Here is a 58,306-nt window from a genome sequence, read left to right on the forward strand (position 1 = left end):
TACAACATCCTCCTCCTCTAAACCATCTACAAGCAACCTCCTCCTATAAAAACCACCTACAACCTCCTTCTATAAACCATCTACAACCTCCTCTCCTATAACCATCTACAACAACCTCTTCTTTCTATAAAACCATCTACAACCTCCTCCTTCTATAAACCATCTACAACCTTCTAATCCATGACATAACATCCTCCTCCTTCTATAAACCATCTACAACCTTCCTTCTCTAAACCATCTACAACCTTCTCTCTAATCCATCTACAACATCCTCCTCCTTCTCTAAACCATCTACAACATCCTCCTCCTTCTATAAAACCATCTACAACATCCTCCTTCCTCCTTCTATAAACCATCTACAACCTCCCTTCTATAAACCATCTACAGCATCCTCCTTCTATAAACCATCTACAAATAACCTTCTCCTCCTTCTCTAAACCATCTACAACAACCTCCTCCTTCTATAAACCATCTACAACCTTCTATTCTCTAAACCATCTACAACCTCCTCCTTCTATAAACCATCTAAATAGAACCATCTACAACATCCTCCTCCTTCTATAAACCATCTACAACAACCTCCTCCTCCTTCTCTAAACCATCTACAACAACCTGCTCCTTCTATAAACCATCTACAACAACCTCCTCCTTCTATAAAACCATCTACAACATCTCTCCTCCTTCTTAAACCATTCTACAATATCCTTCTATAAACCATCTACAACCTCTCTTCCTTCTATAAACCATCTACAACAACCTTCTATAAACCATCTAACCTTCCTCCTTCTATAAACCATCTACAACCTCCTCTTTTCCTAATCCATTTACAACATCCTTCTTCCGATAATCCTACAACCTCTTCCTATAAACTATCTACAACTCTTCTTCTATAACCATTTATAATATCTCTTTCTTCTATAACCATCTATAACCTTATTTATTCTCTAAACCATCTACAATCCCATTTTCTATAAACTATCTACAACCTCCTCCTTTTTCTATAAAACCATCTACAACATCCTCCTCCTTCTATAAAACCATCTACAACAACCTCCTCCTTCTCTAAACCATCTACAACTCCTTCTATATAAAACCATCTACAACCTCCTCCTTCTATAAACCATCTACAACATCCTCCCCTTCTATAAACCATCTACAACATCCTCCCTTCTATAAACCATCTACAACATCCTCCTCCTTCTCTAAACCATCTACAACAATCCCTCCTATAAACTACCTACAACCCTTTATAAATAACAACCCTTCCTCCTATAAACCATCTACAAACAACCTCCTTCTTCTATAAACCATCTACAACCTCCTTCTATAAACCATCTACAACATCCTCCTCCTTCTATAAACCATCTACAATAACATCCCCTCCTATAAAACCATCTTAACCTTCCTCCTCTCCTTCTAAACCAACAACCTTCCTTCCTCTAAACCATTCGGTATAACATCCTCCTTCTAAACCATCTACAACATCCTCTTCCTTCTATAAACCATCCATAACATCCTCCTCTCCTTCTATAAACCATCTACAACCTCCTCCTTCTATAAACCATCTACAGCATCCTCCCCTTCTATAAACCATCTACAACAACCTTTCTCCTCCTTCTCTAAACCATCTACAATAACCTCCTTCTATAAACCATCTACAACCTCCCATTCTCTAAACCATCTACAACCTACTCCTCCTTCTATAAAACCATCCATAACCTCCTCCTTCTATAAACCATCTACAACATCCTCCTCCTTCTATAAACCATCTACAACAACCTCTCCTTCTAAACCATCTAAACAACCTGTCCTATAAACCATCCATAATAACCTTCTTCTATAAACCATCTACAACATCCTCCTCCTTTCTTAAACCATTTCATAACATCTCTTCTATAAACCATCTACAACCTCCTCCTCCTTTCTATAAACCATCTACAACAACCTCCTCCTTCTTGATCTACAATCCTTCTATAAACTATCTACAACTCTCCTCCTCTAAACCATCTACAACATCCTCCTCCCTTCTATAAACCATCTACAACATCCTAAAACCTCCTCCTTCTATAAACCATCTACAACATCCTCCTCCTTCTATAAACCATCTACAACCTCATTCTCTAAACCATCTACAACCCTCCTCCTTCTATAAACCATCTACAACCTCCTCCTTCTATAAACCATCTACAACATCCTCCTTCTATAAAACCATCTATAACAACCTTTTCTTCTAAAAACCATCTACAACAACCTTCCTCCTTCTATAAAACCATCTACAACCTCCTCTCCTTCTATAAACCATCTATAACATCCTCCCCTCTATAAACCATCTACAACAACTCCTTCCTTCCTATAAACCATCTACAACATCCTCCTCCTTCTAAACCATCTACAACAACCTCCTCCTCCTATAAACCACCTACAACCTCCTTCTATAAACCATCTACAACCTCCTCCTCCTATAAACCATCTACAACAACCTCCTTCTTCTATAAACCATCTACAACTCCTCCTTCCTATAAACCATCTACAACATAACCTCCTTCTAATCCATCTACAACATCCTCCTCCTTCTATAAACCATCTACAACCTCCTTCTCTAAACCATCTACAACCTCCTCCTTCTCTAATCCATCTACAACATCCTCCTCCTTCTATAAACCATCTACAACATCCTTCCTCCTTCTATAAACCATCTACAACATCCTCCTCCTCCTTCTATAAACCATCTACAACCTCCTTCTATAAACCATCTACAGCATCCTCCTTCTATAAACCATCTACAATAATCCTTCCTTCTCTAAACCATCTACAATAATCCTTCCTTCTATAAACCATCTACAACCTCCATTCTCTAAACCATCTCTATCCTCCTTCTAAAAACCATCTACAACCTCTCCTTCTATAAAATCTACAACATCCTCCTCCTTCTATAAACCATCTACAAATAACCTCCTCCTCCTTCTCTAAACCATCTACAACAACCTCCTCCTTCTATAAACCATCTACAAATAACCTCCTCCTTCTATAAACCATCTACAACATCCTCCTTCTTTAAACCATCTACAACATCCTCTTCTATAAACCATCTACAACCTCCTCCTCCTTCTATAAACCATCTACAACAACCTCCTCCTTCTCTAAACCATCTACAACAACCTCCTTCCTTCTATAAACCATCTACAATAACTCCTCCTTCTATAATCCATCTACAACATCCTCCTCCTATAAACCACCTACAACCCCTATAAACCATCTACAATCCTCCTCCTTCTATAAACCATCTACAACAACCCCTCCTCCTTCTATAAACCATCTACAACCTCCTCATTCCTAAACCATCTACAACCTACTCTCCTTCTATAAACCATCTACAACCTCCTCCTTCTATAAACCATCTACAACATCCTTCCTCCTTCTATAAACCATCTACAACAACCTCCTCCCCTTCTCTAAACCATCTACAATAACCTCTCCTCCTATAAACCATCTACAAATCCTCCTCCTTCTATAAACCATCAACAACATCCTCCCTCTTCTATAAACCATCTAAACCTCCTCCTTCTATAAACCATCTACAATATCCTCCTCCTTCTTTAAACCATCTACAAATCCTCCTTCTATAAACCATCTAAAACCTCCTCCTCCTTCTATAAACCATCTACAACAACCTCCTCCTTCTATAAACCATCTACAACCTCCTCCTCCTTCTATAAACCATACAATACAACCTTCCTCCTTCTATAAACCATCTACAAATCCTCCTTCTATAAACCATCTCCTCCTCCTTCTATAAACCATCTACAAACCTCCTCCTTCTATAAACCATCTACAACATCCTTCCTTCTATAAACCATCTACAACCTCCTCCTCCTTTCTATAAACCATCTACAACATCCCTTCCTTCTATAAACCATCTACAAATCCTCCTCCTTCTATAAACCATCTACAACCTCTTCCTTCTTCTATAAACCATCTACAACATCCTCCTCCTTCTATAAACCATCTACAATAACAATCCTTCTATAAAACCATCTTCTATAAATAATAATCCTCCTTCTATAAACCATCCATAACATCCCTGTATTTCTATAACCATCTACAACATCCTCCTCCTTCTATAAACTATTTATAATAACCATCTACAACATCCTCCTTCTATAAACCATCTACAACCTCCTCCTTCTATAAACCATCTACAACATCCTCCTCCTTCTATAAACCATCTACAACAACCTCCTCCTCCTTCTATAAACCATCTACAACAACCTCCTCCTTCCTATAAACCACCTACAACCTCCTTCTATAAACCATCTACAACCTCCTCCTTCCTATAAACCATCTACAATAACTCCTCCTTCTTCTATAAACCATCTACAACCTTCCTTCTATAAACCATCTACAACCCTCCTCTTCTAATCCATCCATAACATCCTCCTTCTATAAACCATTTCCACAAACCTTCCTAAACCATCTATAACCATCTAATCCATCTACAACATCCTCCTCCTTCTCTAAACCATCTACAACATCCTCCTCCTTCTATAAACCATCTACAACATCCTCCTCCTTCTATAAACCATCTACAACATCCTCCTTCTATAAACCATCTACAACTTCTCCTCCTTCTATAAACCATCTACAACCTCCTCCTTCTATAAACCATCTACAACATCCTCCTTCTATAAACCATCTACAATAACCTCCTTCTCTAAACCATCTACAACAACCTCTTCTATAAACCATCTACAACCTCCTCATTTCTAAACCATCTATAACCTACTCCTCCTTCTATAAACCATCTACAACCTCCTCCTTCTATAAACCATCTACAACATCCTCCTCCTTCTATAAACCATCTACAACAACCCTCCTCCTCCTTCTCTAACCATCTACAATAACCTGTTTTAAACTCCTTCTATAAACCATCTACAACAACCTCCTCCTTCTATAAACCATCTACAACATCCTCCTCTTCTTTAAACCATCTACAACATCCTCCTTCTATAAACCATCACAACCTCCTCCTTCTATAAACCATCTACAACATCCTCCTCCTTCTATAAAAACCATCTACAACCTCCTCCTTCTATAAACCATCTAACAACCTCCTCCTTCTCTAAACCATTCTACAACATCCTCCTCCTTCCTATAAACCATCTACAACCTCCTCCTCCTTCTAAAACCATCTACAACCTCCTCCTTCTATAAACCATCTACAACATCCTTCCTCCTTCTATAAACCATCTACAAATCCTCCTTCTATAAACCATCTGCAATCCTCTCCTCCTCCTTCTATAAACCATCTACAACCTCCTCCTTCTATAAACCATCTACAACATCCTCCTCCTTCTATAAACCATCTACAACAACCTCCTCCTTCTATAAACCATCTACAACATCCTCCTCCTTCTCTAAACCATCTACAACAACCTCCTCCTTCTATAAACCATCTACAACCTCCTCCTTCTATAAACCATCTACAACCTCCTCCTTCTATAAACCATCTACAACATCCTCCTCCTTCTATAAACCATCTACAACAACCCCTCATCCTTCTCTAAACCATTTACAACCTCCTTCTATAAAACCATTTCCATAAATCCCTCTTCTATAAACTATCTACAAAACTTCTTTTCTATAAAACCATCTACATACAACCTCCTTCCTTATAAATCATCTACAACACCTCCTCCTTCTATAAACCATCTACAACATCCTCCTCCTTCTATAAACCATCTACAACATCCTCCTCCTTCTATAAAACCATCTACAATAACCTCCTCCTTTCTAAACCATCTACAACAATCTCCTCCTTCTATAAACCATCTACAACAACCTCTCCTTCTATAACCATCTACAACCTTCCTTCTATAAACCATCTACAACCTCCTCTTCTATAAACCATCTACAATAATCCTCCTCCTTCTATAAACCATCTACAACATCCTCCTCCTCCTTCTTTAAACCATCTACAACATCCTCCTTCTATAAACCATCTCAATAACCTCCTTCTATAAAACCATCTACAACATCCTCCTTCTATAAACCATCTACAACTCCTCCTCCTTCTATAAACCATCTATAACCTCCTCCTTCTAAACCATCTACAACATCCTCCTCCTCCTATAAACCACCTAATAACCTCCTTCTATAAAACCATCTATGCCAACCTCCTCCTATAAACCATCTACAACATCCTCCTCCTTCTATAAACCATCTACAACCTCCTTCTATATCTCTAAACCATCTACAACCAGAACCATCCTCCTTCTATAAACCATCTACAACCTCCTCCTTCTATAAACCATCTACAACCTCCTCCTCCTTCTATAAACCATCTACAATATCCTCCTTCTATAAACCATCTACAACAACCTCCTTCTATAAACCATCTACAACAACCTCCTCCTTCTATAAACCATCTATAACATCCTCCTTCTATAAAACCATCTACAACATCCTCCTCCTTATAAACCATCTATACCTCCTCCTCCTTCTATAAACTATCTACAACATCCTCCCTTCTATAAACCATCTACAACAACCTTCCTCCTTCTTCTAAACCATCTACAATAACCTTCCTTTATAAAAACCATCTACGAGAAACTATCCTCCTCCTTCTTTAAACCATCTACAACCTCCTCCTTCTATAAACCATCTACAACATCCTCCTCCTTCTATAAACCATCTACAACATCCTCCTTCTATAAACCATTTACATAATCCTCCTCCTTCTATAAACCATTTACAACTAACCTCCTTCGTTAAACCATCTAAACTTCTCCTTCTATAAACTATCTACAACCTTCCTTCCTTTTAAACCATCTACAACAATCCTCTATTTTCTATAAACCATCTTCCCTTCCTTCTATAAACCATCTACAACCTCCATTCTCTAAACCATCTACAAATCCTCCTCCTTCTATAAACCATCTACAACAACCTCCTCCTTCTATAAACCATCTACAACAACCCTCCTCCTTCTATAAACCATCTACAACAACCTCCTTTCTATAAACCATCTACAACATCCTTCTATAAAACCATCTACAACATCCTCCTCCTTCTATAAACCATCTATAACAATCCTCCTTCTATAAACCATCTACAACATCCTCCTCCTTCTTAAACATTCTAACAAATAACATCCTTCCTTCTCTAAACCATCTACAACAACCTCCTCCTTCTATAAACCATCTACAATAATCCTCTTCTATAAAACCATTTCAACCTCCTCCTCCTTCTCTATAAACCATCTACAACCTCCTTTCTAAACCATCTACAATAACCCTCCTTCTATAAACCATTCATAACAACCTCCTCCTTCTATAAACCATCTACAACCTCTCCTCCTTCTATAAACCATCTACAACCTCCTCCTTCTATAAACCATCTACAACATCCTCCCTTCTATAAACCATCTACAACAACCTTCTATAAACCATCTACAACCTCCTCCCTTCTATAAACCATCTAACCTCCTTCTATAAACCATCTACAACATCCTCCTCCTTCTATAAACCATCTACAACAACCTCCTCCTTCTATAAACCATCTACTACCTCCTCCTCCTTCTATAAACCATCCATAAATCCTCCTCCTTCTATAAACCATCTACAACAATCCCTCCTTCTATAAACCATCTACAACCTCTCCTCTTCTATAAACTATCTACAATAACCCTCCTCCTTTATAACCATCTACATAACATCCTCCTTCTTTTTCTATAAACCATTTATAATACCACCTTTCTCTATAAACCATCTACAACAACCTTCCTTCTATAAACCATCTACAACAACCTTCCTTCTATAAACCATCTACAACATCCTCCTCTTCTAAACCATCTACAACAACCTTCCTTCCTATAACCTTACAACCTCCTTCTATAAACCATCTACAAATCCTTCCTCCTTCTATAAACCATCTACAACAACCCCTCCTCCTTCTAAACCATCTACAACAACCTCCTCCTTCTATAAACCATCTACAATCCTCCTCCTTCTATAAACCATCTACAACATCCTCCTCCTTCTATAAACCATCTACAAAACCTCCTCCTTCTCTAAACCATCTACAATAACCCTCCTCCTTCTATAAACCATCTACAACAACCTCCTCCTTCTATAAACCATCTACAACAACCTCCTCCTTTCTATAAACCATCTACAACCTCCTTCCTTCTATAAACCATCTACAATAACCTCCTCCTTTATAAACCAATAACAACTCTCTCATTCAAACCATTTACAATCCCTTCCTTCCTTCTATAAACCATCTATAACCTTCCTTCTTCGATAAACCATCCATAACATTCTTCCCCCTTCTATAAAACCATCTTATAAGATTCTCCTTCTTCTAAACGATCTACAACAATCCTTCCCTCCTCCTTCTATAAACCATCTACAACCTCCTTCTATAAACCATCTACAACATCCTCCTTCTATAAACCATCATAACAACCTTCTCCTCCTTCTCTAAAAACCATCTAACTATCCTCCTTTCTATAAACCATCTACAACCTCCTCCTCCTTCTATAAACCATCTACAACCTTCCTTCTATAAACCATCTACAATATCCTCCTCCTTTTCTATAAACCATTTACAACAATCTCCTTCTTCTAAAAACTAACCTTCTCCTTCCTATAAAATCCTTCCTCCTTCTATAAACCATCTACAATATCCTCCCTTCTATAAACCATCTACAACAATCCCTTCCTTCTATAAACCATCTACAACATCCTCCTCCTCTTTAAACCATCTACAATAACATCCTTCCTATAAACCTTCTATAAACTATTAACCATAAACAATCCTATAAAACCATCTATCAACAACCATTTATAAACCTCCTTCCCTCCTTCTATAAACCATCTACAACCTCCTTCCTTCTAAACCATCTACAACATCCTCCCCTTCTATAAACCATCTACAAACAACCTTTCTCCTCCTTTCTAAACCATCTACAATAACCTCCTTCCTTCTATAAACCATCTATACATCCCTTCCTCCTATAAACCATTCTATAACATCCTTCCTTCCTATAAAACTATCTACAATAACCTTCCTTCCTTCTATAAAACTATCTACAACAATCCTTTCCTTCTATAAACCATCTACAACACCTCCTTCCTATAAACTATCTACCTTCCTTCCTTCCTCGTAAAACCATCAGAAAATAAACCTTAAATAACCTCCTCCTTATTCTCTAAACCATCTACAACAACCTTCTTCTATAAACCATCTACAACCTCCTCATTCTCTAAACCATCTAAGAATCCTTCCTCCTTCTATAAACCATTTGCTAACCTCCTTCCTTCTATAAACCATCTGCAACATCTTCCTCTTCTTTTATAAACCATCTACAACAACCTCCTCCTTCTCTAAACCATCTACAACAACCTTCCTCCTTCTATAAAACCATCTATAACAACCTCCTTCCTATAAACTATAAACCCTTCATAACCATCCTCTTCCTTCTCTAAACCATCTACAATAACCTCCTTCTATAAACCATCTACAACCTCCTCCTTCTATAAAACCACCTTCCTAATCCATCTACAACATCCTCCTCCTCCTATAAAACCATAACCTCCCTTCCTATCATCTAACCTTCTCTAAACCATCCAACATCCTCCTCCTTCTATAAACCATCTACAACCTCCTCCTCTATAAACCATCTCAACAACCTCCTCTTCTTCTATAAACCATCTACAACCTCCTCCTTCTATAAACCATCTACAACATCCTCCTCCTTCTATAAACCATCTACAACAACCTCCTCCTCTCTAAACCATCTACAATAACCTCCTCCTTCTATAAACCATCTACAACAACCTCCTCCTTCTATAAAACCATCTGACGTCACCATCCTCCTTCTATAAAATATCTACAATCCTCCTTCTATAAACCATCTGCAACATCCTCCTCCTTCTATAAAACCATCTACAACAACCTCCTCCTTCTATAAACCATCTACAACATCCTCTTCCTTCTATAAACATCTACAATCCTCCTTCTATATAACCATCACATCCTTCTTCGAGAAATCTACAACAATTCTCCTCCTTCTTCTAAACCATCTACAACAACCTCCTCCTTCTATAAACCATCTACAACCTCCCTCCTTCTATAAACCATCTACAACATCCTCCTCCTTCTATAACCATCTACAAATAACCCTCCTCCTTCCTAAACCATCTATAACCATCCTCCTCCTTCTATAAACCATTCTATAACATCCTCCTTCTCTAAAATCTATAACAATTCTATAAACCATCTACAACAACCTCCTTCTTCTATAAACCATCTACAACATCCTCCTCTTCTATAAACCATCTACATACAACCTTCCTCCCTATAAACCACCTCATAACCTTCTATCCTTCCCCTCCTTCCGATAAACCATCTATAATAATCCTCTTCCTTCCTATAAACCATCTATAACCTCCTCCTTCTATAAACCATCTACAACCTCCTTCTATAAACCATCTACAACATCCTCCTCCTTCTATAAACCATCTACAAACAATCCTCCTTCTATAAACTATCTATAACAATCCTCCTTCCTCGATAAACCATTCAATAACCTCCTCCTTCTATAAACCATCTACAACCCTCCTTCCTTCTATAAACCATCTACAACTATAAAATCCATCCTCCTTTCTATAAAACCATCTACTAACATCCATCCTTCTTAAACCATCTACAACCTTCCTTCCTTCTATAAACCATCTACAATCTTCTATAAACCATCTACAACATCCTCCTCTTCTAGAACCATCTACAATTAATCTTCCTTCTATGAAACCATCTACAACAACCTCCTCCTTCTATAAACCATCTACAAACCTCCTCCTCCTTCTATAAACCATCTACAACATCCTCCTTCCTTCTATAAACCATCTACAATAACCTCCTTCCTCTAAACCATCTACAACAACCTCCTCCTTCTATAAACCATCTACAACATCCTCCTCCTTCTATAAACCATCTACAATAACCTCCTCCTCTTCTATAAACCATCTACAACCCTCCTTCTATAAACCATCTACAAATCCTCCTCCTTCTATAAACCATCTACAACAACCTCCTTCCTTCTATAAACCATCTACAACCTTCCTTCCTTCTATAAACCATCTATAACCTCCTCCTTCTATAAACCATCTACAACATCCTCCCTTCTATAAACCATCTACAACATCCTCCTCCTTCTATAAACCATCTACAACATCCTCCTCCTTCTCTAAACCATCTACAACAATCCTCCTTCCTATAAACCATCTACAACCTCCTTCTATAAACCATCTATAACCTCCTCCTCCTATAAACCATTACAATAATCCTTCTTCTATAAACCATCTACAACTCCTCCTTCTATAAACCATACAACCTTCCTTCGAGAATCCATCTACAAATTCCTCTTCTATAAACCATCTACAACCTCCTCCTCCTTCGAGAATTATCTACAACCTCCTCTCTCTAATCCATCTACAACATCCTCCTTCTCTAAACCATCACAACATCCTCCTCCTTCTATAAAACCATCTACAACATCCCCTCCTCCTTCTATAAACCATCTACAACATCCCTATAAACCATCTACAACTCCTCCTCTTCTATAAACCATCTACAACCTCCTCCTCCTTCTATAAACCATCTACAACATCCTCCCCTTCTATAAACCATCTACAACAACCTTCTCCTCCTATAAAACCATCTACAATAACCTCCTTCCTTCTAGAACTATCTATAAATCCTCCTATTTCTAAACCATCTACAATAATTTCCTTCCTGAGAAACCATCTACAACTCTTCCTTCTATAAACCATTTCCATAAATCCCTCTTCTTCTAGAGAACCATCTACAATAATCCTCCTCCTCCTCTCTAAACTATCTACAACAACCTGCTCCTTCTATAAACCATCTACAATAACCTCCTCCTTCTATAAACCATCTACAACATCCTCCTCCTTAAACCATCTAAACATCCTCCTTCTATAAACCATCTACAACCTCCTCCTCCTTCTCTAAACCATCTACAACATCCTCCTTCTATAAACATCTCCATAACCTCTTCCTTCTATAAACCATCCATAATAACTCCTTCTTCTCGAGAACCATTTACATCTTCTTCCTCTATAGAACCACTTCACAATCCTTCCTATAACCATTCCATAACCTCCTTCTTCTAAACCATCTACAACATCCTTCCTCCTTCTATAAACCATCTACAACATCCTCCTTCTATAAACCATCTACAACCTCCTCTCCTTCTATAAACCATCTACAACCTCCTTCTATAAACCATCTACAACATCCTCCTTCCTTCTATAAACCATCTACAATAACATCCTCCTTCTCTAAACCATCTACAACCTAACCTCCTCCTTCTATAAACCATCTACAAATAACCTCTCCTTCTATAAACCATCTACAACCTCCTCCTCCTTCTATAAACCATCTACAACCTCCTTCTATAAACCATCTACAACATCCTCCTCCTTCTATAAACATCCACAACTCTTTAAACCATCTACAATCCTCCTCTTTCTATAAAACCATCTACAACTCCCCTCCTCCTTCTATAAACCATCTACAACACCTTCTATAAACCATCTACAATCCTTCCTTCTCTAAAAACCATCTACAATAACCTCCTCCTTCTATAAACCATCTACAACTCCTTCCTTTCTATAAACCATCTACAACATCCTCCTCTTCTATAAGCTATCTATAATAATTCCTTCCTTTCTAAACTATCTAAACCCCCCTCCTTCTATAAACTATCTACAACATCCTCCTCCTTCTATAAACCATCTACAACAACCTCCTCCTCCTTCTATAAACCATCTACAACACTCCTCCTTCTATAAACCATCTACAACTCCTCTTCTTATAAATCATCTACAACATCCTCCTCCTTCTATAAAACCATTTACAATAACTTATCCTAAACCTAACCTCTCCTTCTATAACCATCTATAATAACCTCTTCTTCTATAAACCATCTGCAATATCCTTCCTTCTAAACCATCTACAATAATCCTTCTTCCTATAAACCACTCTACAACCTCCTCTTCTATAAACCATCTACAACCTTCCTTCTTCTATAAACCATCTACAACAACCTCCTTCTTCTATAAACCATCTACAACCTCCTCCTTCTATAAACCATCTACAACCTCCTCCTTCTCTAATCCATCTACAACATCCTCCTCCTTCTATAAACCATCTACAACCTTCCTCCTTCTAAACTATCTACAACTCCTCTTCTCTAAACCATCTACAACATCCTTCCTCCTTCTAAACCATCTACAACCTCCTTCTTTATAAACCATCTACAACAATCTATCTCCATCCTCTCTTCTTTATAAACCATCTACTAACATCTCTTCCTTCTATAAACCATCTACAACCTCCTTCCTTCTATAAACCATCTACAACTCCTCCTTCTCGATAAACTATCTATAACATCCTTCCTTCTATAAACCATCTACAATAACCTCTTCCCTTCGAGCCTTTCTAAACCTTTACAACAATCCCTCCTTCGAACGATCTACAACAATCCTTCCTTTATAAACCATCTACAATCAACCTCTCTTCTATAAACCATCTCCTAACCTCCTCCTTCTATAAACCATTTACAATCCTCCTCCTTCTATAAACCATCTACAACAACCCCTCCTCCTTCTCTAAACCATCTACAACAACCTCCTTCTCTAAAACCATCTACAACCTCCTTCCTTTTATAAACCATCTCTCCACAACATCCTCCTCCTTCTATAAACCATCTACAACAACCTCCTCCCTCCTCTAAACCATCTACAACATCCCTCCTTCTTTAAACCATCTACAACACCTCCTCCTTCTATAAACCATCTACAGCATCCTCCTTCCTTCTAAAAACCATCTACAACATCCTCCTTCTATAAACCATCTAACAACCTCCTCTCCTTCTATAAACCATCTACAACAACCTCCTTCTATAAACCATCTACAACTCCTCCTCCTTCTATAAACCATCTAAACCTCCTCCTTCTCTAAACCATCTACATCAAACTGATCCTCCTTCCTATAAACCACCTACAACCTCCTCCTCCTATAAACATTTACAACTCCTCCTCTTCTATAAACCATCTACAACATCCTCCTCCTCCTTCTATAAAACCATCTACAACATCCTCCTTCTATAAACCATCTACAACCTCCTCCTTCTATAAACCATCTACAACCTCCCCTTCTATAAACCATCTACAACATCCTTCCTTCTATAAACCATCTACAACAACTCCTCCTTCCTATAAACCATCTACAACAACCTCTCCTTCTATAAAACCATCTACAAATAACTACACCTTCCTTTATAAACCATTTATAATCCCTTCCCTTCTATAAACCATCTACAATCCCTTCTGCTTCTATAAACCATCTATAAATATCCTTCCTTCTATAAACCATCTACAACAATCCTTCCTTCCTTCTCTAAACCATCTACAATCCTTCCCTTCCTTTTCTATAAAACCATTTTACAATCCCTTCTTTCTATAAACCATTCCATAACATCTCTTCCTTCTATAAAACTATCCATAATAATCCTTTCTTTCCTTCTAAACTATCTACAACAACCTCTATCCTTCTATAAACCATTTACAACCTTCCTTCCTTAAACTATCTATAACATCCTTCCTTCTTTCTAGCTACTTATCTAACAACCCCTTCCGAACGGTCGAGACCTTTCTATAAACTATCTATAACATCTTCTTCTATAAACTATCTATAATAACCTTCCCTATAAACCATCTGCTAACACTCTCCTTTTCTATAAAACCATCTACAACCTCCTCCTTCTATAAATCATCTATAACATCCTCCTCCATAAAACCATTTACAACAAACCACCTCCTCATTCTCTAAACCATCTACAACAACCTCCTCCTTCTATAAACCATCTACAACAACCTCCTTCTATAAAACCATCTACAACAATCCTCCTCCTCTAAACCATCTACAACATCCTCCTCCTCCTGATAACCACCTACAACCTCCTCTATAAACCATCTACAACCTCCTCCTCCTTATAAACCATCTACATAACAACCTCTTTCTATAAACCATCTACAATCCTCCTCCTTCTATAAACCATTCTAACTCTTAATCATTTCTAACATTCTTCTTTATAACCATTTATAATATTCTTCTTCTTTATAAACTATCTATAATCCTTCTTTTCGATCCATTTCCATAATATCCTTCCTTCTTCGTAAACCATTTATAACCTCCTTCTCTTCTAGAACCATCTATAACCTTCCTTCCTTTAAATCCATCTATAACATCTCCTTCTAGAACCATCTGCATAACCTCTCCTTCTATAAACCATCTACAACCTCCTCCTTTCTATAAACCATCTACAACATCCTCCTCCTTCTATAAACCATCTACAACAACCTCCTCCTTCTCTAAACCATCTACAACAATCCTCCTCCTTCTATAAACCATTTGCTACAACATCCTCCTCCTTCTATAAACCATCTACAACCCACCTCCTCATTCTATAAACCATCTATAACCTCCTCCTTCTAAACCATCTACAACATCCTCCTCTTTCTATAAAATCTACAACAACCCCTCCTCTTCTCTAAACCATCTACAACAACCTCCTCCTTTCTATAAACCATCTCCAACATTCTCTTTTCTATAAACCATCTACAACATCCTCCTCCTTCTATAATAAACCATCTAAAACAACAATATCTCCTCTCTAAAACCATCTACAACACCCTGTTTCTTCTCGAGAACCTGCAATAACAACCTTCCTTCTATAAACCATCTCCATAACATCATCTTTTAAACCATCTACATCATCCTCCTTCTATAAACCATCTACAACATCATCCTCCTTCTATAAACCATCTACAACAACCTCATCTCCTTCTATAAACCATCTACAACCTCCTCCTTCTATAAACCATCTACAACCTCCTCCTTCTTCAATCAATCACAACATCCTCCTCCTATAAACCATAAACAACCTCTCCTTCTATAAACCATCTACAACCTCCTCCTTCTATAAACCATCTACAACCTCCTCCTTTCTATAACCATCTACAACATCCTCCTTCTATAAACCATTGATAAACCTCCTTCTATAAACCATCTACAACCTCCCCTTCTATAACCATCTACAACATCCTCCTCCTTCTATAAACCATCTACAAATAACCTCCTCCTTCTCTAAACCATCTACAACAACCTCCTCCTTCTATAAACTATCTACAACAACCTCTCCTTCTATAAACCATCTACAACCCCTCCTCCTCCTTCTATAAACCATCTACAACCTCCTCCTTCTATAAACCATCTACAACATCCCTCCTCCTTCTATAAACCATCTACAACAACCTCCTTCTTCTAAACCATCATAACAACCTCTCTTCTATAAACCATCTACAATCCTTCTATGTTCATTTCTATAACATCTCTCTTCTATAAACCATCTACAACATCCTTCTCCTCCTTCTATAAACCATCTACAATAACCTTCCCATCTATAAACCTCACAATAACCTTCCTTCTATAAACCATCTACAACATCCTCCTCCTCTTCTATAAGCCATCTACAACAACCCCTCCTCCTTCTATAAACCATCTACAACCTCCTCCTCCTTCTATAAACCATCTACAACATCCTCCTCCTTCTATAAACCATCTACAACAACCTCCTCCTTCTATAAACCATCTACAACACCTCCTCCTTCTATAAACCATCTACAACCTCCTCCTTCTATAAACCATCTACAACATCCTCCTCCTATAAAACCATTTACAACAACCACTCTCATTCTCTAAACTATCTACAACAACCTCCTCCTTCTATAAACTATCTACAACAACCTCCTCCTTCTATAAACCATCTACAACATCCTCCTTCTCTAAACCATCTACAACAACCTCTCCTATAAACCATCTACAACTATCCTTCTATAGAACTATCTATAATCTCTCCTTCCTATAAACTATCTATAACAACCTTCTTCTATAAACCATCTACAACCTCCTCTCTTCTATAAACCATCTACAACCTCCTCTTCTCTAAACCATCTACAACATCCTCCTCCTTCTATAAACCATTCCATAACCTTCTCTCCTTCTAAACCATCTACAACCTCCTCCTCCTTCTCTAATCCATCTACAACATCCTCCTCCTTTAAACCATCTATAACATCTCTCCTTCTTAAACTATCTACAATAACCTCTTCTATATAACTATCTCATAACCTTCCTATAAAACTATCTACAACATCCTTCCTCTATAAATCCATCTATAATAATCCTCCTTCTTCTGAAACTATCTATAATAACTTCCTTCTTCTATAAACCATTCTATAATCCTTCTTTCTGAAACCATCTACAATAATCCTCCTCCTTCTATAAGCTATCTACAACAACCTTCTCTTCTGAGAAACCATCTACAACCTCCTCCTCCTTCTATAAACCATCTACAACATCCTCCTCCTTCTTATAAACCATCTATAACAACTCTATAAACCATCTATAACACTCTTCCTCTATCAAACGACGACAACTTCCCTTCTATAAATCATCTCAAACATCCTCCTCTCCTATAAAACTATTTACAAAATAACCACTCATTTCTAAACCATCTATAACAATCCCTTCTATAAACCATTTCATAATAACTTCTTCTATAAACGCATTTGCTAACATTCTAAACTATCTATAATAACCTTCCTATAAACTACTTAACCCTCTTTAGAACCATTTGCGAATCTTCCTTCCTTCCGATAAACCATTTCCATAATAACTTTATAAACGACGAGAACTCTTTCTTGAGCCGAGTGAATCCATCTATTTATAATATCTTCTTTCTAAACATTTATACTTCGTTCTCATTTGTAAATGCCTGACCTGCTCATCGGCTTCTATTCTAAATCACCTGACCTCCATCATTCTCTAAACCATCTACAACTTTCTAACCATTTCTACATAACCTTCTGCTTCTTTCTAATCATATTTCAACATCTCTTCCTATAAAACTATCTACAATCCCTTAATAAACTATAACTTTCCTCTTCTATAAACCATCTATCCTCCTCCTATAAACCATCTACAACAACCTCCTCCTCCTTCTCTAAACCATCTACAACATCCTCCTTCTATAAACCATCTACAACCCTCCTCCTCCTTCTATAAACCATCTACAACCTCCTCCTTCTATAAACCATCTACAAATCTCTTCCTTCTATAAACCATCTACAACCTCCTCCTTCTCTAAACCATCTAACAACATCCCTTCCTCCTATAAAACCACCTACAACAATCCTCCTCCTATAAACCATCTACAACCTCCTCCTTCTAGAACGACGAGAATTTTTCGATAACGATTTATAAGATCTTCGAGTAACCATCTACAATAACTCCTTCCTTTAACCATCAATAATCCTTCTTATAACCATCTATAACACTCTTCCTTCTGAGAACGACGAGGACCCTCCTTCCTTCTATAAATCATCTACAACATCCTCCTCCTTCTATAAACCATTTACAACAACCTTCCTCCTCATTCTCTAAACCATCTGGCTAAATAACCTCTCCTTCCCTATAAACCATTTCATACACCTTCCTTCCTATAAAACGACCATAAATAACTTCCTTCCTAAACCATCTAATAATCCTTCCGCTTTAAAACTATTTACACCTTCCGAGAAATCCTAATAATCCTCTTTCGAGAGAACTATTCGATAACTTCCTTTTTATAAACTATTTACAATAAGATCTCTTTCTTAAACTATTTCTATAATGACCTCTTTTATAAATCTATTAATCCTTCCCTTCTTTTCTATAAATCATCTAACATTTCCATAATAATCCTCCTCCTTCTATAAACCATCTACAACATCCTCATCTTCTATAAACCATCTACAATCCTCCTTCTATAAACCATCTCCATAACATTTCCTTCTATAAACCATCTACAACATCCTCCTTCTATAAACCATCTACAACAACCTCCTCCTTCTATAAACCATCTACAACATCCTCCTTCTATAAACCATCTACAATAACCTCCTCTCCTTTCTTAGGTAAAACCATCTATAACCTCATCCTTCATAGATAAACTATACAATCCTCCTTCTATAAACCATCTACAACATCCTCCTCCTTCTATAAAACCATTTAAACAACAACTCCTTCTTCTCTAAACCATCTACAACAACCTCCTCCTTCTATAAACCATTTACAATCCTCCTCCTTCTATAAACCATCTATAATTCCTTCCTCCTTCTCGACTAAACCATCTACAACAACCTCCTCCTCTATAAACCATTACATAACATTCCTCCTATAAACCATCTGCTAACAACCATCATCACTTTAAACTATCTACAACATCCTTCTATTCTATAAACTATCTACAACAATCATCATCTTCTATAAACCATCTCCAAATCCTCATTCCTTCTATAAACCATCTACATAATAATCATCCTTCTATAAACTATTCTACAATATCATCATCCTTCTATAAACCATCTACAACATCATAAATCATCTACAACCTCCTCCTTCCTATAAACCATCTACGTCACCTCATCTTCTATAAAAACCATCTACAATCATCCTCCCTTCTATAAAACCATCTACTAGTCCTCTTCGACGGAAACTATCATAAATCCTTCCTTCTATAAACCATCTATAACATCTCTTCCTCCTTCTATAAACCATCTACAATAATCCTCTCCTTCTATAAACCATCTACAACATCCTCCTTCTATAAACCATCTATGTCCTTCCTCCTTCTCTATAAATCATCTTACAACATCCTCTCCCTTCCTTCTATAAACTATTTGGCAATAACCACCTTCCTCACTTAAACCATCTACAACAACCTCTCCTTCTATAAACCATCTACAACAACCTCCTTTCTATAAAAACTGACCATAAATATCCTCCTCCTTCTCTAAACCATCTACAACAACCTCTCCTCCTAAAACCACCCCATAACCTCCTTTCTATAAACCATCTACAACCTCCTCCTATAAACCATCTACAACAACCTTCCTCCTTCTATAAACCATCTACAACTCCTCCTTCTAAACCATCTACAACCTCCTCCTATAAACCATCTACAACATCCTCTCCTCCTATAAACCATCTACAACCTCCTTTTTCTAAACTATCTACAACCTCCTCCTTCCTAAAACCAATTCATAACATCTCTTCCTTCCTATAATCATTTCGACAATAACTGTCTTCTCTTATAAACCATCACAACCCCTCTTCCTTCTAAACCATTTCATAACATCCTTCCTCTTATAAACCATCTACAACCTCCTCCTCCTTCTATAAACCATCTACAACCTCCTCCTTCTATAAACCATCTACAACATCCTCCTCCTTCTATAAACCATCTACAACAACCTTCCTCCTTCTATAAACCATCTACAACAACCTCCTCCTTCTATAAAACCATCTACAACCCTCCTCCTCCTTCTATAAACCATCTATAACCTCCTTCTATAAACCATCTACAACATCCTCCTCCTTCTATAAACCATCTACAACAACCTCCCTCCTCTATAAACCATCTACAACTCCCTTCCTCCTTCTCTAAACTATCTACAACTCCTCCTCCTTTCTAATCCATCTACAACATCCTCCTCCTTCTAAACTATCTACAACCTCCTTTTTCTCTAAACCATCTACAACAACCTTCCTTCTTCTGAAACATTGACAACAACCCTCTTATAACCATTTGCTAACACCCTCCTCCTTCTATAAACCATTTCCATAACATCCTCCTCCTTCTCTAAACCATCTATAATATCCTCCTCCTCCTATAAACCACCTAGGCACCTCTCCTCCTATAAACCATCTACAAACCTCCTCTTCTATAACCATTTGTAACCTCCCCTCGTATAAACCATCTACAACCTCCTCTTTTCTATAAATCATCGATAACAACCTCCTTTTTTCTATAAACCATCTACAACCTCCTCCTTCTATAAATCATCGACAATCTCTATAAACCATCTACAACCTCCTCCTTCTATAAACCATCTACAACCTTCCTTTCCTTCTCTACAACAACCTGTTTTTCTATAAAACATCTACATCAAACTCCTCCTTAAACCATCTACAACCTCCTCCTTCTATAAACCATTTACAACCTCTCCTTCTATAAACCATCTACAACATCCTCCTCCTTCTATAAACCATCTACAACAACCTTCTCTCTCCTCCTAACCTCTTCCTATAAACCATCTACAACAACCTCCTCCTTCTATAAACCATCTACAACCTCCCTCCTTCTATAAACCATCTACAACTCCTTCTATAAACCATCTACAACATCCTTCTATAAACAATCTACAACAACCTCCTCCTTCTCTAAACCATCTAAACCTCCTCCTTTCTATAAACCATCTCCATAACCTCTCCTTTCTATAAACTATCTACAACATCTCCTTCTATAAACCATCTACAACAACTCTAAACCTCAATAACCTCCTTCTATAAACCATCTACAACCTCCTCTCTATAAACCATCTACAACATCCTCCTCCTTCTATAAACACCCTAACAACCCCCTCCTCCTTCTCTAAACCATCTACAACAACCTCCTTCTATAAACATCTACAACACTCCTCCTTCTATAAAACCACCTCCTCATAAATCTCTCCATAACATCATCCTCCTTCTATAAACCATTTACAACAACCTCCTCATTCTATAAACCATCTAACAACAACCTCCTCCTTCTATAAACCATCTACAACAATCCTAAACCATCTACAACATCCTCCTTCTCTAAACCATCTACAACAACCTCCTCCTCCTATAAACCACCTACAACCTCCTTCTATAAACCATCTACAACCTCCTCTCCTATAAACCATCTACAACAACCTCCTTCTTCTATAAACCATCTGCAACCTCCTCCTTCTATAAACCATCTACAACATCCTCCCTTCTTCTAAACCATCTACAACAACCTCCTCCTCCTATAAACCACCTACAACCTCCTTCTATAAACCATCTACAACCTCCTTCCTATAAACCATCTATAACAACCTCCTCCTTCTCTAATCCATCTACAACATCCTCCTCCTTCTATAAACCATCTACAATAACCTCCTCCTCCTTCTATAAACCATCTACATCCTCCTCCTCCTTCTCTAAACCATCTACAACCTCCTCCTCCTTACTCTAATCCATCTACAACATCCTCCTCCTTCTCTAAACCATCTACAGCCTCCTCCTTCTCTAAACCATCTACAACAACCTCCTTCCTTCTTTCTAAACCATCTACAACAACCCCCTCCTTCTATAAACCATCTACAATAACCTTCCTCCTTCTATAAACCATCTCCATAAGCATCCTCCTCCTTCTCTAAACCATCTACTAACATCCTCCTCCTCCTATAAACCACCTACAACCTCCTCCTCCTATAAACCATCTACAACCTCCTCCTTCTATAAACCATCTACAACCTCCTCCTCGTATAAACCATCTACAACCTCCTTCTATAAATCATCGACAACAACCTCCTTCTTCTATAAACCATCTACAATCCTCTCCTTCTCTAATCCATCTACAACAACCTCCTCCTTCTATAAACCATCTAAAACCTCCTCCTTCTATAAACCATCTACATCAAACTCCTCTTCTATAAACCATCTACAACCTCCTCCTTCTATAAACCATTTACAACCTCCTCCTTCTATAAACCATTTACAACCTCCTCCTTCTATAAAACATCGACAACAGCCTCTTCTTCTATAAACCATCTAAAACCTCCTCCTTCTATAAACCATCTACATCAAACTCCTCCTTCTATAAACCATCTACAACCTCCTCCTTCTATAAACCATTTACAACCTCCTCCTTCTATAAACCATCTACAACATCCTCCTCCTTCTATAAACCATCTACAATAACCTCCTCCTCCTTCTCTAAACCATCTACAACAACCTCCTCCTTCTATAAACCATCTACAACAACCTCCTCCTTCTATAAACCATCTACAACCTCCTCCTCCTTCTATAAACCATCTACAACCTCCTCCTTCTATAAAACCATCTACAACATCCTTCTCCTTCTATAAACCATCTACAACAACCTCCTCCTCCTTCTCTAAACCATCTACAACAACCCCTCCTTCTATAAACCATCTACAACCTCCTCCTTCTATAAACCATCTACAACATCCTCCTCCTTCTATAAACCATCTACAACAACCCCCTCCTCCTTCTAAACCATCTACAACAACCTCCTCCTTCTATAAACCATCTACAACACTCCTCCTTCTATAAACCATCTATAACCTCTCCTTCTATAAATCATCTACAACATCCTCCTCCTTCTATAAACCATTTACAACAACCACCTCCTCATTCTCTAAACCATCTACAACAACCTCCTTCTTCTATAAACCATCTACAACAACCTCCTCCTTCTATAAACCATCTACAACATCCTCCTCCTTCTCTAAACCATCTACAACAACCTCCTCCTCCTATAAACCACCTACAACCTCCTTCTATAAACCATCTACAACCTCCTCCTCTATAAACCATCTACAACAACCTCCTCTTCTATAGACCATCTACAACCTCCTCCTTCTATAAACCATCTACAACCTCCTCCTTCTCTAATCCATCTACAACATCCTCCTCCTTCTATAAACCATCTACAACAACCTCCTCCTCCTTCTATAAAACCATCTACAGCCTCCTCCTCCTTCTCTAAACCATCTACAGCCTCCTCCCTCCTTCTCTAATCCATCTACAACATCCCTCCTTTCTAAACATCCATAGCCTCCTCCTTCTCTAAACCAAATCTGCATAACAATCCTTCTTCTAAACCATCTACAACAACCCTCCTTCTATAAACCATCTACAACAACCTCCTCCTTCTATAAACCATCTACAACATCCTCCTCCTTCTCTAAACCATCTACAACATCCTCCTCCTATAAACCACCTACAACCTCCTCCTCCTATAAACCATCTACATAACCTCCTCCTTCTATAAACCATCTACAACCTCCTCCTCATATAAACCATCTACAACCTCCTTCTATAAATCATCGACAACAACCTCCTTCTTCTATAAACCATCTACAACCTCCTTCCTTTCTAATCCATCTATAATAACCCTCCTTCTATAAACCATCTACAACCTCCTCCTTCTATAAATCATCTACAACATCCTCCTCCTTCTATAAACCATTTACAACAACCACCTCCTCATTCTCTAAACCATCTACAACAACCTCCTCCTTCTATAAACCATCTACAACAACCTCCTCCTTCTATAAACCATCTACAACATCCTCCTCCTTCTCTAAACCATCTACAACAACCTCCTCCTCCTATAAACCACCTACAACCTCCTTCTATAAACCATCTACAACCTCCTCCTCCTATAAACCATCTACAACAACCTCCTTCTTCTATAAACCATCTACAACCTCCTCCTTCTATAAACCATCTACAACCTCCTCCTTCTCTAATTCATCTACAACATCCTCCTCCTTCTATAAACCATCTACAACAACCTCCTCCTCCTTCTCTAAACCATCTACAACCTCCTCATCTTCTCTAAACCATCTACAACCTCCTCTTCCTTCTCTAATCCATCTACAACATCCTCCTCCTTCTCTAAACACCTACAACCCTCTCCTTCTCTAAACCATCTACAATAACCTCCTCCTCCTTCTCTAAACCATCTACAACAACCTCCTTCTATAAACCATCTACAACAACCTCCTCCTTCTATAAACCATCTACAACATCCTCTCCTTCTCTAAACCATCTGCAACATCCTCTCTCCTATAAACCACCTACAACCTCCTCCTTCTATAAACCATCTACAACCTCCTCTTCTATAAACCATCTACAACCTCCTCTCATATAAACCATCTACAACCTCCTTCTATAAATCATCGACAACAACTCCTTCTTCTATAAACCATCTACAACCTCCTCCTTCTCTAATCCATCTACAACAACCTCCTCCTTCTATAAACCATCTAAAATCTCCTCCTTCTATAAACCATCTACATCAAACTCCTCCTTCTATAAACCATCTACAACCTCCTCCTTCTATAAACCATTTACAACCTCCTCCTTCTATAAACCATTTACAACCTCCTCCTTCTATAAAACATCGACAACAGCCTCCTTCTTCTATAAACCATCTACAATCTCCTCCTTCTATAAACCATCTACAACCTCCTCCTCCTTTCTTAACCATCTACAACATCCTCCTCCTTCTATAAACCATCTACAACATCCTCCTCCTTCTATAAACCATCTACAACCTCCTCTTTCTATAAACAATCTACAACAACCTCCTCCTTCTATAAACCATCTACAACCTCCTCATCCTATAAACCATCTACAATCCCTCCTCCTTCTATAAACCATCTACAACATCCTCCCTTCTATAAACCATCTAAAACAACCTTCTCCTCCTTCTCTAAACCATCTACAACAACCTCCTTCTATAAACCATCTACAACCTCCTCATTCTCTAAACCATCTACAACCTCCTCCTTCTATAAACCATCTACAACCTCCTCCTTCTATAAACCATCTACAACATCCTCCTCCTTCTATAAACCATCTACAACAACCTCCTCCTCCTTCTCTAAACCATCTAAAACAACCTGCTCCTTCTATAAACCATCTACAACAACCTCCTCCTTCTATAAACCGTCTACAACATCCTCCTCCTTCTTTAAACCATCTACAACATCCTCCTTCTATAAACCATCTACAACCTCCTCCTCCTTCTATAAACCATCTACAACAACCTCCTCCTTCTATAAACCATCTACAACCTCCTCCTCCTTCTATAAACCATCTACAACCTCCTCCTTCTCTAATCCATCTACAACATCCTCCTCCTCCTATAAACCACCTACAACCTCCTCCTTCTATAAACCATCTACAACAACCTCCTCCTCCTTCTATAAACCATCTACAACCTCCTCCTCCTTCTCTAAACCATCTACAACCTCCTCCTCCTTCTCTAATCCATCTACAACATCCTCCTCCTCTAAACCATCTACAACCTCCTCCTTCTCTTCTAAACCATCTACAACAACCTCCTCCTCCTTCTCTAAAAACCATCTACAACAACCCCCCACCTTCTATAAAACCATCTACAACAACCTCTCCTTCTATAAACCATCTACAAACATCCTCCTCCTTCTCTAAACCATCTACAACATCCTCCTCCTCCTATAAACCACCTACAACCTCCTCCTCCTATAAACCATCTACAACTCCTCCTTCTATAAACCATCTACAACCTCCTCCTCATATAAACCATCTACAACCTCCTTCTATAAATCATCGACAACAACCTTCTTCTATAAACCATCTACAACCTCCTCCTTCTCTAATCCATCTACAACAACCCCTCCTCCTTCTATAAACCATCTAAAATCTCCTCCTTCTATAAACCATCTACATCAAACTCCTCCTTCTATAAACCATCTACAACCTCCTCCTTCTATAAACCATTTACAACCTCCTCCTTCTATAAACCATTTACAACCTCCTCCTTCTATAAAACATCGACAACAGCCTCCTTCTTCTATAAACCATCTACAACCTCCTCCTTCTATAAACCATTTACAACCCTCCCTTCTATAAACCATTTACAACCTCCTCCTTCTATAAACCATCTACAACATCCTCCTCCTTCTATAAACCATCTACAACCTCCTTTCTATAAAATCTACAACAACTCCTCCTTCTATAAACCATCTACAACCTCCTCATCCTATAAACCATCTACAACCTCCTATCTATAAACCATCTACAACATCCTCCCCTTCTATAAACCATCTAAAACAACCTTTTCTCCTCTCTAAACCATCTACAACAACCTCCTCCTTCTATAAACCATCTACAACCTCCTCATTCTCTAAACCATCTACAACCTCCCTCCTTCTATAAACCATCTACAACCTCCTCCTTCTATAAACCATCTACAACATCCCTCCTCCTTCTATAAACCATCTACAATAACCTCCTCCTCCTTCTAAACCATCTAAACAACCTGTTCCTTCTATAAACCATCTACTACAACCTCCTTCCTATAAACTGTCTACAACATCCTCCTCCTTCTTTAAACCATCTACAACATCCTCCTTCTATAAACCATCTACAACCTCCTCCCTTCTATAAACCATCTACAATAACCTCCTCCTTCTATAAACCATCTATAACCTCCTCCTCCTTCTATAAACCATCTGTAACCTCTTCCTTCTCTAATCCATCTACAACATCCTCCTCCTCCTATAAACCACTCCATAACCTCCTCCTCCTATAAACCATCTACAACCTCCTCCTTCTATAAACCATCTACAACAACCTCCTCCTCCTTCTATAAACCATCTACAACCTCCTCCTTCTATAAACCATCTACAACATCCTCCTCCTTCTATAAACCATCTACAACAACCTCCTCCTCCTTCTCTAAACCATCTAAAACAACCTGTTCCTTCTATAAACCATCTACAACAACCTCCTCCTTCTATAAACCGTTTACAACATCCTCCTCCTTCTTTAAACCATCTACAACATCCTCCTTCTATAAACCATCTACAACCTCCTCCTCCTTCTATAAACCATCTACAACAACCTCCTCCTTCTATAAACCATCTACAACCTCCTCCTCTTCTATAAACCATCTACAACCTCCTCCTTCTCTAATCCATCTACAACATCCTCCTTCCTATAAACCATCTACAACCTCCTCCTTCTATAAACCATCTACAACAACCTCCTCCTCCTTCTATAAAACCATCTACAACCTCCTCCTCCTTCTAAACCATCTACAACCTCCTTCCTTCTCTAATCCATCTACAACATCCTCCTCTTCTCTAAACCATCTACAACCTCCTCCTTCTCTAAACCATCTACAACAACCTCCTCCTCCTTCTCTAAACCATCTACAACAACCCCACCTTCTATAAACCATCTACAACAATCCCTCCTCCTTCTATAAACCATCTACAACATCCTCCTCCTTCTCTAAACCATCTACAACATCCTCCTTCTCCTATAAACCACCTACAACCTCCTCCACCTATAAACCATCTACAACCTCCTCCTTCTATAAACCATCTATAACCTCCTCCTCATATAAACCATCTACAACCTCCTTCTATAAATCATCGACAACAACCTCCTTCTTCTATAAACCATCTACAACCTCCTCCTTCTCTAATCCATCTACAACAACCTCCTTCTATAAACCATCTAAAATCTCCTCCTTCTATAAACCATCTACATCAAACTCCTCCTTCTATAAACCATCTACAACCTCCTCCTTCTATAAAACCATTTACAACCTCCTCCTTCTATAAACCATTTACAACCTCCTCCTTCTATAAACATCGACAACAGCCTCCTTCTTCTATAAACCATCTACAACCTCCTCCTTCTATAAACCATTTACAACCTCCTCCTTCTATAAACCATTTACAACCTCCTCCTTCTATAAACCATCTACAACATCCTCCTCCTTCTATAAACCATCTACAACCTCCTCTTTCTATAAACATCTACAACAACCTCCTCTTCTATAAAATCTACAACCTCCTCATCCTATAAACCATCTACAACCTCCTCCTTCTATAAACCATCTACAACATCCCCCCTTCTATAAACCATCTAAAACAACCTTCTCCTCCTTCTCTAAACCATCTACAACAATCCTTCCTTCTATAAACCATCCATAACCTCCTCATTCTCGAAACCATCTACAACCTCCTCCTCCTTCTATAAACCATCTACAACCTCCTCCTTCTATAAACCATCTACAACATCCTCCTCCTTCTATAAACCATCTACAACAACCTCCTCCTCCTTCTCTAAACCATCTAAAACAACCTGCTCCTTCTATAAACCATCTACTACAACATCCTCCTTCTATAAACCATCTACAACCTCCTCCTCCTTCTATAAACCATCTACAACAACCTCCTCCTTCTATAAACCATCTACAACCTCCTCCTCCTTCTATAAACCATCTGTAACCTCCTCCTTCATAATCCATCTACAACATCCTCCTCCTCCTATAAACCACCTACAACCTCCCTATAAACCATCTACAACTCCTCTTCTCTAAACCATCTACAACATCCTCCTCCTTCCTTCTATAAACCATCTACAACATCCTCCTTCTATAAACCATCTACAACCTCCTCCTCCTTCTATAAACCATCTACAACCTCCTCCTTCTATAAACCATCTACAACATCCTCCTCCTTCTATAAACCATCTACAACAACCTCCTCCTTCTCTAAACCATCTACAACAACCCTCCTTCTATAAACCATCTACAACATCCTCCTCCTTCTATAAACCATCTACAACAACCTCCTCCTTCTCTAAACCATCTAAACAACCTGCTCCTTCTATAAACCATCTACAACAACCTCCTCCTTCCATAAACCGTCTACAACATCCTCCTTCTTTAAACCATCTACAACATCCTCCTTCTATAAACCATCTACAACCTCCTCCTCCTTCTATAAACCATCTACAACAACCTCCTCCTTCTATAAACCATCTACAACCTCCTCCTCCTTCTATAAACCATCTACAACCTCCTCCTTCTCTAATCCATCTACAACATCCTCCTCCTCCTATAAACCACCTACAACCTCCTCCTTCCTATAAACCATCTACAACAACCTCCTCCTCCTTCTATAAACCATCTACAACCTCCTCCTCCTTCTCTAAACCATCTACAACCTCCTCCTCCTTCTCTAATCCATCTACAACATCCTCCTCCTTCTCTAAACCATCTACAACCTCCTCCTTCTCTAAACCATCTACAACAACCTCCTCCTCCTTCTCCTAAACCATCTACAACAACCCCTCCTTCTATAAACCATCTACAACAACCTCCTCCTTATAAACCATCTACAATATCCTCCTCCTTCTCTAAACCATCTACAACATCCTCCTCCTCCTATAAACCACCTACAACCTCCTCCTCCTATAAACCATCTACAACCTCCTCCTATAAACCATCTACAACCTCCTCCTCATATAAACCATCTACAACCTCCTTCTATAAATCATCGACAACAACCTCCTTCTTCTATAAACCATCTACAACCTCCTCCTTCTAATCCATCTACAACAACCTCCTCCTTCTATAAACCATCTAAAATCTCCTCCTTCTATAAACCATCTACATCAAACTCCTCCTTCTATAAACCATCTACAACCTCCTCCTTCTATAAACCATTTACAACCTCCTCCTTCTATAAACCATTTACAACCTCCTTCTATAAAACATCGACAACAGCCTCCTTCTTCTATAAACCATCTACAATCTCCTCCTTCTATAAACCATCTACAACCTCCTCCTTCTCTTAACCATCTACAACATCCTCCTCCTTCTATAAACCATCTACAACATCCTCCTCCTTCTATAAACCATCTAGCCTCCTCTTTCTATAAACACCTACAACAACCTCCTCCTTCTATAAACCATCTACAACCTCCTCATCCTATAAACCATCTATAACTCTCCTTCTATAAACCATCTACAACATCCTCCCCTTCTATAAACCATCTAAAACAACCTTCTCCTCCTTCTAAACCATCTACAACAACCTCCTCCTTCTATAAACCATCTACAACCTCCTCATTCTCTAAACCATCTACAACCTCCTCCTCCTTCTATAAACCATCTACAACCTCCTCCTTCTATAAACCATCTACAACATCCTCCTCCTTCTATAAACCATCTACAACAACCTCCTCCTCCTTCTCTAAACCATCTAAAACAACCTGCTCCTTCTATAAACCATCTACTACAACCTCCTCCTTCTATAAACCGTCTACAACATCCTCCCTCTTCTTAAACCATCTACAACATCCTCCTTCTATAAACCATCTACAACCTCCTCCTCCTTCTATAAACCATCTACAACAACCTCCTCCTTCTATAAACCATCTACAACCTCCTCCTCCTTCTATAAACCATCTCTCTCTAATCCATCTACAACATCCTCCTCCTCCTATAAACCACCTACAACCTCCTCCTCCTATAAACCATCTACAACCTCCTCCTTCTATAAACCATCTACAACATCCTCCTCCTTCTATAAACCATCTACAACATCCTCCTTCTAAAACCATCTACAACCTCCTCCTCCTTCTATAAACCATCTACAACCTCCTCCTTCTATAAACCATCTACAACATCCTCCTCCTTCTATAAACCATCTACAACAACCTCCTCCTCCTTCTATAAAACCATCTACAACAACCCCTTCTTCTATAAACCATCTACAACAACCTCCTCCTTCTATAAACCATCTACAACATCCTCCTCTTCTCTAAACCATCTACAACATCCTCCTCCTATAAACCACCTACAACCTCCTCCTCCTATAAACCATCTACAACCTCCTCCTTCTATAAACCATCTACAACCTCCTCCTCATATAAACCATCTACAACCTCCTTCTATAAATCATCGACAACAACCTCCTTCTTCTATAAACCATCTACAACCTCCTCCTTCTCTAATCCATCTACAACAACCTCCTCCTTCTATAAACCATCTAAAATCTCCTCCTTCTATAAACCATCTACATCAAACTCCTCCTTCTATAAACCATCTACAACCTCCTCCTTCTATAAACCATTTACAACCTCCTCCTTCTATAAACCATTTACAACCTCCTCCTTCTATAAAACATCGACAACAGCCTCCTTCTTCTATAAACCATCTACAATCTCCTCCTTCTATAAACCATCTACAACTCCCTCCTCCTCCTTCTCTAATCCATCTACAACAACCTCCTCCTTATAAACCATCTATAACATCCTCCTCCTTCTTTAAACCATCTACAACATCCTCCTTCTATAAACCATCTACAACCTCCTCCTCCTTCTATAAACCATCTACAACAACCTCCTCCTTCTATAAACCATCTACAACCTCCTCCTCCTTCTATAAACCATCTACAACCTCCTCCTTCTCTAATCCATCTACAACATCCTCCTCCTCCTATAAACCACCTACAACCTCCTCCTCTATAAACCATCTACAACAACCTCCTCCTCCTTCTATAAACCATCTACAACCTCCTCCTCCTTCTCTAAACCATCTACAACCTCCTCCTCCTTCTCTAATCCATCTACAACATCCTTCCTTCTCTAAACCATCTACACCTCCTCCTTCTCTAAACCATCTACAACAACCTCCTCCTCCTTCTCTAAAATCTACAACAACCCCTCCTTCTATAAACCATCTACAACAACCTCCTCCTTCTATAAACCATCTACAACATCCTCCTCCTTCTCTAAACCATCTACAACATCCTCCTCCTCCTATAAACCACCTACAACCTCCTCCTCCTATAAACCATCTACAACCTCCTCCTTCTATAAACCATCTACAACCTCCTCCTCCTATAAACCATCTACAACCTCCTTCTATAAATCATCGACAACAACCTCCTCCTTCTATAAACCATCTACAACCTCCTCCTTCTCTAATCCATCTACAACAACCTCCTCCTTCTATAAACCATCTAAAACCTCCTCCTTCTATAAACCATCTACATCAAACTCCTCCTTCTATAAACCATCTACAACCTCCTCCTTCTATAAACCATTTACAACCTCCTCCTTCTATAAACCATTTACAACCTCCTCCTTCTATAAACCATCGACAACAACCTCCTTCTTCTATAAACCATCTACAATCTCCTCCTTCTATAAACCATCTACAACCTCCTCCTTCTCTTAACCATCTACAACATCCTCCTCCTTCTATAAACCATCTACAACATCCTCCTCCTTCTATAAACCATCTACAACCTCCTCTTTCTATAAACAATCTACAACAACCTCCTCCTTCTATAAACCATCTACAACCTCCTCATCCTATAAACCATCTACAACCTCCTCCTTCTATAAACCATCTACAACATCCTCCCCCTTCTATAAACCATCTAAAACAACCTTCTCCTCCTTCTCTAAACCATCTACAACAACCTCCTCCTTCTATAAACCATCTACAACCTCCTCATTCTCTAAACCATCTACAACCTCCTCCTCCTTCTATAAACCATCTACAACCTCCTCCTTCTATAAACCATCTACAACATCCTCCTCCTTCTATAAACCATCTACAACAACCTCCTCCTCCTTCTCTAAACCATCTAAAACAACCTGCTCCTTCTATAAACCATCTACTACAACCTCCTCCTTCTATAAACCGTCTACAACATCCTCCTCCTTCTTTAAACCATCTACAACATCCTCCTTCTATAAACCATCTACAACCTCCTCCTTCTATAAACCATCTACAACAACCTCCTCCTTCTATAAATCATCTACAACCTCCTCCTCCTTCTATAAACCATCTACAACCTCCTCCTTCTCTAATCCATCTACAACATCCTCCTCCTCCTATAAACCACCTACAACCTCCTCCTCCTATAAACCATCTACAACCTCCTCCTTCTATAAACCATCTACAACATCCTCCTCCTCCTTCTATAAACCATCTACAACATCCTCCTTCTATAAACCATCTACAACCTCCTCCTTCTATAAACCATCTACAACCTCCTCCTTCTCTAATTCATCTACAACATCCTCCTCCTTCTATAAACCATCTACAACAACCTCCTCCTCCTTCTCTAAACCATCTACAACAACCCCTCCTTCTATAAACCATCTACAACAACCTCCTCCTTCTATAAACCATCTACAACATCCTCCTCCTTCTCTAAACCATCTACAACATCCTCCTCCTCCTATAAACCACCTACAACCTCCTCCTCCTATAAACCATCTACAACCTCCTCCTTCTATAAACCATCTACAACCTCCTCCTTCTATAAACCATCTACAACCTCCTTCTATAAATCATCGACAACAACCTCCTTCTTCTATAAACCATCTACTAACCTCCTTCTCTAATCCATCTACAACAACCTCCTTCTTAAACCATCTAAAATCTCCTCCTTCTATAAACCATCTACATCAAACTCCTCCTTCTATAAACCATCTACAACCTCCTCCTTCTATAAACCATTTACAACCTCCTCCTTCTATAAACCATTTACAACCTCCTCCTTCTATAAAACATCGACAGCCTCCTTCTTCTATAAACCATCTACAATCTCCTCCTTCTATAAACCATCTACAACCTCCTCCTTCTCTTAACCATCTACAACATCCTCCTCCTTCTATAAACCATCTACAACATCCTCCTCCTTCTATAAACCATCTACAACCTCCTCTTTCTATAAACAATCCCAACAACCTCCCCTTCTATAAACCATCTACAACCTCCTCATCCTATAAACCATCTACAACCTCCTCCTTCTATAAACCATCTACAACATCCTCCCCTTCTATAAACCATCTAAAACAACCTTCTCCTTCTCTAAACCATCTACAACAACCTCCTCCTTCTATAAACCATCTACAACCTCCTCATTCTCTAAACCATCTACAACCTCCTCCTCCTTCTATAAACCATCTACAACCTCCTCCTTCTATAAACCATCTACAAACATCCTCCTCCTTCTATAAACCATCTACAACAACCTCCTCCTCCTTCTCTTCTAAAACCATCTAAAACAACCTGCTCTTCTATAAACCATCTACTACAACCTCCTCCTTCTATAAACCGTCTACAACATCCTCCTCCCTTCTTTAAACCATCTACAACATCCTCCTTCTATAAAAACCATCTACAACCTCCTCCTCCGTCTCTAAACGATCTACAACAACCTCCTCCTTCTATAAACCATCTACAACAACCTCCTCCTTCTCTAAACTATCTACAACCTCCTCCTTCTCTAAACCATCTACAACCTCCTCCTCCTTTTATAAACCATCAACAACCTCATCCTTCTATAAACCATCTACAACCTCCTCCTTCTATAAACCATCTACAACATCCTCCCCCTCCTTCTATAAACCATCTACAACATCCTCCTTCTATAAACCATCTACAACCTCCTCCTCCTTCTATATACCATCTACAACCTCCTCCTTCTATAAACCATCTACAACCTCCTCCTCCTTCTATAAACCATCTACAACAACCTCCTCCTTCTATAAACCATCTACAACATCCTCCTCCTTCTATAAACCATCTACAACAACCTCCTCCTCCTTCTCTAAACCATCTACAACAACCTCCTCCTTCTATAAACCATCTACATCCTCCTCCTTCTATAAACCATCTACAACCTCCTCCTTCTCTAAACCATCTACAACATCCTCCTCCTTCTCTAAACCATCTACAACAACCTCCTCCTCCTATAAACCATCGACAACCTCCTCCTTCTATAAACCATCTACAACCTCCTCCTCGTATAAACCATCTACAACCTCTTCCTTCTATAAACCATCGACAACAACCTCCTTCCTCTATAAACCATCTACAACCTCCTCCTTCTATCAACCATCTACAACCTCCTCCTTCTCTAATCCATCTACAACAACCTCCTCCTTCTATAAACCATCTACAACAAACTCCTTCTATAAACCATCTACAACCTCCTCCTTCTATAAACCATTTACAACCTCCTCCTCCTTCTATAAACCATTTACAACCTCCTCCTTCTATGAACCATCTACAACAGCCTCCTCCTTCTATAAACCATCTAAAACCTCCTCTTTCTATAAACCATCTACAACCTCCTCCTTCTCTTAACCATCTACAACATCCTCCTCCTTCTATAAACCATCTACAACATCCTCCTCCTTCTATAAACCATCTACAACCTCCTCTTTCTATAAACAATCTACAACAACCTCCTCCTTCTATAAACCATCTACAACCTCCTCCTTCTATAAACCATCTACAACAACCTCCTCCTTCTCTAAACCATCTACAACCTCCTCATTCTCTAAACCATCTACAACCTCCTCCTCCTTCTATAAACCATCTACAACCTCCTCCTTCTATAAACCATCTACAACATCCTCCTGCTTCTATAAACCATCTACAACAACCTCCTCCTTCTCTAAACCATCTACAACAACCTGTCCTTCTATAAACCATCTACAACAACCTCCTCCTTCTATAAACCGTCTACAACAACCTCCTCCTTCTTTAAACCATCTACAACATCCTCCTCCTCCTTCTATAAACCATCTACAACATCCTCCTCCTCCTTCTATAAACCATCTACAACATCCTCCTTCTATAAACCATCTACAACCTCCTCCTTCTCTAATCCATCTACAACAACCTCCTCCTTCTATAAACCATCTACAACCTCCTCCTCCTTCTATAAACCATCTACAACCTCCTCCTTCTATAAACCATCTACAACAACCTCCTCCTTCTATAAACCATCTACAACAACCTCCTCCTTCTCTAAACCATCTACAACAACCTCCTCCTTCTATAAACTACCTACAACCTCCTCCTCCTATAAACCATCTACAACCTCCTCATCTATAAACCATCTACAACCTCCTCCTCGTATAAACCATCTACAACCTCCTTCTATAAATCATCGACAACAACCTCCTTCTTCTATAAACCATCTACAACCTCCTAATTCTATAAACCATCTACAACCTCCTCCTCCTCTAATCCATCTACAACAACCTCCTCCTTCTATAAACCATCTACAACCTCCTCATTCTATAAACCATCTACAACAACCTCCTCCTTCTATAAACCATCTACAACCTCCTCCTTCTATAAACCATCTACAAATCCTCCTCCTTCTATAAATCATCTACAACAACCTCCTCCTCCTTCTCTAAACCATCTACAACAACCTGCTCCTTCTATAAACCATCTACAACAACCTCCTCCTTCTATAAACCGTCTAAACAACCTCCTCCTTCTATAAACCATCTACAACATCCTCCTCCTTCTATAAACCATCTACAACCTCCTCCTTCTTTAATAATATAATATAATATATTCTTTAAAACCATCTACAACATCCTCCTCCTTCTATAAACCATCTACAACAACCTGCTCCTTCTATAAACCATCTACAACATCCTCCTCCTTCTATAAACCATCTACAACAACCTCCTCCTTCTATAAACCGTCTACAACCTCCTCCTCCTTCTATAAACCATCTACAACCTCCTCCTCCTTCTATAAACCATCTACAACCTCCTCCTTCTATAAACCATCTACAACCTCCTCCTTCTATAAACCATCTACAACCTCCTCCTTCTCTAATCAATCTACAACATCCTCCTCCTATAAACCATAAACAACCTCCTCCTTCTATAAACCATCTACAACCTCCTCCTTCTATAAACCATCTACAACCTCCTCCTCGTATAAACCATCTACAACCTCCTTCTATAAATCATTGACAACAACCGCCTTCTTCTATAAACCATCACAACCTCCTCCTTCTATAAACCATCTACAACCTCCTCCTTCTCTAATCCATCTACAACAACCTCCTCCTTCTATAAACCATCTACAACCTCCTCCTTCTATAAACCATCTACATCAAACTCCTCCTTCTATAAACCATCTACAACCTCCTCCTTCTATAAACCATTTACAACCTCCTCCTTCTATAAACCATTTACAACCTCCTCCTTCTATAAACCATCGACAACAACCTCTTCTTCTATAAACCATCTACAACCTCCTCCTTCTATAAACCATCTACAACCTCCTCCTCTCTTAACCATCTACAACATCCTCCTTCTATAAACCATCTACAACCTCCTCTTTCTATAAACAATCTACAACAACCTCCTCCTTCTATAAACCATCTACAACCTCCTCCTCCTATAAACCATCCACAACAACCTCCTCCTTCTCTAAACCATCTACAACCTCCTCATTCTCTAAACCATCTACAACCTCCTCCTCCTTCTATAAACCATCTACAACCTCCTTCTATAAATCATCGACAACAACCTCCTTCTTCTATAAACCATCTACAACCTCCTCCTTCTATAAACCATCTACAACCTCCTCCTCCTATAAACCATCTACAACCACCTCCTCCTTCTCTAAACCATCTACAACCTCCTCATTCTCTAAACCATCTACAACCTCCTCCTCCTTCTATAAACCATCTACAACCTCCTCCTTCTATAAACCATCTACAACATCCTCCTCCTTCTATAAATCATCTACAACAACCTCCTCCTCCTTCTCTAAACCATCTACAACAACCTGCTCCTTCTATAAACCATCTACAACAACCTCCTCCTTCTATAAACCGTCTACAACCTCCTCCTTCTCTAATCCATCTACAACAACCTCCTCCTTCTATAAACCATCTACAACCTCCTCCTTCTATAAACCATCTACATCAAACTCCTCCTTCTATAAACCATCTACAACCTCCTCCTTCTATAAACCATTTACAACCTCCTCCTTCTATAAACCATTTACAACCTCCTCCTTCTATAAACCATCGACAACAACCTCCTTCTTCTATAAACCATCTACAACCTCCTCCTTCTATAAACCATCTACAACCTCCTCCTTCTCTTAACCATCTACAACATCCTCCTCCTTCTATAAACCATCTACAACCTCCTCTTTCTATAAACCATCTACAACAACCTCCTCCTTCTATAAACCATCTACAACCTCCTCCTCCTATAAACCATCTACAACAACCTCCTCCTTCTCTAAACCATCTACAACCTCCTCATTCTCTAAACCATCTACAACCTCCTCCTCCTTCTACAAACCATCTACAACCTCCTCCTTCTATAAACCATCTACAACAACCTCCTCCTTCTATAAACCATCTACAACCTCCTCCTCCTATAAACCATCTACAACAACCTCCTCCTTCTCTAAACCATCTACAACCTCCTCCTTCTCTAAACCATCTACAACCTCCTCCTCCTTCTATAAACCATCTACAACCTCCTCCTTCTATAAACCATCTACAACATCCTCCTCCTTCTATAAACCATCTACAACAACCTCCTCCTCCTTCTCTAAACCATCTACAACAACCTCCTCCTTCTATAAACCATCTACAACCTCCTCCTCCTTCTATAAACCATCTACAACCTCCTCCTCCTTCTATAAACCATCTACAACCTCCTCCTTCTATAAACCATCTACAACCTCCTCCTTCTATAAACCATCTACAACCTCCTCCTTCTCTAATCAATCTACAACATCCTCCTCCTATAAACCATAAACAACCTCCTCCTTCTATAAACCATCTACAACCTCCTCCTTCTATAAACCATCTACAACCTCCTCCTCGTATAAACCATCTACAACCACCTTCTATAAATCATTGACAACAACGGCCTTCTTCTATAAACCATCACAACCTCCTCCTTCTATAAACCATCTACAACCTCCTCCTTCTCTAATCCATCTACAACAACCTCCTCCTTCTATAAACCATCTACAACCTCCTCCTTCTATAAACCATCTACAACAAACTCCTCCTTCTATAAACCATCTACAACCTCCTCCTTCTATAAACCATTTACAACCTCCTCCTTCTATAAACCATTTACAACCTCCTCCTTCTATAAACCATCGACAACAACCTCCTTCTTCTATAAACCATCTACAACCTCCTCCTTCTATAAACCATCTACAACCTCCTCCTTCTCTTAACCATCTACAACATCCTCCTTCTATAAACCATCTACAACCTCCTCTTTCTATAAACAATCTACAACAACCTCCTCCTTCTATAAACCATCTACAACCTCCTCCTCCTATAAACCATCCACAACAACCTCCTCCTTCTCTAAACCATCTACAACCTCCTCATTCTCTAAACCATCTACAACCTCCTCCTCCTTCTATAAACCATCTACAACCTCCTCCTTCTATAAATCATCGACAACAACCTCCTTCTTCTATAAACCATCTACAACCTCCTCCTTCTATAAACCATCTACAACCTCCTCCTCCTATAAACCATCTACAACAACCTCCTCCTTCTCTAAACCATCTACAACCTCCTCATTCTCTAAACCATCTACAACCTCCTCCTCCTTCTATAAACCATCTACAACCTCCTCCTTCTATAAACCATCTACAACATCCTCCTCCTTCTATAAATCATCTACAACAACCTCCTCCTCCTTCTCTAAACCATCTACAACAACCTGCTCCTTCTATAAACCATCTACAACAACCTCCTCCTTCTATAAACCGTCTACAACCTCCTCCTTCTCTAATCCATCTACAACAACCTCCTCCTTCTATAAACCATCTACAACCTCCTCCTTCTATAAACCATCTACAACAAACTCCTCCTTCTATAAACCATCTACAACCTCCTCCTTCTATAAACCATTTACAACCTCCTCCTTCTATAAACCATTTACAACCTCCTCCTTCTATAAACCATCGACAACAACCTCCTTCTTCTATAAACCATCTACAACCTCCTCCTTCTATAAACCATCTACAACCTCCTCCTTCTCTTAACCATCTACAACATCCTCCTTCTATAAACCATCTACAACCTCCTCTTTCTATAAACAATCTACAACAACCTCCTCCTTCTATAAACCATCTACAACCTCCTCCTCCTATAAACCATCCACAACAACCTCCTCCTTCTCTAAACCATCTACAACCTCCTCATTCTCTAAACCATCTACAACCTCCTCCTCCTTCTATAAACCATCTACAACCTCCTCCTTCTATAAATCATCGACAACAACCTCCTTCTTCTATAAACCATCTACAACCTCCTCCTTCTATAAACCATCTACAACCTCCTCCTCCTATAAACCATCTACAACAACCTCCTCCTTCTCTAAACCATCTACAACCTCCTCATTCTCTAAACCATCTACAACCTCCTCCTCCTTCTATAAACCATCTACAACCTCCTCCTTCTATAAACCATCTACAACATCCTCCTCCTTCTATAAATCATCTACAACAACCTCCTCCTCCTTCTCTAAACCATCTACAACAACCTGCTCCTTCTATAAACCATCTACAACAACCTCCTCCTTCTATAAACCGTCTACAACAACCTCCTCCTTCTATAAACCATCTACAACATCCTCCTCCTTCTATAAACCATCTACAACCTCCTCCTTCTTTAATAATATAATATAATATATTCTTTAAACCATCTACAACATCCTCCTCCTTCTATAAACCATCTACAACAACCTGCTCCTTCTATAAACCATCTACAACATCCTCCTCCTTCTATAAACCATCTACAACAACCTCCTCCTTCTATAAACCGTCTACAACCTCCTCCTCCTTCTATAAACCATCTACAACCTCCTCCTCCTTCTATAAACCATCTACAACCTCCTCCTTCTATAAACCATCTACAACCTCCTCCTTCTATAAACCATCTACAACCTCCTCCTTCTATAATCAATCTACAACATCCTCCTCCTATAAACCATAAACAACCTCCTCCTTCTATAAACCATCTACAACCTCCTCCTTCTATAAACCATCTACAACCTCCTCCTCGTATAAACCATCTACAACCTCCTTCTATAAATCATTGACAACAACCTCCTTCTTCTATAAACCATCACAACCTCCTCCTTCTATAAACCATCTACAACCTCCTCCTTCTCTAATCCATCTACAACAACCTCCTCCTTCTATAAACCATCTACAACCTCCTCCTTCTATAAACCATCTACAACAAACTCCTCCTTCTATAAACCATCTACAACCTCCTCCTTCTATAAACCATTTACAACCTCCTCCTTCTATAAACCATTTACAACCTCCTCCTTCTATAAACCATCGACAACAACCTCCTTCTTCTATAAACCATCTACAACCTCCTCCTTCTATAAACCATCTACAACCTCCTCCTTCTCTTAACCATCTACAACATCCTCCTCCTTCTATAAACCATCTACAACCTCCTCTTTCTATAAACCATCTACAACAACCTCCTCCTTCTATAAACCATCTACAACCTCCTCCTCCTATAAACCATCTACAACAACCTCCTCCTTCTCTAAACCATCTACAACCTCCTCCTTCTCTAAACCATCTACAACCTCCTCCTCCTTCTATAAACCATCTACAACCTCCTCCTTCTATAAACCATCTACAACATCCTCCTTCTATAAACCATCTACAACCTCCTCCTCCTTCTATAAACCATCTACAACATCCTCCTCCTTCTATAAACCATCTACAACCTCCTCTTTCTATAAACCATCTACAACAACCTCCTCCTTCTATAAAACCATCTACAACAAACCTCCTCCTTCTTTAAACCATCTACAACATCCTCCTCCTCCTTCTATAAACCATCTACAACATCCTCCTCCTCCTTCTATAAACCATCTACAACATCCTCCTTCTATAAAACCCTCTACAACCTCCTCCTCCTTCTATAAACCATCTACAACAACCTCCTCCTTCTATAAACCATCTACAACCTCCTCCTCCTTCTATAAACCATCTACAACCTCCTCCTTCTCTAATCCATCTACAACATCCTCCTCCTCCTATAAACCACCTACAACCTCCTCCTCCTATAAACCATCTACAACCTCCTCCTTCTATAAACCATCTACAACCTCCTCCTCGTATAAACCATCTACAACCTCCTTCTATAAATCATCGACAACAACCTCCTTCTTCTATAAACCATCTACAACCTCCTCCTTCTATAAACCATCTACAACCTCCTCCTCCTATAAACCATCTACAACAACCTCCTCCTTCTCTAAACCATCTACAACCTCCTCCTTCTCTAAACCATCTACAACCTCCTCCTCCTTCTATAAACCATCTACAACCTCCTCCTTCTATAAACCATCTACAACATCCTCCTCCTTCTATAAACCATCTACAACCTCCTCCTCCTTCTATAAACCATCTACAACAACCTCCTCCTTCTATAAACCATCTACAACAACCTCCTCCTTCTATAAACCATCTACAACCTCCTCCTCCTATAAACCATCTACAACAACCTCCTCCTTCTCTAAACCATCTACAACCTCCTCATTCTCTAAACCATCTACAACCTCCTCCTCCTTCTACAAACCATCTACAACCTCCTCTTTCTAAAAACCATCTACAACAACCTCCTCCTTCTATAAACCATCTACAACCTCCTCCTCCTATAAACCATCTACAACAACCTCCTCCTTCTCTAAACCATCTACAACCTCCTCCTCCTCCTTCTTTAATAATATAATATAATATAATATATTCTTTAAACCATCTACAACATCCTCCTCCTTCTATAAACCATCTACAACAACCTGCTCCTTCTATAAACCATCTACAACAACCTCCTCCTTCTATAAACCGTCTACAACATCCTCCTTCTTTAATAATATAATATAATATAATATATTCTTTAAACCATCTACAACATCCTCCTCCTTCTATAAACCATCTACAACAACCTCCTCCTTCTATAAACCATCTACAACAACCTCCTCCTTCTATAAACCATCTACAACCTCCTCCTTCTAGAAACCATCTACAACCTCCTCCTCCTTCTATAAACCATCTACAACCTCCTCCTCCTTCTATAAACTATCTACAACAACGTCCTCCTTCTATAAACCATCTACAACCTCCTCCTCCCTCTATAAACCATCTACAACAACCTCCTCCTTCTATAAACCATCTACAACAACCTCCTCCTTCTATAAACCATCTACAACCTCCTCCTTCTATAAACCATCTACAACCTCCTCCTCCTTCTATAAACCATCTACAACCTCCTCCTCCTTCTATAAACCATCTACAACATCCTCCTTCTATAAACCGTCTACAACAACCTCCTCCTTCTATAAACCATCTACAACCTCCTCCTCCTTCTATAAACCATCTACAACAACCTCCTCCTTCTATAAACCATCTACAACCTCCTCCTCCTTCTATAAACCATCTACAACCTCCTTCTATAAACCATCTACAACCTCCTCCTTCTATAAACCATCTACAACCTCCTCCTTCTCTAATCAATCTACAACATCCTCCTCCTATAAACCATAAACAACCTCCTCCTTCTATAAACCATCTACAACATCCTCCTCCTCCTATAAACCATCTACAACGTCCTCCTCCTTCTATAAACCATCTACAACATCCTCCTCCTATAAACCATCTACAACTTCCTCCTCCTATAAACCATCTACAACCTCCTCCTTCTATAAACCATCTACAACAACCTCCTCCTTCTATAAACCATCTACAACCTCCTCCTCCTTCTATAAACCATCCACAACCTCCTCCTGCTTCTATAAACCATCTACAACATCCTCCTCCTCCTTCTATAAACCATCTACAACCTCCTTCTATAAACCATCTACAACATCCTCCTCCTCCTTCCATAAACCATCTACAACCTCCTTCTATAAACCATCTACAACAATCTCCTCCTTCTATAAACCACCGACAAGAACCTCCTCCTTCTATAAACCATCTACAACAATCTCCTCCTTCTATAAACCACCTACAACAACCTCCTCCTTCTATAAACCATCTACAACCTCCTCCTCCTTCTATAAACCATCTACAACATCCTCCTCCTTCTATAAACCATCTACAACAACCTCCTCCTTCTATAAACCAGTGAATGTAGGGCACTATAAATTGGATAGGGTGGGCCCTGGTGAATGTAGGGCCCTATAAAGGGGATAAGGTGGGCCCTGGTGAATGTAGGGCACTATAAAGGGATAGGGTGGGCCCTGGTGAATGTAGGGCCCTATAAAGGGGATAGGGTGGGCCCTGGTGAATGTAGGGCACTATCAGTGGGGATAGGGTGGGCCCTGGTGAATGTAGGGCCCTATAAAGGAATAGGGTGCATAATCCTGAGAATTGGGACAAACCCCTCATCAATCTGTCGAAGTTCTGCCTTGGGAAAGAAAGACTGCATAGAATATAATGTTATTCAACCTCTGGTAATGTAGAATTGCTCTCAGCATAGAAGAGTCAAATTAGGCCCACAGTTCTAGGAAGAACGGGAGACCTCCCTCAATTTCTTTAGGCTAGCCTCTTGTCACAACACAGACTATGTAAAAGGAATGGCATGGCCCTCTATAATGGCTCTCCAGTAGCATAGAAACAAGACCACATTTCCCTCATCCTAACCCAGTACGATATCATGAAGAGGGTTTGTATGGCAGTACAGAGGTCTGCCAGTTGTTGTGTTTGTAGAAGTCAACGTGAGAATAAATCCTATAAAACCCCAATAAAGAAAGGTGAAGTTGGCTAACAGGATATGTGTTCTAGAATGTAACGCTTTCCAGTTAGAATCCCTCTCTTCTGGAACACTGCAGTGCTCTTTCTAGAACAGACTAACAGGATATGTGTTCTAGAATGTAACGCTTTCCAGTTAGAATCCCTCTTCTGGAACACTGCAGTGCTCTTCTAGAACAGACTAACAGGATATGTGTTCTAGAATGTAACGCTTTCCAGTTAGAATCCCTCTCTTCTGGAACACTGCAGTGCTCTTTCTAGAACAGACTAACAGGATATGTGTTCTAGAATGTAACGCTTTCCAGTTAGAATCCTCTCTTCTGGAACACTGCAGTGCTCTTTCTAGAACAGATTAACAGGATATGTGTTCTAGAATGTAACGCTTTCAGTTAGAATCCCTCTCTTCTGGAACACTGCAGTGCTCTTTCTAGAACAGACTAACAGGATATGTGTTCTAGAATGTAACGCTTTCCAGTTAGAATCCCTCTCTTCTGGAACACTGCAGTGCTCTTTCTAGAACAGACTAATAATAATAATAATAATATATGCCATTTAGCAGACGCTTTTATCCAAAGCGACTTACAGTCATGTGTGCATACATTCTACGTATGGGTGGTCCTGGGAATCAACCCACTACCCTGGCGTTACAAGCGCCATGCTCTACCAACTGAGCTACAGAAGGAGGGTATGTGTTCTAGAATGTAACGCTTTCCAGTTAGAATCCTCTCTTCTGGAACACTGCAGTGCTCTTTCTAGAACAGATTAACAGGATATGTGTTCTAGAATGTAACGCTTTCCAGTTAGAATCCCTCTCTTCTGGAACACTGCAGTGCTCTTTCTAGAACAGACTAACAGGATATGTGTTCTAGAATGTAACGCTTTCCAGTTAGAATCCCTCTTCTGGAACACTGCAGTGCTCTTTCTAGAACAGACTAACAGGATATGTGTTCTAGAATGTAACGCTTTCCAGTTAGAATCCCTCTCTTCTGGAACACTGCAGTGCTCTTTCTAGAACAGACTAACAGGATATGTGTTCTAGAATGTAACGCTTTCCAGTTAGAATCCCTCTCTTCTGGAACACTGCAGTGCTCTTTCTAGAACAGATTAACAGGATATGTGTTCTAGAATGTAACGCTTTCCAGTTAGAATCCTCTCTTCTGGAACACTGCAGTGCTCTTTCTAGAACAGACTAACAGGATATGTGTTCTAGAATGTAACGCTTTCAGTTAGAATCCCTCTCTTCTGGAACACTGCAGTGCTCTTTCTAGAACAGACTAACAGGATATCTGTTCTAGAATGTAACGCTTTCAGTTAGAATCCCTCTCTTCTGGAACACTGCAGTGCTCTTTCTAGAACAGATTAACAGGATATGTGTTCTAGAATGTAACGCTTTCCAGTTAGAATCCCTCTCTTCTGGAACACTGCAGTGCTCTTTCTAGAACAGACTAACAGGATATGTGTTCTAGAATGTAACGCTTTCCAGTTAGAATCCCTCTTCTGGAACACTGCAGTGCTCTTTCTAGAACAGACTAACAGGATATGTGTTCTAGAATGTAACGCTTTCCAGTTAGAATCCTCTCTTCTGGAACACTGCAGTGCTCTTTCTAGAACAGACTAACAGGATATGTGTTCTAGAATGTAACGCTTTCCAGTTAGAATCCCTCTCTTCTGGAACACTGCAGTGCTCTTTCTAGAACAGACTAACAGGATATGTGTTCTAGAATGTAACGCTTTCCAGTTAGAATCCCTCTCTTCTGGAACACTGCAGTGCTCTTTTCTAGAACAGACTAACAGGATATGTGTTCTAGAATGTAACGCTTTCCAGTTAGAATCCCTCTTCTGGAACACTGCAGTGCTCTTTCTAGAACAGACTAACAGGATATGTGTTCTAGAATGTAACGCTTTCCAGTTAGAATCCCTCTTCTGGAACACTGCAGTGCTCTTTCTAGAACAGACTAACAGGATATGTGTTCTAGAATGTAACGCTTTCCAGTTAGAATCCCTCTCTTCTGGAACACTGCAGTGCTCTTTCTAGAACAGACTGACAGGATATGTGTTCTAGAATGTAACGCTTTCCAGTTAGAATCCCTCTCTTCTGGAACACTGCAGTGCTCTTTCTAGAACAGACTAACAGGATATGTGTTCTAGAATGTAACGCTTTCAGTTAGAATCCCTCTTCTGGAACACTGCAGTGCTCTTTCTAGAACAGACTAACAGGATATGTGTTCTAGAATGTAACGCTTTCCAGTTAGAATCCCTCTCTTCTGGAACACTGCAGTGCTCTTTCTAGAACAGACTAACAGGATGTGTTCTAGAATGTAACGCTTTCCAGTTAGAATCCCTCTCTTCTGGAACACTGCAGTGCTCTTTTCTAGAACAGACTAACAGGATATGTGTTCTAGAATGTAACGCTTTCCAGTTAGAATCCCTCTCTTCTGGAACACTGCAGTGCTCTTTCTAGAACAGACTAACAGGATATGTGTTCTAGAATGTAACGCTTTCAGTTAGAATCCTCTCTTCTGGAACACTGCAGTGCTCTTTCTAGAACAGACTAACAGGATATGTGTTCTAGAATGTAACGCTTTCAGTTAGAATCCCTCTCTTCTGGAACACTGCAGTGCTCTTTCTAGAACAGACTAACAGGATATGTGTTCTAGAATGTAACGCTTTCCAGTTAGAATCCCTCTTCTGGAACACTGCAGTGCTCTTTCTAGAACAGACTAACAGGATATGTGTTCTAGAATGTAACGCTTTCCAGTTAGAATCCCTCTTCTGGAACACTGCAGTGCTCTTTCTAGAACAGACTAACAGGATATGTGTTCTAGAATGTAACGCTTTCCAGTTAGAATCCCTCTCTTCTGGAACACTGCAGTGCTCTTTCTAGAACAGACTGACAGGATATGTGTTCTAGAATGTAACGCTTTCCAGTTAGAATCCCTCTCTTCTGGAACACTGCAGTGCTCTTTCTAGAACAGACTAACAGGATATGTGTTCTAGAATGTAACGCTTTCCAGTTAGAATCCCTCTCTTCTGGAACACTGCAGTGCTCTTTCTAGAACAGACTAACAGGATATGTGTTCTAGAATGTAACGCTTTCCAGTTAGAATCCCTCTCTTCTGGAACACTGCAGTGCTAGAACAGACCGCCACAGTTTCTAGAACAGACCGCACACAGGACAGGGCCGATATAGAGCAAAATACTACTGAACCAAGAATAGAAACCCACTCGTTTTTCATGCATATTCTGTCCTGAAACGCATCTAGCCCGATGAGCCGCAAGCCGTACGACCGTGTACACTTCTACCCTTCATGTGCACTGATCTGAGGCCACGGGATAGGTCTACTATTTCGTCAAACGAGAGACTTAATATCAACCAGTGGAGAATGTGAAACGCTTTATTGAGAGAAGTTCATTATCCACGTGTTACAAATACATAATACATGCATTATAAATATTAGAGCTGTAACACGTGGATAATGAACTCTCTCTGTAATATTATATTACAAATACAAGTTCAATCTGCACTTCAGTGCACATCTGATGTGCATTATGAAAACAGAGGAAGAAAGAGGAGAGAGGTGTAAAAGACAGAAATCTAAAGAGGTAAGAACAGAGGAGCAGGAAATACAATACATGATTCACGAATTACAGTGCTTCCAAACTTCATATTCTCATCGCAATTACATAGTAGTGTCTCTAGCAATGTCTCCTAACCTTGGGTCCCCAGTCGGACCGAAGGTAATCTTAAGAGCAGGTGAAATGGCGATGATGGGACTTTGAAGAAGAGGAAAGTAGAACCCATCCCATGGCTCAGTTTATCAGTTTAAACTTTAAAAAAAAAAAAACTTTATTTATATTTTTTGCTTGACATAAACACTTTAAAAAAAAAATCATCAGCTTCCACCCCATATGGCTTCCATGAATACAACCAACTGGGAACTCCTCCCGTACAGTCAACGGAAATTACCTTTATATTTTTTGACTTTGGTGATTTTCAATCATTTGAATTGAGTTTACATTAAAAATGCTTCCTTAGAACTTCAATAGCTTCAAACCCATCATGGATTTAACCTTTATTTAACTAGGCTAGTCAGTTTAAGAACAAATTCTTATTTACAAATGGCCAAAGGCAAAAGTCCTCCTGTGGGGACGGGGGCTGGGATTCAATATATAAATACAGGACAAAAACACATCACAACAAGGGAGACACCACAACACTACATAAAGAAAGACCTAAGACAACAACACAGCATTGCAGCAACACTTGACAACAACACGGTAGCAACACAACATGGCATCAGCACAAAACATGGAAAAGAAGCAGGCTCAAGGGTGTGGGGTTTCCACGTCACCAAGTTCATTAACAAAACATGCACCAGTAGCACAACTAGCATGCAAATGGGAAGTTTATTAGGGATTTTTGTACACTGGGGAAGAAGGTGGAATTCACCAATTACTTCACCGTCCCCATACTCCGCCACTTGGTGCAGGCCACTTCCTCTTTTATTAAATGCTTTACAGTGAAAGCTCCACAAACTATTATGGTCACCACCAAGTCACAGAAAAACCCAGCCATTTTTCCAGCCAAAGAGAGGAGTCACAAAAAGCACAAATAAAGATGAAAATGAATCACTAACCTTTGATGATCTTCATCAGATGACACTCATAGGACTTCATGTTACACAATATATGTATGTATGTATGTATGTTTTCTTTGATAAAGTGCATATTTATATCCAAAAATCTCAATTTACATGGTTATGTTCAGTAGTTTACATTTACATTTACATTTACATTTAAGTCATTTAGCAGACACTCTTATCCAGAGCGACTTACAAATTGGTGCATACACCTTATGACATCCAGTGGAACAGCCACTTGCATCTAAATCTTTTTTTTTTGGGGGAGAAGGGGGTGAGAAGGATTACTTACCCTTACTTAATTCTATCCTAGGTATTTCCAAAACATGCTGTGATTTTGCAGAGAGCCACATCAATTTACAGAAATTATAAATGTTGATGGAAATGCAAGTGTTATGCATGGAACTTTAGATATACTTCTCCTTAATGCAACCGCTGTGTCAGATTTTTAAAAAACTTTATGGAAAAAGCATACCATGCAATAATCTGAGTACGGAGCTCAGAGCCCAAACCAGCCAAAAGAAATATCCGCCATGTTGCACAGTCAACATTAGTCAGAAATAGCATTATAAATATTCCCTTACCTTTGATGATCTTCATCAGAATGCACTCCCAGGAATCTCAGTTCCACCATGAATGTTTGATTTGTTCGATAAAGTTCATAATTTATGTCCATATACCTCCTTTTGTCAGAGCGTTTAGAAAACAAATCGAAACGCGCATGCAACTTCCAGCGAAAGGTCGGACGAGAATTCCAAAAAGTTATATTACTTGTCGTAGAAACATATCAAACTATGTATAGAATCAATCTTTAGGATGTTTTAGGATGTTTTTATCGTACATGGTCAATAATGTTGCAACTGGAGAATTCCATTGTCTGTAGAAAAGCAATTGAACGAGAGCTACCTCTCATGTGAATGCGCATGACTGAGCTCGAGGCTGCTCGCAGACCTCTGACTCATTGCCCTCTCATTCAGCCCCCCTTCACAGTTTACTCTGGGTAAGCCTGAAACAACATTCTAAAGACGGTTGACATCTAGTGGAAGCCTTAGGAAGTGCGACATAACCAATATCCCACTGTGTATTCAATAGGGGCTGAGTTCAAAAATTATAAACCTCAGATTTCTCACTTCCTGTTTGGATTTCTTCTCAGGTTTTTGCCTGCCATATGAGTTCTGTTATACTCACAGACATCATTCAACACGTTTAGAAACGTCAGAGTGTTTTCTGTCCAATACTAATAATAATATGCTTAATAATTGTAACGGTTTTCCTCCGTCGAAAGAGAGTCGGACCAAAATGCAGCGTTGTTAGTTCGATACATCTTAAATAAAGAAAAACCACGAACAATACAAAAACAACAAACGGAATGTGAAAAGCAGCCTATCTGGTGACAACTAACACAGAGACAGGAACAATCACCCACGGCAACTCAGCCTATCTGGTGACAACTAACACAGAGATAGGAACAATCACCCACGAAATACTCAAAGAATATGGCTGCCTAAATATGGTTCCCAATCAGAGACAACGATAATCACCTGACTCTGATTGAGAACCGCCTCAGGCAGCCATAGACTATGCTAGACACCCCACAAAAACCCCATGACAAAACGCACCACAATAAACCCATGTCACCCCTGGCCTGACCAAATAAATGAAGAAAAACATACTTCGACCAGGGCGTGACACATATATTAGCATCTGGGAGAGAGTAGCAGGCAGTCTACTCTGGGCACGCTTTTCATCCAAGCTACTCAATACTGCCCCGTTCACCAAGAAGTTAAATCTTCCCACCTTCTCCACTGCTGTCTCTTCGATGTGGATAGGGGTTGCTCCTCTGCTGTTTCCTGAAGTCCACTAACATCTCTTTTGTTTTGTTGACATTGAGTGATAGGTTGTTTTCCTGACACCACACTCCGAGGGCCCTCACCACCTCCCTGTAGGCTGTCTTGTCATTGTTGGTAATCAATGTTGTGCGCGTCTGCAAACTTGATGATTGAGTTGGAGACGTGCATGGCCACGCACTCGTGGGTGAACAGGGAGTACAGGAGGGGCTGAGCATGCACTCTTGTGGGGCCCAAGTGTTGAGGGTCAGCGAAGTGGAGATGTTGTTTCCTACATTCACCACCTGGGAGCAGCCCGTCAGAAAGTCCAGGAACCAATTGCACAGGGCAGGGTTGAGACCCAGGGCCTCCAGCTTAATGATGAGCTTGGAGGGTACTATGGTGTTGAATTCTGAGCTGTAATCAATGAACAGCATTCTTACGTAGATATTATTCTTGTGCAGATGGGATAGAGCAGTGTGATGGGGATTGCATCGTCTGTGGACCTGGCTGTGGACCTAGGGTGACCTGTAAGGTGGAGGTGACATGATGACAGAAGTAAGTGCTACAGGGCGGTAGTCATTTAGTTCAGTTACCTTTTTCTTTCTTGGGTACAGGAACAACAGTGACCATCTTGAAGCATGTGGGAACAGCAGACTGGGATAGGGATTGATTGAATATGTCCGTAAACACACCAGCCAGCTGGTCTGCTGAGGTCTGAGGACATTTAACATTACATTACATTTAAGTCATTTAGCAGACGCTCTTATCCAGAGCGACTTACAAATGGTGCATTCACCTTATGACATCCAGTGGAACAGCCACTTTACAATAGTGCATCTAAATCTTTTAGGGGGGACGCGGCTAGGAATGCCGTCTGGAATGCCATCTGGATGCTGATCCTCAACACGGGGCCCCTCAGGGGTGCGTGCCCAGTCCCCTCTTGTACTCCTGTTCACTCATGACTGCACGGCTAGGCATGACTCCAACGCCATCATTAAGTTTGCCGATGACACAACAGTGGTAGGCCTGATCACCGACAACAATGAGACAGCCTATAGGGAGGAGGTCAGAGACCTGACCATGTGGCACCAGAACAACTACCTCTCCCTTAAAACGTGAACAAGACAAATGAGATGATTGTGGACTACAGGAAAGTACTTCTCATTCTAATCGATGGGGCTGCGGTGTAGCATGTTAAGAGCTTCAAGTTCCTTGGCGTCCACATTACCAACAAACTAACATGGTCCAAGCACACCAAGACAGTCATGCAGAGGGACAAAAGATTTGTCATGGGTCCTCAGATCCACAAAGGTTCTACAGCTGCACCAACGAGAGCATCCTGATGGGTTGCATCACTGCCTGGTATGGCAACTGCTCAGTCTCCGACCACAAGGCACTACAGAGGGTAGTGCGAACAGCCCAGTACATCACTGGGGCCAAGCTTCCTTCCATCCAGGACCTCTATACCAGGCAGTGTCAGAGGAAGGCCCTAAATATTGTGAAAGACTACAGCTACCCTAGTCATAGACTGTTCTCTCTGCTGCCGCATGGCCAGTGGTACAGGAATGCAAAGTCTAGGTCCAAGAGGCTTCTAAACAGCTTCTTCCCCAAGCCATAAGACTCCTGAAAATCTAATCAAATGGATTACCTCATTTACCTCGACACATTGACTCCGTACGGTAACGCCCCTGTATATCGCCTCACTATTGTTATTTTACAGCTGCTCTTTAGTTATTTGTTACTTTGTTACTATTTGTTTGTTACAATTTTCGGGTTATTTTCTAAACTGCATTGTTGGTTAATGGCTTGTAAAGTAAGCATTTCACTGTAAGGTCTACACTTGTTGTATTCGGTGCATGTGACAAATACAATTTGATTTGATTTGTTTGGAGGTCACCAGGTGCACAGAGTCTGTTGGAGGTCACCAGGTGCACAGAGCCTGTTGGAGGTCACCAGGTGCACAGAGTCTGTTGGAGGTCACCAGATGCACAGAGCCTGTTGGAGGTCACCAGGGGCACCAAGCCTGTTGGAGGTTACCAGGTGCACAGATCTTGTTGTAGCCCAGGTCACCAGGTGCACCAAGCCTGTTCGAGGTCACCAGGTGCACCAAGCCTGTTCGAGGTCACCAGGTGCACCAAGCCTGTTGGAGGTGACCAGGTGCACCAAGCCTGTTGGAGGTCACCAGGGGCACCAGGCCTGTTGGAGGTCACCAGGTGCACAGAGCCTGTTGGAGGTCACCAGGTGCACAGAGCCTGTTGGAGGTCACCAGGTGCACCAAGCCTGTTGGAGGTCACCAGGTGCACCAAGCCTGTTGGAGGTCACCAGGTGCACAGAGTCTGTTGGAGGTCACCAGGTGCACAGAGCCTGTTGGAGGTCACCAGGGGCATCAAGCCTGTTGGAGGTCACCAGGGCACCAAGCCTGTTGGAGGTCACCAGGTGCACAGAGTCTGTTGGAGGTCACCAGGGCACCAAGCCTGTTCGAGGTCACCAGGTGCACCAAGCCTGTTGGAGGTGACCAGGTGCACCAAGCCTGTTCGAGGTCACCAGGTGCACAGAGCCTGTTGGAGGTCACCAGGGCACAGAGCCTGTTGGAGGTCACCAGGTGCACCAAGCCTGTTGGAGGTCACCAGGTGCACCAAGCCTGTTGGAGGTCACCAGGTGCACAGAGTCTGTTGGAGGTCACCAGGTGCACCAAGCCTGTTGAAGTTCACCAGGTGCACAGAGCTTGTTGTAGGTCACCAGGTGCACCAAGCCTGTTGGAGGTCACCAGGTGCACAGAGCCTGTTGGAGGTCACCAGGTGCACAGAGCCTGTTGGAGGTCACCAGGGCACCAGGCCTGTTGGAGGTCACCAGGTGCACAGAGCCTGTTGGAGGTCACCAGGTGCACAGAGCCTGTTGGAGGTCACCAGGGGCATCAAGCCTGTTGGAGGTCACCAGGGGCACCAAGCCTGTTGGAGGTCACCAGGTGCACCAAGCCTGTTGAAGGTCACCAGGTGCACAGAGCTTGTTGTAGGTCACCAGGTGCACAGAGCTTGTTGTAGGTCACCAGGTGCACCAAGCCTGTTGGAGGTCACCAGGTGCACCAAGCCTGTTGGAGGTCACCAGGTGCACAGAGTCTGTTGGAGGTCACCAGGTGCACATAGCTTGTTGGAGGTCACCAGGTGCACCAAGCCTGTTGGAGGTCACCAGGGGCACCAAGCCTGTTGGAGGTCACCAGGTGCACAGAGTCTGTTGGAGGTCACCAGGGGCACCAAGCCTGTTCGAGGTCACCAGGTGCACCAAGCCTGTTGGAGGTGACCAGGTGCACCAAGCCTGTTCGAGATCACCAGGTGCACAGAGCCTGTTGGAGGTCACCAGGTGCACAGAGCCTGTTGGAGGTCACCAGGTGCACCAAGCCTGTTGGAGGTCACCAGGTGCACCAAGCCTGTTGGAGGTCACCAGGTGCACAGAGTCTGTTGGAGGTCACCAGGTGCACCAAGCCTGTTGAAGTTCACCAGGGCACAGAGCTTGTTGTAGGTCACCAGGTGCACCAAGCCTGTTGGAGGTCACCAGGTGCACAGAGCCTGTTGGAGGTCACCAGGTGCACAGAGCCTGTTGGAGGTCACCAGGGGCACCAGGCCTGTTGGAGGTCACCAGGTGCACAGAGCCTGTTGGAGGTCACCAGGTGCACAGAGCCTGTTGGAGGTCACCAGGGGCATCAAGCCTGTTGGAGGTCACCAGGGGCACCAAGCCTGTTGGAGGTCACAGGTGCACCAAGCCTGTTGAAGTTCACCAGGTGCACAGAGCTTGTTTTTAGGTCACCAGGTGCACAGAGCTTGTTGTAGGTCACCAGGTGCACCAAGCCTGTTGGAGGTCACCAGGTGCACCAAGCCTGTTGGAGGTCACCAGGTGCACAGAGTCTGTTGGAGGTCACCAGGTGCACATAGCTTGTTGGAGGTCACCAGGTGCACCAAGCCTGTTGGAGGTCACCAGGTGCACAGAGCTTGTTGTAGGTCACCAGGGGCACCAAGCCTGTTCGAGGTCACCAGGTGCACCAAGCCTGTTGGAGGTCACCAGGTGCACCAAGCCTGTTGGAGGTCACCAGGTGCACCAAGCTTGTTGGAGGTCACCAGGTGCACCAAGCCTGTTGGAGTTTACCAGGTGCACAGAGCTTGTTGTAGGTCACCAGGTGCACCAAGCCTGTTCGAGGTCACCAGGTGCACCAAGCCTGTTGGAGGTCACCAGGGGCACCAAGCATGTTGGAGGTCACCAGGTGCACAGAGTCTGTTGGAGGTCACCAGGTGCACAGAGTCTGTTGGAGGTCACGAGGTACACCCAGCCTGTTGGAGGTCACCAGGTGCACAGAGCCTGTTGGAGGTCACCAGGGGCACCAGGCCTGTTGGAGGTCACCAGGTGCACAGAGCCTGTTGGAGGTCACCAGGTGCACAGAGTCTGTTGGAGGTCACCAGGTGCACCAAGCCTGTTGAAGTTCACCAGGTGCACAGAGCTTGTTGTAGGTCACCAGGTGCACCAAGCCTGTTGAGGTCACCAGGTGCACCAAGCCTGTTGGAGGTCACCAGGTGCACAGAGTCTGTTGGAGGTCACCAGGTGCACAGAGCTTGTTGGAGGTCACCAGGTGCACCAAGCCTGTTGGAGGTCACCAGGTGCACCAAGCCTGTTGGAGGTCACCAGGTGCACCAAGCCTGTTGGAGTTTACCAGGTGCACAGCGCTTGTTGTAGGTCACCAGGTGCACCAAGCCTGTTGAAGTTCACCAGGTGCACCAAGCCTGTTCGAGGTCACCAGGTGCACCAAGCCTGTTGGAGGTCACCAGGTGCACAGAGTCTGTTGGAGGTCACCAGGGGCACCAAGCCTGTTGGAGGTCACCAGGTGCACAGAGTCTGTTGGAGGTCACCAGGTGCACAGAGTCTGTTGGAGGTCACCAGGTGCACCCAGCCTGTTGGAGGTCACCAGGTGCACCAAGCCTGTTGTAGGTTACCAGGTGCACCAAGCTTGTTGGAGGTCACCAGGGCACCAAGCCTGTTGAAGGTCACCAGGTGCACCAAGCCTGTTGGAGGTCACCAGGTGCACCAAGCCTGTTGGAGGTTACCAGGTGCACCAAGCCTGTTGGAGGTCACCAGGTGCACAGAGTCTGTTGGAGGTCACCAGGTGCACCAAGCCTGTTGGAGGTCACCAGGTGCACCAAGCCTGTTGGAGGTCACCAGGTGCACCAAGCCTGTTCGAGGTCACCAGGTGCACCAAGCCTGTTCGAGGTCACCAGGTGCACAGAGCCGGTTGGAGGTTACCAGGTGCACCAAGCCTGTTGGAGGTCACCAGGTGCACCAAACCTGTTCGAGGTCACCAGGTGCACCAAGCCTGTTCGAGGTCACCAGGTGCACCAAGCCTGTTCGAGGTCACCAGGTGCACAGAGCCTGTTGGAGGTTACCAGGTGCACCAAGCCTGTTGGAGGTCACCAGATTCAGAGAGAATGTTTGGGTCACCAGGTCACCAGGTCACCAGGTCACCCGTGGTTTGTGGCAGCGGGTCTATAGTCTTAGTGGCGGGTGGGGGTGGGTGCCCCGGTTTTTGAGGTAGATGTCCCGGACGGGATGCCGTGATGGGTGATGCCCAAGTAGAGAGGTGTTGCCCTGGTAGGGAGATTAATTTTGAAGGCCTGGAGGTCCAGACTGGACTCTCAGGCCCAGGAAGTGGGCTGGCATGTAGGCAGGGAGAGGAAGCCTGGAGGTCTAGCTGTGGAGAGGAAAAGTGGAATTCCATGACTGGACTCTTAGGCATAGGGAAATGACAGGTAGGCAGGGCAGGGAGTGTAGGGCTTGGAGGTCTGGACTGAGGGCCAGACATGGGTGCCTTGAGTGGGACAGAGATCACAAGGTCAGTAAGTAGGGGCCTGTCTGGAGCTTCAGAGAGGGTCAAGGAGTAAGAGGTAGGAGTGATGCCCAGACAGGGGTGCCTCAAGTGGTGGAGAGGTCAACAGGTCCTCTAGCTGGGGGCTGGCTGAGGGCGAGAGCTGGGGGCTGGCTGAGGCCTAGAGCTGGGGCTGGCTGAGGGCGAGAGCTGGGGCTGGCTGAGGCCCAGAGATGGGGGCTGGCTGAGGGCCAGAGCTGGGGGCTGGCTGAGGGCGAGAGCTGGGAGATGGCTGAGGGCGAGAGCTGGGGAGATGGCTGAGCCCTAGAGATGGGGGGCTAGCTGAGGCCTAGAGCTGGGGGCTGGCTGCAGTTTCGACCCTCTCTCTCTCCCGCACCTGCTGTCTCAATCTCTGAATGCTTGTCTATGAAAAGCCAACTGACATTTTGTCCTGAGGTGCTGACCTGTGGCACCCTCTATAACCACTGTGATTATTTTCTACCCTGTTGGTCATCTATGAACGTTTGAACATTTTGAAGAACAATCTGTCTTTAATGGCCATGTACTCTGATAATCTCCACACGACACAGCCAGAAGAGGACTGGCCACCCCTCAGAGCCTGGTTCCTCTCTAGGTTTCTTCCTAGGTTCCTACCTTTCTAGGAGTTTATCCTAAACCTCTTTGAGGTTTTAGGCTGGGTTTGTGTACAGCACTTTGAGATATCAGCTGATGTACGAAGGGCTTTATAAATACATTTGATTTGATTTGGTAGATGGGTCAG

At 41.2% G+C, this 58,306-nt stretch overlaps 1 long non-coding RNA gene across 3 annotated transcripts; it reads right to left on the minus strand.

The window, feature by feature from the left end:
- Positions 1-2,395: 2,395 nt before the first annotated feature.
- LOC127915673 (uncharacterized) lies at positions 2,396-32,227 on the minus strand. Of its 3 annotated transcripts, none has more exons than XR_008091569.1 (3): positions 32,164-32,227; positions 13,134-13,244; positions 2,396-2,480 (listed from the first exon to the last, which is right to left on the minus strand). It is a non-coding gene; the product is annotated as an uncharacterized LOC127915673 (long non-coding RNA). The 3 variants fall into 3 exon arrangements; XR_008091567.1 differs by lacking the exon at positions 32,164-32,227 and adding an exon at positions 29,779-29,886; XR_008091568.1 differs by lacking the exon at positions 32,164-32,227 and adding an exon at positions 26,022-26,085.
- Between the last annotated feature and the right edge of the window lie 26,079 nt (positions 32,228-58,306).

This window comes from Oncorhynchus keta, chromosome 35 (genome assembly GCF_023373465.1).
Source record: "Oncorhynchus keta strain PuntledgeMale-10-30-2019 chromosome 35, Oket_V2, whole genome shotgun sequence".
Classification (NCBI taxonomy): Eukaryota; Metazoa; Chordata; class Actinopteri; order Salmoniformes; family Salmonidae; genus Oncorhynchus; species Oncorhynchus keta.